The sequence below is a fragment of the Chiloscyllium punctatum genome, chromosome 40 (genome assembly GCF_047496795.1).
Source record: "Chiloscyllium punctatum isolate Juve2018m chromosome 40, sChiPun1.3, whole genome shotgun sequence".
Lineage (NCBI taxonomy): Eukaryota > Metazoa > Chordata > Chondrichthyes > Orectolobiformes > Hemiscylliidae > Chiloscyllium > Chiloscyllium punctatum.
The window spans coordinates 68,195,731-68,264,818 of NC_092778.1; the positions used below are offsets into that span (position 1 = coordinate 68,195,731).

At 45.1% G+C, this 69,088-nt stretch overlaps 1 protein-coding gene across 1 annotated transcript; it reads right to left on the reverse strand.

Moving 5' to 3' along the window:
* Positions 1–26,306: 26,306 nt before the first annotated feature.
* On the reverse strand, positions 26,307–43,061 carry coq7 (coenzyme Q7 homolog, ubiquinone (yeast)). Its single transcript, XM_072560196.1, has 5 exons — positions 42,766–43,061; positions 39,006–39,120; positions 33,876–34,015; positions 29,986–30,054; positions 26,307–27,773 (listed from the first exon to the last, which is right to left on the reverse strand). Exons 1-5 carry the CDS (start codon positions 43,030–43,032, stop codon positions 27,696–27,698), a joined length of 669 nt encoding a protein of 222 aa, XP_072416297.1. The 5' UTR covers positions 43,033–43,061; the 3' UTR covers positions 26,307–27,695.
* Between the last annotated feature and the right edge of the window lie 26,027 nt (positions 43,062–69,088).

The window sequence follows — 69,088 nt, forward strand, 5'->3', positions numbered from 1 at the left end:
TAAATAGTATGTATCAATTGAAGTTTGTCTTTTACAAACAGAAAAAGAACCAAATTTTCTAGCCTGGAGCATCAAAAAGCAAGGTTTGTGAAGGTTTGTTGCTCAGGTTGAGGTTCAGGGTGTAGGTTTGCTCGCTGAGCTGTAGGTTTGATAACCAGACGTTTCATTACCTGGCTAGGTAATATCATCAGTGGTGACCTCCAAGTGAAGCGAAGCTGTTGTCTCCTGCTTTCTATTTATATCTTTCTCCTGGATGGGGTTCCTGGGGTTTGTGGTGATGTCATTTCCTGTACGTTTTTTTTAGATTAGATCTGAGGGGTTGATAGATGGTATCTAGATCTGTTTGTTTATGGCATTGTGGTTGGAGTGCCAGGCCTCTAGGAATTCTCTGGCATGTCTTTGCTTAGCCTGTCCCAGGATAGATGTGTTGTCCCAATCGAAATGGTGTTTTTTTTTCCTCCGTGTGTAGGGCTATGAGGGAGAGGGGGTTGTATCTTTTTGTGGCTAGCTGGTGTTCGTGTATCCAGGTGGCTAACTTTCTTCCTGTTTGTCCTACGTAGTGTTTGTGGCAGTTCTTGCATGGAATTTTGTAGATAACGTTGGTTTTGTCCATGGGTTGTACTGGGTCTTTTAAGTTTATTAGTTTTGTTTGAGAGTGTTGGTGGGTTTGTGTGCTACTAGGATTCACAGGGGTCTTAGTAGTCTGGCTGGCACTCCAACCACAACGCCATAACGAATAACATAGATCTAGATACCATCTATCAACCCCTCAGAAAACGAACAGGAAATGACATCACCACAAACCCCAGGAACCCCATCCAGGACAAACATATAAATAGAAAGCAGGAGACAACAGCTTCGCTTCACTTGGAGGTCGCCACTGATGATGTTACCTAGCCAGATAATGAAACGGCTGGATATCAAACCTACAGCTCAGTGAGCAAACCTACACCCCTAAATCAAAAAGCAAATAATGAGATTCTGACAGCCACTGGGAAAACATTAATAAAGCATCAATTTTCCATTTTACCAAATGGGGTTCTGTTTAATTTGAATTGTTTGATCACTTCCTGTAGTTTTTACTTGTGGTACAAATCACTTCATGGTATCCTGTACATTACTAGGTAGAGAATAGCCCGACAACCTGGATTTTCTTTGTATTTTCTAGAATAACATTTATTTCTGTAAATTAACTGTATAAGAATGTCATTCTTCAGTAGAAATAAACATTAAAGCTGTTTACATAATGGTTCATTCGCTGATTGTACTGAAGATACTGGCAGCAAAAGGCTGGGCAGAAGCCAGAGTCTGAGATCATCTTGGAACAACGTTACTCAGTGAACAGCTGGGTATTTTGCTTTTTGTAAGAATGATTGCCTACATACCCTGTGCAACATGTTTTGTGATTTATGGCAGATTTAACTTTCATTTGCAGTCCAATATAATAAGAATATGAGTCAGCTTGCAAATATGGATTGGAAGAGGAGAAGAGAAAGGCAAGCCATCAGACCAGATCGATATCATCAAATTCACCAAATAAAATCAGGAAGAGCCAAATACCAGATTGAAAACCAGATTGTTTATCTGATGCGTACACATGGATGTACTATTTATTGGGTGAATATAACTCATCTCTCTTTTATTCCAGATATAATGCTTAATAATAAATGTAACAAAACTTAATGAGAAAGCTTATTGTTTGATGTCGATGTGAATGAGTGGGCTCCTCCCAACCCCGGAGGGAGATAGGCATTGGTGACAATGTTGGGAGATTCACAGGAGAGAGCCAGTGAGGAGCCTTTCAAACCTCAAGAGTAAAAAGTCCCCTTTTCCAAATCATTGTTGAACGGTGAACAGTGAGAGACGAGAAGATACAAAATAGGAGCAGAATTAGACCATTTGGCCCATTGAACCTTCTCTATCATTTAATCCTGACTGATATGTTTCTAAACATTCTCCTGCCTTCTCCCTGTAACCCTTGATCTCTTTAACAATCAAGACCCTACCTAATTCTATCGTAAATACACTCAATGACCTGACCTCCAAAGCCCTCTGCAGCCATGAGTTCCACAGATTCCCCACCCTCTAACTGAAGAAAGTCATAGAATCATAGAATCCCAACAGTGTGGAAACAGGCCATTCGGTCAAACAAGTCCACACCGACCCTCCGAAGAGTAACCCACCCAGACCCATTCCCCTACCCTATTACTCTACATTTATCCCTAACAAATGCACCTAACCTACACATCCCTAAACATTATGGGCAATTTAGCACCACCGATCCACCTATTCTGTGCATCTTTGGACTGCGGAAGGAATCCACACAGACATGGGAAGAACGTGCAAACTCCACACAGACAGTTGACTGAGGGTATAATTGAACCTGTGTCCCTGGCGTTGTGCTAACTACTGAGCCACCTATCTCAGTTCCAAAAGGTTATCTCTTCACTAGGAGGCTGTGCCCTCCGGTCTTAGTCTCTCTTTTTTGTAGAAACATCTTCTCCATATCCTCTCTATCCAGGTGCCTCAGTATTCTGTACGTTTCAATCAGATCCCCCCGATCCTCCTAAATTCCATCAAGTACAGACCCAGTAACCTCAATCATTCCTCATATGACAAACTCTTCATCCACAGAATCTTTCTTGTCAAAGCCCCTCTGGGTCCCCTCTGTCAGTATTCCCACCTGTGGTGAGAGGGAGAATATGATGAGCAGGGCAGCATGACTAATGAGTTTGGGAATGAGTGTGGGAAACCTCACTCGGGGCTATCATGAGAAAGGTGCCATAAAACCCACCAGAAAGGGCACTCTGCCAATGTTTAACATTCCACCCAATGTGTAATATAGTTCCAGTATATCACATGATCAACTGGTAAATACCAATTTCTGCTTCTTTCATTGTCAGTACTATTAAATACCTTCCCTTTCAAATTTATCTGAGCGAGAGTGTTGAGGGTGAATAAGTCAGAATTAAAGAGCGCTTGTTACTCATATAAACGTCTGTTGGATCAGAGTGTACAATCATAGAGTCCGTAAAGCACGGAAAGAGGCCATTCAGCCTGTCAAGTCTGCACCTACCCTCTGAGGAGCATCCCAGCCTGTCCCTGTAACCCTGTATTTCCCATTGCCATTCCACCTAACCTGCACATCTTTGGACTATGGGAGGAAAACCACACAGTCACAGGGAGAATGTGTAAACTCCACTCAGTCACCCAAGGCTGGAATCAAACCTGGGTCCCTGGCGCTGTGAGGCAGCAGTGCTAACCACTGAGCCACTGTGTCACACGGTTGAGCAGAGACAGTCTGGGGGGCTTTGTAGTTGTCTTTATCACGTTACATGGTTTTATTGAAAGTTGAAGCTACAGATGAGCAGTTTGGCTGCTGGTTGGATTTGAACTTTGTTTCAGAGCAACTTCCCACATTATTGAAAAGCACTTTTATAAAGAACATGATCAGGGAATTGTTCACACAGCAGCTGTAGAATACCCAAATTATAATGAAACCTTTCTTTGTAAGTGAACTAAAGGTTTTTATTAATATCATTAATTGGAGGGAACAAACTAGCCAGCTTATGGTTCAACTTTTAACTGGCTTGAAATACAAATGGGGATTTATCGTTTTAAAGCTAATTTATTTCACATATTTTCAGTCCCCACAAAATGCAACTCTTCTCTGAAATGCCAAACTGCTTTACATAATTTTAAAGAGTGGATTGATTGAATTAATGCAGAACAAATTCTGTATTTTCTATATGGGCAATAATATTTAATTCAGTGAATACATGCAGCTCAATTAAGAAAATTAGAGTTGAATAAATCGCAAAGTGTACTTTTACCTTTCTGAATAGACACAAGAACATTTGTCCAGAGTTCAAACTAATGAAGGGAGAGTCTCATAAAAAGCTATAAAGTCCAACTGGTCTAGACAGGGGAGGCACAGGAAGAGTGTTCCTGATGGTGGCAGAGTCCAGAACCAGGGCTTACAGTCCAAGGACACATCAGAAAGCATTGTGGACTGAGATAAGGAGAAATGTCTTCACCCAGTAAGTGGGGAGCCTGCGGAATTCACTACCATTGAAAGCAGTTGAGGACAAATACTGCATGATTTCAAGGAGTTGGATATCGCACTTGGAGCTAAAGGGTTCAAAGGAACAAAGTTGGATGATCAGCCATGATCATAATGATTGACAGAGGAGCTTGAAGGGCCGAATGGCCTATTTCTGCGCCTGTTTCATGTTTCTATGTAATCACCTGAAGTAGTGGACAGTTGGTATCCACAATTACTCATTAACGAGTTTGATTGTCCACCCAGGAGATTCTGTGTCACTGGTCCTGGGATCTGTGGGTCCTTGTGTATCTGATGAGCCCGATCCTGGAGCCACGTCTCCCACCACGCACTTGGCAGGTGTTTCTGGGAAGTGGAATTGGTCCTTGGCCCCGAGATCATTGACATTCCTTTCTCCAGTTCCTTTTCCTACTTCCTCTTGCCAATGCATGTTCTCAGAGAATTGTGACCCTTCATTAGGAGGGTCCCCCAGTTGGTTTTAGTAAGAACAGTATACATTTTAATATTCGGAAGTTAGGAAATAAAAACAAATTGGGAAAAGAGTTTATTCAGGATGTTACTGGGTATGGAAGATTTAACTCATAGAGAAAGGCTGGATAGGCTGGCATTTTTTTCACTGGAGTGTCAGAGGTTGAGAGGTGACCTGATAGAAGTTTATAAAATAATGAGAGGTATAGATAGGGTTAATGGTAGTTATTTTTTCCCTCAAATGGGATATTTCAAGATAGGGGGCACACTTTTAAGGTGAGAGGAGAGACATTTTAAAAAAGACAAAAGAAACTTTTTTTTTTACACAGAGGATGGTTCGCATGTGGAATGAACGTCCTGAGGAAGTGATGGCAGTGGGTACAAGACATTTGGATAAATGCATGAATAGGAAAGATTTAGAGGAATATGGGCCAGGAGCAGACAGGTGGGACTAGTTTAATTTGGGATTATGTTTGGCATGGACTGGATGGACCGAAGGAACTGTTTCGGTGCTGTATGACTCTGTGTATAGGTTTCACAGTCAGAATCTTTTTCCCAGAGTTGAAATGTCTAAAACAAGGGGGGATATATTTAAGGTGAGAGGGGGAAAGTTCAAAGGAGATGTGAGGGGCAGGTTTTTGACACGGAGAGTGGTAGGAGTCTGCTATGTGTGGTGGAGGCTGACATGGTCGCTGTTTAAGGGGTTTTTAGATAAGCACATGAGTATGTACGGAATAAGGAATAGAACTAAAGACAGGCAGAAGGGATTAGTTTAAATGGCATCATATTTGGCACAACATGGTGGGCTGAAGTGCCTGTTTCTGTGCTGAACTGTTCTTTATTCTATGTACAAGGAGTACCAGCTGCTTATTTAAATGGTACTTGCTGGAGGCTTTTACTGTTAAATGCCACTGAGCAACAGAAGGAGACATTAGAGCAGGTGACCAATAGCTTGGTCAAAGAGGTTGGATTTAACCAGAGAGAGAGAGAGAGAGAGAGAGAGCACTGAGGGCATGGGCGTGACAGCCAATGCTAAAACAATTAAAAGCAGAGACGTGGATGGGGCCAACATTAGAGAAGGGCAGTGATCCAAGCAGGGTTCAGGATGGAGAAGATTACACACAGAAGGAGGACCGAGGCAATGGACAACCTTCAAAATAAAGGAGGCAGTTTTAGAGCCAAGACAATCGCAGATGAGTGTAGGTCAGTGAATATAGATATGTTGTGTGAAAATAAATTAGTATTGAGTTAGAAAGTGAGCAGCAGAATTTTCAATAAGCTGAAGGTAACAGAAGCTGCAAGGTTGGAGTGTGTTGGGAATGCGAAATCTTTGCTTCTTTATCTGAGAAAAATACTTTAATTAAAACATTAGGGTTAATTAATTAATCATCAAGTGACTTATTGACTACAGTAATAGTGATTAAATCTTTAAGAAACTATTTACATATAAAGATAGTGAATCTGAAAAGTGTGACATCTTAAACTGATGAAGCATTTATCCACAGATTTTTACTGACATGAAAACATCAGCACGGTGGCTCAGTGGTTAGCACGGCTGTCTCACAGCGCCAGTGACCTGGGTTCAATTCCAGCCTCCGATGACTTTGTGTGGAGTTTGCACATTTTCCGTGTCTGTGTGGGTTTCCTCCGGGTGCTCCAGATTCCTCCCACAGTCCAAAGATGTGCAAGCCAGGTGAATTGGCCATGCTAAATTGCCCGTAGTGTTCAGGGATGTATAGGTTAGTGCATTAGTCAGGGGTAAATGTGTAGAGTGATAGTGTAGGGGTCTGGCTGGGATATTCTTTGGAAGATTGGTGTGGACTTAGGCTGTTTCCACATTGTAGGGATTCTCTGGAAAATTAATGCACAATTATATACATTCACAGTTTTTGCAACCCAGTGTCTGATGGCACTGTTTTAGCCATTGGCTTTTGTGGTCAAATATAATTTGATGGCTGTACATGTATATGATCCAGATAGTGCCTTTAAAAAGAGGGCACAGTAATTAGGTCACATTGAATAGACCTCTGTATCGTGTGGACCGAGTTGGTAATCTGGTCATTTTTAGCACACAGCGAGTATTGCACTCACGTTAGGGTTGGCTGGGTCATTTCTGGAGTTCCTACACTTTAGCTGTGCCATTTGAATCACTGTCATTTACTGTTTATTTCACACAAATACACAGCTAACCAGGCATCTTCGTCATCGGTGCAGATTGCTTTCGAAAGCCACATGATCCATATAGCTGAGGAACAATGTGATCCTGCATTCACACCAGGACATTGACAGCATCTTGTTTCAGCAAGTGAACTTTAATTAACAACCTGTCCATGACCCCAGTGTTGCCTTATTCAGTTACTGAAACATTTAACATGCTGAAGAAGGTACCAGAGAGAGAGAAACTATGAGCATAATGTATATTCAGAAAAACTCTGAAAAATTCTTTATCATGTTGTACATACCCTTGGATTGTCGGAATTTGATGCCCAGGTGCTCATATGGACCCTGTGAAACCTCCATCTGAAGGAATGACCCAGGAAACTGACGATTCTGCTGGAGAATTCCCCTGTGCCTGCAACCTTCCAAAAGTCTCCATTTAAATTGAGGGTTCACTGATGTTAACAGTTGATCAGAAAAGGTTTGACTATGAAATATCTAATCTAAACTCTGATTAACTGCTAAACTGACTCCCCACCTACCTCACACATTCCCAACACCACCTCCCCTCAAAACCCATTACATCCCCCACACTCTGACCCAACAGCCTCCTGACAATATACCCTGACACTGTCCCAACCCAGGACCCGACAACTCCTCTTCCAGAGACGTGAACCCCCTGCCAATCCAACGTGACCCTTGCTGGCGGGGAAGTTTAGGGAGAATTCCAAGATATTCTACAAGTTTATCCCTGGGAAGAGAATAACCAGGAAAAGAATGGGGCCCAGTAGGGACCAAGGGGGCAATCTGTGAGTGTAACTGGAGGACATTGTTGGAATGTTAAATAAGTTCTTCACATTTGTCTTTACTTGGAAAAAGGAGGCTGTTTGTACAGAATTCGAGAAGATGGACTATGAGGTTCTTCAGTAAATTGATATAAAGAGAGAGAAGGTGTGGGAAGTTTTGATGGTTCTAAAAATGGACAATTCCCCAGATCTGGGTGAGTTGTATCTCAGGCTGCTGTGGGAAATGTGGAAGGTAATTACTGTGGCCCTGACCTGAGTTTTTTAATTGTCTCTGGCCACAGGGGAGGTGCCAGAGGACTGGAGGACAGTAAATGTACTTCCATGTTACAAGAAGGGGATAAAGATAGACAAGGAACTATAGACCTGTTAGTCAATCATCAGTGGTAAGGAAACTATTGGAGAAAATAGTGAAGTAGAAAATTAATGTCCATTTAGAGAGACAAGCTTTGATCAGGGATAGTCACATCACTTTGTCAGCGGGAGACCATGCTGAACAAATCTGGTGGAACTTTGTGAGGAGGTAACCAAGTGTTCGGATGATGGGAGGGAAATTGATGTAGTGTGTATGGTTTTCAGCAAGGCCTTCGACAAGGAACGACATGGGAAACTGAGAAAGAAGATAAAAACAGATGAGATCCAGGTGACTTGACACATTGGAAACAAAATTGGCTGAGTTACAGGAGACAGAGTGTTGTGGTAGAAGGCTGCGTGCTTGGAGGCCGGTCTGCACTGGTGTACCACAGGGATCAGTGCTGGGTCATTTCTTCTTTGTGATAGTTATAAATGATGGAGACAAGGATTTGGGATGGGCTAAGAAGTTTGTGGATAACACATAAGATTGACTGAGTGGATGATAGTGAGGAGGAAAATATTGCAGGATGATATATAAACAGATTAGTCAGATCATGGCAGATGGAATTTAACCCTGAAAGGTGTGAGGTGGTGCACTTTGGAAGAAACAACAAGACAAGGGAGTACTCAACGAATGGGGGAGACTAGGAACATAGAACATCGAACAGTACAGGCCCTTTGGCCCTTGGTCCTGTGTCAACCTATTATCCGACTTGAAGATCAAACTAACCTACACACCCTTCATTTTACTATCATCCATGCTTACCCAAGAGTTGCTTAAATGTCCCTAATGTATCTGAGTTGAGAGTGTGGTGTTTAAAAGCACAGCAGATCGGGCAGCATCTGAGGAGCAGGTGAATCGATGTTCGAGCAGGAATGAGGCTTGTGGGTTGGGGTGGGAAGGGGTGCTGAGAGATAAATGGGAGAGGAGCGAGGGGTCAGAGATGGGGTGGGGTGGAGGGGGGTGGAAGGTAGCTGAGAGTGTGATAGGTGGATGGAGGTGGAGGGGGAAGGTGATAGGTCAGAGAGGAGGGTGGAGTGGATAGATGGGAAAGATGATGGACAGGTCAAGAGGGTGGTGCTGAGTTGTAAGGATGGGACTGGGATAAGGTGGGGGGAGGGGAAATGAGGAAACTGGTGAAATCCACATTGGTCCCGTGTGGTTGGAGGGTTCCCAAGGTGGAAGATGGGGCAGGGAGGGGGGTGTGGGGGCAGGACCTGCATGTCCTTGGTGGAGTGGGAAGGGGAGTTGAAGTGTTCAGCCACGGGGCGGTGGGGTTGGTTGGTGCAGGTGTCCCACAGGTGTCCCCTGAAATGATCCACAAGTTGGTGTCCTGTCTCTCCAGTGTAGAGGAGACCACATCAGGGGCAACGGATAAAGTAGATGACATTTGTACAGGTACAGGTTAATTTCTGACAGATGTGGAAGGATCCGTTGGGGCCTTGGAAGGAGGTGTGGGGAGTGATGTGGGCGCAGGTTTTGCACTCTCTGTGGTGGCAGGGGAAGGTGCTAGGATTGGGGTGTGGGCTGGTGGGGGGGGTGTGGATCTGACAAGGGAGTTGCAGAAGGAATGGTCTCTCCGAAACGTTGATAGGTGTGGGGAGGGAAATATATCCCTAGTGGTGGGGTCTACTTGTAGGTGGTGGAAATGGCAGGGAATGATCTGATCTACGCAGAGTTTGGTGAGGTGGGAGGTGAGGACCAGGGGTGTTCTGTCCTTGTTGCTTCGGGAGGGGTGAGGTTGAAGGGCGGAGGTGTGGAAGGTGGAGGAAATGCGCTGGAGAGCATTATCAACCACATGGGAAGGGAAATTGTGGTCTTTGAAGAAGGAGGCCATCTGGGATGTTCTGTGCTGGAATTGGTCATCACATTGGTCAGCAGAGGTGGAGGAATTGGGAATAAGAGATGGCTTTTTTTTGGGACGCAGGGTGGGAGGAGGTGTAGTCCAGTTGGCTGCGGGAATCAGTGGGTTTGTAGTAGATGTCCGTGGTTAGTCGGTCGCTGGGGATGGAGATGTCCAGGAGGGGAGGGAGGTGTCTGGGGTGGTCCGAGTGAATTTGAGGTCAGGGTGAAAGGTGTGATCTATCTGCTCCACCCTCCTCTCCACCCTATCACCATCAGCCCCCACCCTCCATTTACCTATTCCATTCTCAGCTACCCTCCCCTCAGCCCCATTCCCTTCCCATTTATCTCTCAGCCCCCCCAGCCCACAAGCCTCTTTCCTGATGAAGGGCTTATGCCCGAAATGTCGATTCTCCTGCTCCTCGGATGCTGCCTGACCTGCTGTGCTTTTCCAACACCACTCTCTCAACTCTGATCTCCAGCATCTGCAGTCCTCACTTTCTCCTAATGTCTCTGACTCTACTCCCACTGCTGGCAGTGCATTCCACGCACCCACCATTCTCTGTGTGAAAAACATACCTCTGACATCGCCCCTAAATCTTCCTCCAATCACATTAAATGTCCCCTCGTGATAGACATTTCCACCCTGGGAAAAAGTCTCTGGCTATCGACTCTATCTATGCCTCACATCATCTTGTACACCTCTATCAAGTCACCTTTCATCTTTCTTCGCTCCAATTAGAAAAGCCCTAGCTCCATCAACCTTTCTCCATAAGACATGCCCTCTCCAGGCAGCATCCTGGGAAATCTCCTCTGCACCCTCTCTAAAGCTTCCACATCCTTCCTATAATGGGGCAACCAGAACTGAACACAATATTCCAAGTGTGGTCTAACCAGGACTCTATAGAGCTGCAGCATAACCTCTTGGTTCTTAAACTCAATCTCCCTGCTAATGAAAGCCAGCACACCATACGCCTTCTTAACAACCCTATCAACTTGGGTGGCAACTTTGGATGTGGACCCTCTGTTCCTCCAAACTGCCAATAATCCTGCCTTTAACCTTGTATTCTACACTCAAAATCAACCTTTCAAAATTAATCACTTCACACTTTTCCAGGTTAAACTCCATCTGCCACTTCTCAGCCCAGCTCTGCATCCTGTCAATGTCGTGTTGCAAACTACAACAGCCATCCACACTATCCAAAATCGTGATGGAAAAGGATAGACCAGATCTAAAAGTTGAAGTTCTAAATTGGAGAAAGGCCAATTTTGATGGAATTAGGCAAGAACTTTCGAAAGCTGATTGGAGGCAGATGTTCGCAGGTAAAGGAACAGCTGGAAAATAGGAAGCCTTCAGAAATAACGAGAATCCAGAGAAAGTATATTCCTGTCAGGGTGAAAGGGAAGGCTGGTAGGTTTAGGGAATGCTGGATGACAAAAGAAATTGAGGGTTTGGTTAAGAAAAAGAAGGAAGCAAATGTCAGGTACAGACAGGATAGATCGAGTGAATCCTTAGAAGAGTATAAAGGCAGGAGGAGTATACTTCAGAGGGAAATCAGGAGGGCAAAACGGGGACATGAGATAGCTTTGGCAAATAGAATTAAGGAGAATCCAAAGGGGTTTTACAAATACATTAAGGACAAAAGGGTAACTAGGGAGAGAATAGGGCCCCTCAAAGATCAGCAAGGCGGCCTTTGTGTGGAGCCGCAGAAAATGGGGGAGATAGTAAAGGAATATTTTGCATCAGTGTTTACTGTGAAAAAGAACACGGTCGATATAGACTGTAGGGAAATAGATGGTGACATCTTGCAAAATGTCCATATTACAGAGGAGGAAGTGCTGGATGTCTTGAAATGCACAAAAGTGGATAAATCCCCAGGACCTGATCAGGTGTACCCTAGAACTCTGTGGGAAGCGAGAGAAGTGATTGCTGGGCCTCTTGCTGAGATATTTGTATCATCGATAGTCACAGGTGAGGTGCCGGAAGACTGGAGGTTGAATAATGTGGTGCCACTCTTTAAGAAGGGTGGTAAGGACAAACCAGGGAACTATAGACCAGTGAGCCTGACGTCGGTGGTGGGCAAGTTGTTGGAGGGAATCCTGAGGGACAGAAAGTACATGTATTTGGAAAGGCAAGGACTGATTAGGGATAGTCAACATGGCTTTGTGCGTGGGAAATCATGTCTCACAAACTTGATTAAGTTTTTTGAGGAAGTAACAAAGAGGATTGATGAAGGCAGAGCAGAAGATGTGATCAATATGGACTTCAGTAAGGCATTCACCAAGGTTCCCCATGGGAGACTGATTAGCAAGGTTAGATCTCACAGAATACAGGGAGAACTAGCCATTTGGATGCAGAACTGGCTCAAAGGTAGAAGACAGAGGGTGGTGGTGGAGGGTTGTTTTTCAGACTGGAGGCCTGTGACCAGTGGAGTGCCACAAGGATCGGTGCTGGGTCCTCTACATTTTATCATTTATATAAATGATTTGGATGTGAGCATAAGAGTATAGTTAGTAAGTTTACAGATGACATCAAAATTGGAGGTGTAGAGGATAGTGAGGAAGATAAGCCAGGGTGGCACGGTGGCACAGTGGTTAGCACTGCTGCCTCACAGCGCCAGAGACCCGGGTTCAATTCCCGCCTCAGGCGACTGACTGTGTGGAGTTTGCACATTCTCCCCGTGTCTGCGTGGGTTTCCTCCGGGTGCTCCGGTTTCCTCCCACAGTCACAAAGATGCGCAGGTCAGGTGAATTGGCCACGCTAAATTGCCCGTAGTGTTAGGTAAGGGGTAAATGTAGGGGTATGGGTGGGTTACACTTTGGCGGGTCGGTGTGGACTTGTTGGGCCGAAGGGCCTGTTTCCACACTGTAGTAATCTAATCTAAAGATTACCTCAGATTACAACAGGATCTGGACCAGATGGGCCAATAGGCTGACAAGTGGCAGATGGAGTTTAATTCAGATAAATGCGAGGTGCTGCATTTTGGGAAAGCAAATCTTAGCAGGTCTTATACACTTAATGGTAAGGTCCTAGGGAGTGTTGCTGAACAAAGAGACCTTGGAATGCAGGTTCATAGCTCCTATAAGTGGAGTCGCAGGTAGATAGGATAGTGAAGAAGGTGTTTGGTATGCTTTCCTTTATTGGTCAGAGTATGGAGTATAGAAGTTGGGAGGTCATGTTGCGGCTATACACAACATTGGTTAGGCCACTGTTGGAATATTGCATGCAATTCTGGTCTCCTTCCTATCGGAAAGATGTTGTGAAACTTGAAAGGGTTCAGAAAAGATTTACAAGGATGTTGCCAGAGTCGAAGGATTTAAGCTATAAGGAGAGGCCGAACAGGCTGGGGCTGTTTTCCCTGGAGCGGTCAGAAGCTGAGGGGTGACCTCATAGAAGTTTACAAAACCATGGAGGGGCATGGATAGGATACATCGGCAAAGTCTTTTCCCTGGGATGGGGGAGTCCAGAACTAGAGGGTACAGGTTTAGGGTGAGAGGGAAAGATATAAGAAACAACTAAGGGTCAACTTTTCACACAGAGGGTGGTACGTGTATGGAATGAGCTGCCAGAGGAAGTGGTGGACACTGGTAGAATTGCAACATTGAAGAGGCATTTGGATGGGTATATGAATAGGAAGGGTTTGGAGGGATATGGGCTGGGTGCTGGCAGGTGGGACTAGATTGGATTGGGATATCTGGTCAGCTTGGACAGGTTGGGCTGAAGGGTCTGTTTCTGTGCTGTACATTTCTATGACTCTGTGATGACTGGTCACCGAGCATGATTTGTCCCTCACAAAGCCATGCTGACTATCTCTAATCAAACTATGGTTTTCCAAGTAATCATAAATCCTGTCTCTCAGAATCCTCTCCAATAATTTGCCCACCAGCAAGCTATGACTGGCTGGTCTGTAATTCCCAGGGTTATCCCTACTCCCTTTGCTGAGCAAGGGAATAACATTTGTCACCCTCCAATCATTTGGCACTACTTTATTGGGCAGTGAGGACGCAAAGATCATTGCCAAAGGTGCAGAAATCTCTTCCCTTGCTTCCTCTGGCTCAGAGGAAAAGAGGGATCTTGGGATGTTTGTCCATAAATCCCTGAAGATGGCAGAACAGGTTAACAGGGGAGTGAATGTAACAGGGGTGTGTCCCAAAGAAGAAACTCGGGGGGGGGGTCCACTTCATTATTTTTGCTACAACCTATCTCTGTGCTGTGTGTGTGGGTCAACCCCCCGAGTTTCTTCTTTGGGACACACCCCTGTTAAATCAACTTCCATCACCCTTTTAAGCAGGATATTCTAGTCCCAGAACTTCTTATTTTATTTGCATATTCAATGGAAAAAAAATATCAAACATTTTACAATACAATTGGAAATATACATTTTTAAATAATTACACAAACCAACAAAATCACTAATAATTCTTTACTGGATAACTGCTCAACTTTAGACTCATGCAGTATAAATTAAGAGTAATGATTTGACTCATTTGAAGAAACAAAGAATTTACCTAAAGTCAGTTCTAAGAGAGTGAGGGCTGCAGATCAGAGTTGCGAATGTGGTGCTGGAAAAGCACAGCAGGTCAGGCAGTATCCGAGGAGCAGGAGAATTGATGTTTTGGGCATAAGCCCTTCTTCAGGAATGATTCTCCTGCTCCTTGGATGCTGCCTGACGTGCTGTGCTTTTCCGGCACCTCATTCTTGACTTAAACAAAGTCAGCCCCAATATTTGAAGATTTTCCTCACAGTTGTTTCGCACCTTCCAGGCTGCACCTGTATTGAATGATTTTGGATCAGTGGTGCTGGAAGAGCACAGCATCCTTGGATGCTGCCTGAACTGCTGTGCTTTTCCAGCACCACGAATCCAGAATCTGGTTTCCAGCATCTGCAGTCATTGTTTTGACCCTGTATTGAATGATGCTCTATCTTCTCAATTGCTTCAACATTCTCCCTTTAGCTTGCAGCCTGAATCTCCACAGTTTTCTATATAGTCACCATCATATCTCAGCATATATATTCTATACACTTGTCATAAACACAGCATTCCAATTATTTCTTTTTCACAAAAGACACTGCCTTTAATATCACCAACCTAAACATTAAAATCCACATTTCCTGGTCCTCTCACATTGAAATATCTTTATTGCTTTTTCTTTTAAAACAAAGTGTACCACCATATTTACTGACAATAAACCTTATCTATCAAAGTTTTCACCACCTTCTCTACGTCTACTTACATAATCCTTTGATCCTTTGAACTTCACCACATTTGCTATTTTAGTGCCATGTGCAAAGTTGGAAGCCACCCCTTGCAACCAAATCATTAATTTACACCGAGCGGTCATCTCAGATTAGATCCTGAGACCCCACTCCCCATTACCAACTTAGCTTAGAACCTCCCATTAACTCCTCCTGTTTCCTTGCTTCTAATCGACCCTGATCTAATTGGAAACTTCTTCCGATGTGTACTCTTTAATATTCTGTAAAAGGATCCTGTGTAGTGCTGGTCTAAAGTTTCCTTACAATCCCAGCACCCTCATTCATCATATCTTCATCCCCTCAACATAAATCTACATGGTTTACACATCATAGTGCTGTCTTGTGAAACCCATGTTGATCATTTCAAATTATTTTCCCCACCTACAGATATTCAGCAACTTTGTCTGAAATTAAAGATTCCAAAGTATTTCCTCCCACTCTACTGAACCAGTTGGCCTATAATTATTCAAGTTAGTTCAGTTGTGGTTTGTGGAAATCATTGGTCATGTTCCTGTCGTCTAGCGACTGAACACTGCTTAAAGAACCTTGAACCAGACTTTCAAGGGTTTCCATTACAGTAGTTCTGTCATATCCTTCACGACGCTCAGACAGATCCCATTTCAGTCCTTGACCTCCATTACATTTGCCAACTTCTCCTGCACTAAAATGATATCTCTCAATTCACGTTTAACCTATCCAACATGTTCCTATTTTTATGGAAACCCTAATGCAATTTATTTGTTCATAATCCACAAATATTACTTCAGTCACAAGGATCAGTACAGTACAGAAACAAGCCCTCCGGCCCACTATGACACTATTCCAAACTAATCCCATCTACCTACATATGGTTCATAGCCCTCTATTCCCTGGCTGATCACTTGCCTCTCTAAATACCTCTTAAACTTTGCTATTGTATCATCTGCTACCACCTCCTTTGACAGTGTTCCAGGCATCAACCACCCTCTGTGGAAAAATATTTCCCTCGCACATCTTCTTTAAACATTCCCCCTCTCATCTTAAACCAACACCTTCTGGTAATTAACATTTCCACCCTGGGAAAGAGACTGTGTTTTTCTCCAATCTATCCATGCCTCTCAATATTTTATAAACTTCGAACAGGTTGCCCCTCAGCCTCCCACACTCCAGGGACAACAATCCAAGTTTGTCCAACCTCACACCTCACTATTGTTTTTGCCAACATGTTTTCAAGATTCCTTTCTCACAATCTTGCTTGTTTCTCTTATCCTTCTTTTAATCTTTCATTCTGTTCTGTTCTTTCAAATACACTGTTTATTGGTTTTCATGTGTTTGTTGGAAATATTCTTCAATTTTAATTTGGTAGAGGAATGGGCTTGCTATTGCTTTTGAAAAGATGCATCATGTACGATCTACAGCTTTGAGGTCAACTTTCTCTTTGTACCTCACCTCAAACTTCTAAAAACTACAATTTAGTCTCACTGCTTTGTACTATGATGAAAGTTTTGTGATTTGTATTTTTTTAAAGAGTTTGCACTTCAAAGAAGTGGCTTATTGATGTTGATTTATTTTTGAGAAAGGTTTAAAAGTTAGATCGGTTTTTTTGGAACCATGATTTAAAGACGATATGTCAGATAGCAGGGTGCAAGCCTCCTGCAAACTTAAAGGAATTTTGTTTATATCGTGGGAGTTTACTAAAGGGGAGATTGAAATGAAAGATATTAGCTTCCTTTTGTATTTAGAATAACCAAGGATTGATATTATCTTTAAAAAACCCAGAGATTAGAAAGTTTTTGGCAGTTTGAAGGGGATAGACTGAAAAACATAAACATAAGAACTCAGAGCAGGAGGAGGCCATTCAGCCCCTCGTGCCTGTTCTATCATTTAATACTATCATGGCTGATCTCATCTCAGCCTCAATTCCCACTTTCTGCCCACTCTCCATAACCTTTCAATCTATTACTAATTAAGATGCACGTATAATTTCTCCTAGAATAAAAAGGAGTGATCAGAGCAGTTACAGAAATAAGTCCCTCGGTGAGAGTGCAGTTTCTGAAGTTCCAGATGAAGGGTATCTGGTTGGAACTCTGCAGATTATGAAGAGACTGAGCTCTCAGCTGTGTGAATATTCAAGGAGGAAGCTTCAGAGCTCTCTGCACCAAAACAGAGCCACAGTTAAATCACACCTATAGATTTGATAGGGAAGGGAACTTTCTCTGGATTGTGAATAACTGTAAAGTTATGGCATTGGGGAGTAACTTTAATTAGATAAACAAATTTCAGTTGAAATGGCAGGATCACTGATGTGCTATAACTATAACAGGGGGTGATCTCATGAAGGAAGATTGAAAGGATTGGACCTGCACTGACTGGAACTTGGAAGAGTGATCTTAAGGAAATCATATTCTAAGGGACTTGACAAGGTTGGATGGTGAGAGGATGCTTCTCTTCGTGGGAGTATACAGAATGAGGGGTCGGAGTTTCAGAAGAGGTTCATGAAGAGGACTTTGAAATAAAGAATTACACAGATTAACTGAGAAAACAGACGGTAGCAGTGGCTAGGTCACCAAACATATTCAAGGCAAAGTTAGACAAAGGAAATCAAGCAGGAAAGAGGAACCGCTGCTACAATCAGATCAGCATAGCCTTTCTGAATGGCAGAGATAGCTTGAGATGGGGAAAGGTCTACTCTTGCTCCTAATCCTCACATTTCCTCCTGAGTAGCTAGTTTTTCAATCTTGTTGGAAGGGTCATGTGACTGAGTGATCACTCCTCACTTTCTCCAACCTATGAACCTCTTTATCATTTCGTCCTGGAACACTGTCAGATTCCCAACTCTCAATAAGGTGACTATGTGCTTCCAGAAATCTTTCCCACCCTGTGAGGTGACAAATTGTTTCTACCTCCATCTCGCATTCTCGGTTTGCACGTTTGAGCAACTTATGTTGTACAGGTTGCATTGGAAAAGTTGGGACTGTTTTCTTTGGAAAGGAGAAGGCTAATAAAAGATTTGATAGAAGTTTTCAAAATCATGAGAAGGCTGGGAAACCTTAGCTTGGAGAAACTGTTTGCACTGGTAAAGAATCAAAATGTAAGGTAATTTGCAAAAGAATAGCTAGAATTTGGAAGGTTCTGCCCGGAACTTGGATAGAATGGAGTTAATATGATATGAGCTTTTTATTTGAATAAAGAGGATATTCAGGGTTATGGGGAAAAGGAAGATGGAACAATTTGGAGGAACTACATATCACTGGCCTTTCCTGCATTGCCAATCTTAGTAATTATAGCTGTGTTTTAGTTAAGTTTTACATTTGTAATGATTTCAATTACAATTTAGCTATTCGGTTTCTCCTCCCACCCTGCTCCAATTCCAAAACTAGCAACATTTCCCATTCTGGAATTGCTGCTTTAGCTTTCTTCCTAACTCCCAGAAACTCACCACCACCTTCTCAAAGGTGACAAGGAATGGGTAATCATTTCTGGTCAGCCACCAATACTCACATCCTAGAAATGTCTTTTCAAAAGAAAAATCCACTCCACCACATGCTCTTTACTTGAACTGTTCCAATGATTGTCTCTGACCACAGGAATCAGGGCTGTGAAGAGGATGGCCTCTCCTCTCATTGGCCAGTCTACATACTGAGTAAGGAAACCCTCCTGAACACACCTGACAAAAACAGCTCTGGTTCCCATCCCCCTGCCAAACTAATTTTAAACCATCCTAAACCACACAAACAAATCTCCCACCCAGGATATTTGTACCCCTCCAGTTCAGGTGCAACCTTCCTTCATGTACAGGTCCCACCTTCCCCAGAAGGTGTCCCAATGGTCTTTTGGGGAAGGTGGGACCTGTACATGAAGGACAAGTTGCACCTGAACTGGAGGGGCACAAATGTCCTGGGTGGGAGATTTGTTTGTGTGGTTTAGGATGGTTTAAAATTAGTTTGGCAGGGGGATGGGAACCAGAACTACACATCTGAAAGGGGGTAGTTGTAGATGGGGCAGTGACAGGATGTAGTGAATCTATCGGGAATGTTTCTCACACAATGAAACATGGGGATAAGTTAAAGTGTGTCTGCTTTAATGCAAGGAGTGTCTGGAATAAGAGTGATGAACTTAGAAGATGGATCAGTACTTGGGGCTACGATATTGTGGCCATAACGGAGACGTGGGTTTCTCAGGGGCAGGAATGGTTGCTGGATGTTCCAGGGTTTAGAGCATTTAAAAAGAACAGGGAGGGTGGAAAAAGAGGAGGGGGTGTAGCATTGCTAATCAGAGAGTGCATCACAGCTACAGAAACGAAGGTTGTTGAGGAAGGTTTTCCTACTGAGTCAGTATGGGTGGGAGTTAGGAACAGTAAGGGAACAGCCACCACATTGGGAGTTTTCTACAGACCACCTAATAGTAGTAGAGAGATTGAAGATCTCAGAGGCGGGCAGATTCTGGAAAAATGCAAAAGTAGCAGGGTTGGTGTTATGGGTGATTTCAACTTTCCCAATATCGCCTAGAACCTCCTTAGTGCAGATGGTTTGGATGGGGCTGTTTTTGTCAGGTGTGTTCAGGAGGGTTTCCTTACTCAGTACGTAGTCAGGCCGACGAAGGGAGAGGCCATTTTGGATTTGGTGCTCGGCAATGAACCAGGACAGGTGTCAGATTTCGCAGTGGGGACAGTGATCACAACTGCCTCACATTTACCATTGCCTTGGAGAGGGAAAGGAGCAGTTACCAAAGGAAGATTTTTAACTGGGGAAAAGGAAATTATGATGCTATCAGACAGGAGTTGGGAATTACATACTGGGAGCAATTGTTCCACAGAAAGGGCACAGCAGACATGTGGAGACTATTTAAGGAGCAGTTGTTGCGAGTGATGCACAAATTTGTTCCTCTGAGACAGGTAAGAAGGGGTAAGATTAAGGAACCTTGGATGACGAGAACAGAGGAGCTTCTCGTCAAAAGGAAGAATGCATCTTACATAAGGTGGAGGAAGCAAGGATCTAGCACAGCTTTAGAGGATTACAGGCTTGCTAGAAAGGAGCTCAGAAATGGACTGAGGAGAGCCAGGAGGGGGCATGAAAAAGGCTTGGCAAGAAGGATTAGGGAGAACCTAAAGGCGTTTTACTCATATGTGAGGAATAAGAGAATGCTCAGGGAGAAGGTAGGGCTGATCAGGGATAGTGGAGGGAACTTGTGCGTGGAGTCTGAGCAGATAGGGGAATCATAGAACACAGAACATAGAACAATACAGCACAGAACAGGCCCTTCGGCCCACGATGTTGTGCCGAACATTTGTCCTAGCTTAAGCACCCATCCATGTACCTATCCAATTGCCGCTTAAAGGTCACCAATGATTCTGACTCTGCCACTCCCACAGGCAGCGCATTCCATGCCCCCACCATTCTCTGGGTAAAGAACCTACCCCTGACATCCCCCCTATACCTTCCACCCTTCACCTTAAATTTATGTCCCCTTGTAACACTCTGAAAGAGTCTCTAAGAATTCCTAAAGAAGCCCTAAAAGAGTTTTTTGCTTCAGTTTTCACCAAGGAAAGGGAACTTGTTGTAAATGAAAACTTAGGGGAGATGGGATACAGTCTTGACCAGATCAAGATTGATGAAGATAATGTGTTGTAAATTTTGGCAAACGTTAAGATTGATAAGTCTCCAGGGTCAGTCCAAATTTATCCCAGGCTCCTCCGGGAAGCGACAAAGGTGTCTGCTAAGCCGCTGGCGAGGATATTTGCCTCCTCACTCTCCACAGTGTACCAGAGAGTCGTACCGGAGGATTGGAAAGAGGCGAATGTTGTTCCTCTTTTCAAGTAGGGGAATAGGGAAATCCCTGGCAATTACAGACCAATCAGTCTCACGTCTGTGGTCAGCAAATTTGTGGAAAGAATTCTGAGGAATAGGATTTATGACTATTTGGCAAAGCAAAGTGTGATTAAAGGCAGTCAGCATGGCTTTGTGAGGGGCAGGTCAGGCCTCACAAATCTTATTGAGTTTTTTAAGGAGGTGACAAGCAGGTCGACGATGGTCGAGCAGTGGATGTGGTTTATATGGACTTCAGCGAGGCATTTGATAGGGTTCCTCATGGTGGGCTCATTCATAAAGTCAGGAAGTATGGGATACAGGGAGACTTGGCTATCTGGATTCAGAATTGGCTGGCTGACAGAAGGCAGAGAGTGGTTGTAGATGGAAAGTATTCTGCCTGGAGGTCAGTGTTGAGTGGGGTCCCGCAGGGCTCTGTTCTTGGGCATCTGCTCTTTGTAGTTTTTATAAATGACTCGGATGTGGAAGTTGAGGGGTGGGTTAGTAAATTTGCAGATGACACAAAGATTGGAGGTGTCGTCGATAGTGTGGAGAGCTACTGCAGGCTGCAGCATGACATAGACAGGATGCAGAGCTGGGCTGAGAAATGGCAGATGGAGTTTAACCTGGATAAATGCGATGTGATGCATTTTGGAAGGTCGAACTTGAATGCTGAATAAAGGATTAAAGACAGGATTCTTGGCAGTGTGGAGGAACAGAGGGATCTGGGTGTGCAAGTACATAGATCCCTCAAAGTTGCCACCCACGTGGATAGGGTTGTTAAGAAAGCATATGGTATTTTGGCTTTCATTAATGGGGGATTGAGTTTAAGAGCAACGAGGTTTTGCTACAGCTCTACAGATCCCTGGTGAGATCAAACATGGAATATTGTGTCCAGTTCTGGTCACCCTACTATAGGAAAGATACAGAGGCTTTGGAGAGGGTGCAAAGAAGGTTTACCAGGATGCTGCCTGGACTGGAGGGCTTGCCTTATGAAGAAAGGTTGAATAAGCTCAGACTTTTCTCTCTGGAGAGCAGGAGGAAGAGAGGAGACCTGATCGAGGTGTCCAAAATAATGAGAGGAATAGATAAAGTCAATAGCAGAGAAGTTTCCCCAGGGTAGGATTGACTAGTACGAGAAGTCATAGTTTGAAGATATTAGGAGGAAGGTATAAAGGAGACGTCAGAGGTAGGTTCTTTACACAGAGAGTTGTGAATGCATGGAATGCGTTGCCAGCTGTGGTGGTGGAAGCGAAGTCATTGGGGACGTTTAAGTGACTGCTGGACATGCACATGGATAGCAGTGAGTTGAGGGGTGTGTCGGTTAAGTTACGATATTTGACATTAGGTAAAAACAATGACTGCAGATGCTGGAAACCAGATTCTGGATTAGTGGTGCTGGAAGAGCACAGCAGTTCAGGCAGCATCCGAGGAGCAGCAAAGTCGACGTTTCGGGCAAAAGTCCTTCATCAGGAATAAAGGCAGTGAGCCTGAAGCGTGGAGAGATAAGCTAGAGGAGGGTGGGGGTGGGGAGAGAGTAGCATAGAGTACAATGGGTGAGTGGGGGAGGGGATGAAGGTGATAGGTCAGGGGAGAGGGGAAGGGTGGAGTGGATAGGTGGAAAAGAAGATATGCAGGTAGGAAGGTCATGGGGACAGTGCTGAGCTGGAAGATGGGAAGCAAATGTGGCTGTGGTAGCAAGTTTATTTCAGGACATGGTTGAAGAGCTTCAGGGCAGAGGAAATGACTTGGGAGTTGCAGTGGGAGAGGGACTCCCTGAGATTCTTGTAGAGAGAGGAGGAAAACTTCTTCAAGGCAGGCATCCTTGCAAGAGGATTCGCAGTAGGGTTAAAATCAACAAGGTAAAAACAATGACTGCAGATGCTGGAAACCAGATTCTGGATTAGTGGTGGTGGATTAAGTCTCCACAGAACATCGTGGGCCTAAGGGCCTGTTCTGTGCTGTACTTTTCTATGTTCTAAGGTCTCCCAATGGTCTAGGTATCTGAAGCCCTCCCTCCTGCACCAGCCTCGCAGCCACGTGTTAAGCTGCATTCGCTGCCTGTTCCTCACCTCACTATCTCGTGGCACCGGGAGCAAACCTGAGATCACTACTCTACTCGTCCTGCTCTTCAGTTCCACCCTAACTCTCTGTGGTCACTTTTCAGATCCTCGATCCCTTTCCTGACTATATCATTGGTGCCAATATGTACCATGATTTCTGGCTGCTCACCCTCAACCTTCAGAATCCTGTAAACCCGATCGGTGACATCCCGGACCCTGGCACCAGGGAGGCAACATACCTTTCGGGAATCCCATTCCTGACCACAAAATCTCCTGTCAGCCCATCTAACTATTGAGTCCCCCATCACTAGCGCTTTTCTATGTTCCCCCCTTCCCTTCTGAGCCTCAGTGCCAGAGACCTGACAACTATGGTGTTCCCATGGTAGGCTGTCCCCACCAGCCGTATCCAAAACGGTATACTTATTGCTGAGGGAATGGCCACAGGGGATCCCTGCTTTGTCTGTTCGTTCCCTTTCCTCCCCCTGACTGTAACCCAGCTGTCCTTATCCTGTGTCTGAGGAGTGACCACCTCCCTGTACATCCTCTCAATTTCCCCCTCAGCATCTTGGATGATCCGTAGTCCATCCAGCTCCAGTTCCCTAACTCAGTTTTCGAGGAGTTGGGAGTTGGGTGCACTTCCTGCAGATGTGGTCGGCAGAGGCATGTGTCGTGTCTCTCACTGGTCACATTCTGGAGGAACATGCAACTGCCCTAACATCCATACCCTGCTCCTCTGAAAGCCCACACAGGACTAAACAAGGAAGAGAAGAAAAAGGGGGAGAAAAAGAAAACCTGAAAACTAACTGAGTTTACAGACCCTTAGTAAGGTTAGAGGAGGTGGGCGGGAGGGAGGTCCGAAAGTGTCCGTTCTCGGGTTCAGATCTCACCCACTTAAAAACTTCCCAGCATCCCTCACTTCTCTCCACCCTCTCTCCTCGCTGCTCTGTTTAAAGTGGAGCAGCAGATACACAGGAATACCACCACCTACAAGTTTTCCTCCAAGTCACTCACCATCGAGATGTGGAAATATACTGACATTCCTTTAGTGTCGCTGGTTTAAAATCCTGGAACATCCCCATTAACGACACCATGAGTCGATCTCCAACCAAGAGCTGCTGTAGCTCAAGGAGGCAGCTAGCTAGCTGCCAGGCGCTGCAGGACAATTAGTGCTGAACAATAAATGCCAACCCAGCCCGTGAGACACACATCCCCTGAATGGATTTATAACAATATCAGGCTGCCACAATCAATCAGGATGACTCATGGTTCAATTATAATTGAATAATTGACTAATTTTAACACCATGTAGCAAGATATTGTCTATGGTAGGTTACTCTTCTCAAATAATAATCAGTTGAAAATTAATTTTGTACTCAAAATCTAACCTTTTATCTGCAATAAAATGAAGCAAGATTTTCTACCATCGGCTCACCCTAAAATACTTCTCATTGATCAGATTATGCAAGTGCGTGAAAAAGTGAAGGCAACTGCTGGGAACTGAGAGGAAGAACATTACTCTGTTAGCAAACTAACACAAGCATTAGTTATCGGTTATTTTTTGTCTGGTCAAATCCGCACAGAGATTAAAGGATCTGGGGAGAAAGCAGGAAAAGGCTATTGAGTTGGATGTTCAGCCATGATCATATTGAATCATGGCAGCACAAGCTTGAAGGACCGAATGGCCTCCACCTGCTCTTACTTTGTATGTGGTTCTCAAATCCTATCAGTTCTGTTAAGGTTAGTGGCTCAAAGTTACCTAAATATCAATGGTAGGTGGGCAAAACTTTCAATTGTCAAAAATAAGCATGGTTGAGGAACAGGACAAAGATCTACGGCAGCATAGAATGAGGCCATTCAGTCCATTGTGCCAGCACTGGCTCATTAAATAAACATTGGTTTCTTGTGTCAAGCTTCTGCTTTCTCCCATACCCTTGAACATTATTTATATCCAAATATTCCTTCTGTGCCCTCTCGAGCCTGCTTCCACCACACTTCCAAGCAGTACATCCCACATCCTAACTACTCACTGTGTGAAGAACAGACTGGAACAACTGCCAGACCAGAATGGGCTGCCATGAGAGTTGTGACTGATCTAGCAGGTCACGACAAGCATTCTCCTAGCCAGTCCTCTCAATGTGGCTTAAAGAGCCTTTAAGGAGAAAGTGAGGACTGCAGATGCTGGAGATCAGAGCTGAAAATGTGTTGCTGGAAAAGCGCAGCAGATCAGGCAGCATTCAAGGAGCAGGAGAATCGACGTTTCGGGCATGAGCCCTTCTTCAGGGATGAGGAAAGTGTGTCCAGCAGGCTAAGATAAAAGGTAGGGAGGAGGGACTTGGGGGAGGAGCGTTGGAGATGCGATAGGTGGAAGGAGGTCAAGGTGAGGGTGATAGGCCGGAGTGGGGTGGGGGCGGAGAGGTCAGGAAGAAGATTGCAGGTTAGGAAGGCGGTGCTGAGTTCGAGTGATTTGACGGAGACAAGGTGGAGGGAGGGGAAATGAGGAAACTGGAGAAATCTGAGTTCATCCCTTGTGGTTGGAGGGTTCCTAGGCGGAAGATGAGGCACTCTTCCTGCAACCGGCGTGTTGCTATGGTCTGGCGATGGAGGAGTCCAAGGACCTGCATGTCCTTGGTCGAGTGGGAGGGGGAGTTGAAGTGTTGAGCCACAAGGTGGTTGGGTTGGTTGGTGCGGGTGTCCCAGAGGTGTTCTCTGAAACGTTCCACAAGTAGGCGGCCTGTCTCCCCAATATAGAGGAGGCTACATCGGGTGCAGCGGATGCAGTAAATGATGTGTGTGGAGGTGCAGGTGAATTTGTGGTGGATATGGAAGGATCCCTTGGGGCCTTGGAGAGAAGTAAGGGGGGGAGGTATGGGCACAAGTTTTGCATTTCTTGCGGTTGCAGGAGAAGGTGCCGGGAATGGAGGTTGGGTTGGTGGGGGGTGTGGACCTGATGAGGGAGTCGCAGAGGGAGTGATCTTTTCGGAACGCTGATAGGGAAGGGGAGGGAAGGGAAATATATCCCTGGTGGTGGGGTCCGTTTGGAGGTGGCGGAAATGACGGTGGATGATACGCTGTATATGGAGGTTGGTGGGGTGGTAGGTGAGGACACAGAGGGAGTGGTCTTTAGAAAGAGCCTTTCGAAAAGACTCCCCAAAAAGTAACAATAAATTGCAGAATCACATTAAGGCATGTCAGTGTATAAGCTAGGAAACAGCACCACCATCAGGCAAAAAGACTTGCACAGAAATGGTGACAAAGATGCCAAGACAAAAAGGAACATCAATTATATAAAAGATTAGTTATTTTGAATGATGACTGTTGTGACATAACAAAATGGCTTGAGAGAATAGCCATCGGTAAAACACACAGACATATTGCTTTAACAACCAAAGGTCAGGCAAACATGCAATCGAGCTCATTTGCTGAATACAGCTTGCTTTGGCTACAGCATCCTGATCCCAGTGGTATTGTTTAAAAACTGCATTTAAACCATTCAATAACTTGAAGAAAATGTGTGCTTTCAGGTCATATATTTTAATGACTTTTCACAAATTAACATGTTCCCTATTAATTTACTGTAAAGTATTAACTGTAAAAGGATCAGCATTTATTTTCACATGCACAAAAACTTTGCTCGCTGCTCCATTTGTACTGGATCTCGAATATTTTAACTGGAATCGGGAGTGAGTTTTTGTTTTCTCCCTCTGGCAGACATTAAATTCCTTATTCAACATTATTTTCAAGGTGGTGCAGTACTTCTCCCGAGTGATTGCTCTTCATGCAAGTCATGGCAGTCAGCCTGGAAAGATTATTTGACAGGAGAGGAAATAACAGCAAGGTGGTGATCAGCTGTGGGAGCTGTGATCAATGTTTCTTCCTCTCACACATACAGTGGACCTACCCAGCCGCTCAAAAATGGCTCTGAATGTGAGGGGGCCAGGAAACTTGCACATACAATTGGTTTCCTGATGTGTTTATATTCCCTCATGCTTTTCCTATAGCCACACTGCAGCCTATTCAGCAGCAGCAGAAACACCAAACAAATTAAAAGTTAAACTGCAGCAGCACAGTAGTGTTTCAAATGTTACAGGCCAGATCCGACCCAGCACACTGTATCCACAGTGGGAATTGGGAGGAAATGGCTGCAATACAACTACAGGAGGCTTAACTGGTTCAGGCGGAAAATGGTAAGGCTGGTGTCTTTCCATGTCGCAGCCTTGCCACTGCTGTGCAACGTTTGGAGAAGGATGACTCCACTCAATATAGGCCAAACATGCCTCTGCCACCATGGGATAACTTCTCTGGTGCTTTCTGCCCCTTCCTGCTGCTCGGGCCTCAGCATTACTGCCCTGGTTACAGAGAGAGCAGTCAGCTTCCCTGACCATGCACCATGCTCCCTCCCAAACCCATCTACTCACAGCAAACGAAGAGGCAACACCAATTTCAAGCTCCCTCACTCAACAGCTGAATTCGAAAGCACTGCAGAGCATACACTAACTAATTCAGCAGAAACATGGGACCCTCTGGCCTGTATGGGTCAGAGGCAGTGTCGTTATGATTGATTGAGTGGTAACATTCTCCATGCTCAAACATTTTTTCTCCACAGCACTTTGGCTCACATTCAAAGTTTGAGCAGTGTTGGTGAAGCAGACATGTGTTCACTTTGGGCCCAACTGGATAATTCTTCAATAGCCAGCCAGTCAGTGCATTTCACATACATCCCTGGTTCAATACAAAGTGCCAGAGAAACTGGAAAATAGACTCTCAAGCATATACACAACAACACTTATTTTCATAATTGAAACAAATTGTAGGATAGTTACAAACCAAATAAGTTATGACATTATCCACTTTACTGTATATTAGTAATCTATTGAAAAAATGGATTGATTATACAAAGAAAGTATTTAAATGCGTTCAGATGCGTAGATAGCAGCCTTACATCCAGCTTGAATAACATTCTTCAATAACGCATATGCAGGAGCCTAAAAAATAAAATTGAGAATAAATCAAAACAGTGGCACAGCTTTTCCCACTACAAGACCATAAGGAATAAGGATAGAAGGAGGCCATTCATTCCCCCAAACCTGCTGCACCATTCAAAAGGATCATGGTTGATTTTATATTCCTCACATCTACTTTCCTGTCCTTTCACTCCCTGACTGATAAAGAATCTCTCTCTCTCAGCCTTAAATATACACAAGGACTTTGCCCCCACAGCTCTCTGTGGCAAGGAGTTCCAAATACTCTCAACCCTCTGACAGAAGAAATTCCTCCCCATCTCAGTCTGAAGTTGGCTCCCCTTTACTCTGAGACTGTGCCCTCTGGTCCTAGACTCTCTCATGAGGGAAAATATTCTCTCAGCATTGACCCTGTCAAGCTCCTTAACAATCTGATATGTTTCAATGAGATCACCTCTCATTCTTTTAAACACCAGTGAGAACAGTTCCAAACATTTAGTCTCTGCTCTTAAGACAATCCCCCCCATCCCAGGGATCATGCTAGTGAACTTTCTCTGAACTGCCTCCAATGAAATGATATCTTTCCTAAAATAAGAGAACCAAAACTGCTCACAGTACTCTAGATGTGGTCTCACAGCACCTTGTACAGTTGCAGTACGACATCCCTACTCTCATACTCCAACCCCCTAGAAACAAAGACCAACATCCCTTAGCCTTCTTGATTGCCTGCTGCCCCGTATGTTAACTTTCTAAGTTTATTGCACAACTTTCCCCCAAATCCCTTTGTGTTGCAGCTTTCAGCAGGTTTTTTTTTCCCATTTAAATATATTGCCTGTTGTTCTCCATTCCAAAACAAATACCCTTGCGTTTTCCCAAATTGCTATCCATTTGCCAACAATTTGCTCATTTACTTATCTCTGTCAACTGTATCTCTCTCACAACCTGCCTTTCCACCTATTTTTGTAGTATCTGCAAATTTGGCTCCAATACATTCACTTCTTTCCTGCAAGTCATTAATATATATTGTGGCTGTCACACTGACCAGGAGTTGCCAACCTCCCACTTACTGTCTCCTGCCCCTGAGCCAATTCCCTATCCATGCCAATGTACTACTTCCACCACTGTGGGCAAACACCTTCTGGAAGTCCAAACTAAACACATTTACTGGTTCTGCTCTCTCCACTCTGGTTGAGATTTCCTCCAAAAATTCTAATGCATTAGCCATTTACCAAGAAAATAAATTTGCAGAAACCATGCGTTAACTTGAGTCAGATTATCAACCCTGCAGGTCTCCTTTCTTCAGTGATATATGTGACTCAGGTACCACAGTACAGTGTCACTTTCACACTTTAAGCACACAGATGCCTTTGTGACATTGCTGACAGTGATACATAGCTGCCTATTGCCTATATGTATACAGCACAATAACTTGCATTCTTGCACCAGTTTGTTGAAGCCAAGTTAATTTTGTTTTTAATTCCTTCAAGAGATACATGTTTTTCCTTTTGGGTTATAGAAAATGAAAATTGAACACTCATATATGTTTACATATAATACTCCAGGAGGTTACTTTCTTCCCCATACAACTTGAAGATCAAATGGAATTGTGTGGTGTATACATTGGCTTTTTACAAAAATTCATTTGTAGGACATTGATTTCATTGGCTGGGCAGAAATTATGGGAACACCACCCCCTGCAAGCTCCCCTACAAACCATTCACCATCCTGACTTGGAAATATATCACTGACCCTTCACTGTTGCTGGGTCAAAATCCTGGAATTCCCTCCCTTAGGACACTGTGGGTCAACCTACAGCACAGGGACTGCAGCGGTTCGAGAAGGCAGCTCACCCCCCCCCACCTTCTCAAGGGCAATTAGGGACAAGAAATAAATGCTGGCCCAGCCAGCAACACCCATGTCCCTTAAGTGAATATAATAAAATGGAAGTGAGTTTTCTACTGGTCACCAAAAGTGTGAGATTAACATTAACTTTGATTTATCTTAATTCCCCCTGTCATTGTGGTAAAGTGTCTGATTATCTATTGGCATTATTCGTCCTTAGACAAGCAACATGAAATCTCACAAACCAAATGCAGAAATCGTGGAAGTTAACCCATCTACACAACTTAACACCATTCCATATCACCAATACTGGCACCCACTGGGCTACTTAGACAGCTCAATATTTGATAAGATATCTGAATACTTAACAGAAAACATCTAAACAAGAGCCTACCATTTCTGCATCATGTGCTAATCCTGTGTCATGATGCTCCATTTCATCATCTCTGAATTTCTTTAGAATCTGTTAAAAAAAAGTATCCTTCTTATCCACAATAAAATACAAGTTGTATCCCTGAAGACCAAATCACACTTTATTAAATATAATGTGTACAATAGACTCAATGCTAAAGGTTACAAGTTACATGTTGGTACCTTAAACGTATTACTATTCCAGCTCAAAGAACAGATTAGAAAGCTGTGGTATTCAGTCTCGAACAGGAATGTTTGCATTTGAAGTAAGAATGTTTCATTTACTCCCCCCCCCGATATTCCAGATGTCATAGAGTCATAGGTTCCACAGCACAGAAAGAGACCCTTCAGCCCATCATGTCCATGCCAGTCATCAAACGTCCTTCTATTCTGGTGACCCTTTGCAGTAGGTAGCCTGTAGCCTTGTATGCCATGGCACTGAGCTATGCTTGCAGCTGTCTGGTTTTCTGAACAGCAAAGCAGCATGATTTTGGAAAGGACAAGAAAAAATACTGCCTACGCAAAATTAATATTTCACTTCTTAAAAATGTCATGTTGATTGAATTACACTTAAGTTATCTACATTTTCTAAGATTAGAAATTTTATAGATCAATTTCAGAACATCTTGTTTTTGATGAGCTCAACTAGTGTAAACCTACAAAGCTATAATGGCTGAGAGTTTTTAACGGCACAGTGGTAATGTCCATGCCTCTGGCCAGGAGGCCCAGGTTCAAGTACTACTTGGGCCAGAGGAGTGTAATAACAACTTTAACTGGGTTGATTTGAAAATCTCTCTCGAATATGATGGCTGAAGACAAGGGCATGCATCAATCACCAATAACTGGGGCTCAGGGCTCTAAGGGACCTTCTATGTTCAGGTCAGGGGCTGAGGTTCAGGCCCAGGATTTCTGTCCCTACCCCTACCTTGGCTTCCCACTGAGTGTTAATGGATTCCAGTTTAGTGCTTATGTTGTTCACCAGATCACTGCAATATGGAATCTTGGTCCTGGCTGCTAGTTCTCTCATTACTTTCAAAATGAGTATGTCAGTACCACACTGCACTCACTCTCAGCAGTACTCCGCTGCTGATCTCAATGTTAAACATAACTCAAAAAAAGGTCATGATTCGGAGATGCCGGTATTGGACTGGGGTGTACAAAGTTAAAAATCACACAACACCAGGCGATATCCAACAGGTTTAATTGGAAGCACACTAGCTTTCGGAGCGACGCTCCTTCATCAGGTGATTGTGGGGGGCTCGATCGTAACACAGAATTTATAGCAAAAATTTGCAGTGTGATGTAACTGAAATTATACATTGAAGAATTGATTGTCTGTTAAGCCTTTCATCTGTTAGAATACAGTGATAGTTTCACTTCTTTTACGTGTAAATCACAACACTGTATTCTAACAGATGAAAGGCTTAACAGATAATCAATTCTTCAATGTATAATTTCAGTTACATCACACTGCAAATTTTTGCTATAAATTCTGTGTTACGATCGAGCCCCCCACAATCACCTGATGAAGGAGCGTCGCTCCGAAAGCTAGTGTGCTTCCAATTAAACCTGTTGGACTATAACATGGTGTTGTGTGATTTTTAAAAAAAAGGTGACACACAAACTGACTGATTCCTGTACCTTCACACTGTCATGGAAAACAATTCTGAAAGGGACAATTTTAATGTTCAAATTCATTATTTTCAACTTGTTTATTTTTTAATGGGAGCAATGAAAATTTACTGTACAGGTTTGATGCACTATAATAAAATTCTAAAACGACAGCCAATCCTGAAAGGAGTGACATTATTCTCTGCACTAATTGTTTTTTAAATTGGCAGAAGAGGTCAGTTTATGTGGTTAAGCCGAAGACTGCAGATGCTAAGGAACTAGATATGCTTCCTCATCTATTTATTTTAACATAAGTGGCTCTCAGGTCAGCTATCAAACCGCACCACGTGAAGAATCAAATGTCCTGAACAATGGGCCTCTTTGCAGTCCCATTAAATGCAGTCTATAACGTACATAAAGTTTGCGCTTCACAGAACATCTAGACCTGCAGTTTTTCAATTTATTAGTCTGTGTGGAATTCAAACCACAAAGTGGTTGATCAAAAGTGACAAGCCGCACCTGAAGAATGACAGCCTTTAAACGACAGTGAGAAGATTGAACCCGACAGGTTCAGAACAATCCAGGGTGTTGTTCAGCCAAGCTCCACTGCACGGGGCCTCAGTACAAGTCCTTATGCACAGCACATTGCCAAGGAAGGTCCCTTCGACAGACTAAGTAGCAGACTAATCACTGTACACTCAGCAAATGGGGAGGCTATCACTTAACTCTGGTGAATTTGCATTTGCTAAATAATAATTACTTTCAAATAAAATTTATTTTATAATACAGCAGTTATTCTAATAAGCAAAAAGCAGTGAAATGACAAATCATCCCTTACAGCATATACAGTGCCCCAGTCAGGCTTTGGAAAACTTTGCAATGCTATAACATCAATGAGAAACTAGAGTAGGCCATTCAGCCCCTCGAGCCTGCTCTACCATTCATTAAGATCATGGCTGATCATTGATCTTGTTTTTCAGTTTTGAGAAGATCTGATTTGATTTTCTCAACACTGAAAAACAAAATCAATTTTCAAACAAAGTCATATGAGGGACAGAGAGCAAGAGAGACACAGAGGGAGACAGAGAGACAGAGACAGAGAGAGAAAGAGAGACACAGAGAGAGAAGCCAGCTGCAGGGGGAAGAGGCCCATTAACAGTAAACCTGCTGTTCATACCTCTCTCCAAGCAGGCAGAGTTGGGGGAGACACCATGAGATGCAGTCGTCAGCAAACTCCAGATGCAGAAGGGTGTGGAGGGGTGCCAGAGAGGAAGTCATCCTAAAGGCTGTTGAAAACATGGGTTTATAGACCCATGCAAAGCAAGAAGTGAGCTGAGTTAGCAGTACCTCAGACAGAGACATTAAGTGAAGAAAATGGTATCTAGTGAAGGTGAATAAAGTTTCCAAGAGGGATGCCAGCTAAACAAGAAACATAAATGGGGATCCACTACACAGAGGTTTGGTCATCTACAAGACATTGCTGGGATGAAACAGATAGCTTTTTATTCAAATGTTTGCAACGAGATCATCCCAGTAGCTTTTGTCTAATGTAATATGGCTTGTGTTATTCTTGGATTATAATCTTTTATATTATTTTGTTAAAAGTACATTGACAGCCTTTGAATATGTACAGTCACTGACCTCTACAGTAAACAAAAAAAAACTTATGATCCATCTAGGCAGGTTTCAACCTGGGATCGGACTTACTCAGTATTACCATTAGCTGGAGTCATAACACTCTGTCTTAAAATGTGCTTCCACTGCCTTTTGAAGAAGAGTTCCCAACACTCATAACCCTTTCGGATATTTCCCTTCTCTGTTTTAAATCGAGATCCCTTGTTCTCGCTTCTCCCACAAGCACCAGCATCAATTTCACATCTACCACATGAAGACCTTTCAATACATTTACCTCTTATTCTGCCAAACTCCAGCAGATGACAAGCCTAGACTGTCCAAACATTCCTCATGAAGACAATACATACATTCCAAATATTAGTTTGGTAAAGATTTCTGAACTCTCCCAGTTTATTTATATAATGTGACCTTAATTAACATGACCAAAGCTGTAGACAAGAGTCCAGTTCAGTTTATCAAGGTCCTGTTATAACTGATGTAAAACATCCCCATTTTTCTATTCAATTTCATTTCAAGAGCCCTGAAATATGCTGCAACCTTTTGACTAATACCTAGTTTTGCAGTATTAAATAACACTAATATAGAGACACCAATGTTATTTCATCTTTAATACACCAAGATGCTTACTTCAAGTAATTCTTTGTGCCTTTCTGGATCTTCTTCCATTAGCATCCTGATCTGATTGTTGTAATGTTGGGATATACTCTCTTCTATTGCTACCGTACAAGCCATGGCAGCCTCTTTTCCGAAAAGAGCAGTTCCAGCACCTATAAAAAGGAGGCAGAAAACACCTATTTCTAATAATTACCATTACCATAAGTCATTTCAAGATCAGCAACCACAAATAAAGGCACTGGGAATAGTCACCCAGAGGATTTAATGGTCTATCATGGGCATTTATGTCAATCATATAAAGATTACTAATATCATTTTGGAATTTGGATTTTCAAAATAAACATAGATTGAATTCATATCTGTGAAGGTAACAGATTTGCTTTAAGAGGTCAAAACTCATTTGGAAAATTCTTCCTAAATACATAATTTCCAAGAAAGCATGTAACTTAATCAGTGTTCAGAAAGAAAGCCGTGATGATAATTGATGAAGTGTGTATGTTGCTGAGTTTATGACTAGTGAGTTCAATTTAGAAGTTTGAATTCAATTCAGAAGAATCAGGTTTCAGTTTCATCCAAGTGAAGACATCACGTTTTCAGCTGGGGACAACTGTATTGCCCTAGTTGTGACACCTTCTGTAATCCCAGGATAAGAATTTCTTATGTTGGAAATTAGAGTTAAAAAGGATGCACACTTCTGGGAATGAGTATCCATAAATGATATTGTTGGGAAAAAGGCTGTGTCTGTTATTGCAGCTTATGTTAAGTTGCTTTCAAATTACTTTTTTTGTTCATTCTTTTGTGGGATGTGGCCATTGCTGGCTGGGCCAGCATTTATTGCCTATTCTTAATTGGTGGTGGTGGTGGTGAGTTGCATCCTTGAACCACTACTGTCCATGTATTGGAGCTAGATCCATAATGGCCTTGGGAAGGGAATTCCAGGATGTCACCCCAATGATAGTGAAGGAAGAGCAATACATTGCCGAGTCAGGATGGTGAATGACAATGGAGGGGGACTTGCAGACGATGGCACCCCCATGGTACCTGTTGCACCTATCCTTGTAGATGGAAGTGGTCACAGGTTTTGAAGGATCATTGGCAAATGTAAACAGTATATCTTGGAGATTATACACACTGCTGCCACTGAGCATTGGGAGTGGATGCTTACAAATGCGGTGCCAATCAAGTGGGCTACTTTGTCCTGGATGGTGTCAAGCTTCTTGTCTGCTTTTGAAGCTGCAATCATCCAGATAAGTGAGGAGTATTCCATCACACTTGTGATTTGTGCCTTGTAGATGGTGGATAGTCAGGAGACGAGTTACTCACTACAGGACCTGCTCTTGTAGCCACTGTGTTTATATGGTGAGTCCAGTTCAGTTTCTAGTCAATGGGAACCCCTAGAATGTTGATGATTTGAGATTCGGAGATGGTAATACCATTGAGTATCAAGGGGCTGTAGTTCATTGCCTGTTATTGGAGATGGTCATTGACTGGAATTTCTATGTGCAAATATTCTCAGCCCAAGCCTGGATATTGTCCAGATCTTGTTGCATTTGAACATGGACTGCTTCAGTATCTGAGGAGTTACAAATGGTGCTGAACATTTTGCAATCATCCCCACTTCTGACCGAATGATGGAGGGAAGGTCATTGATGAAGCAGCTGAAGGTGGTTGGCCCTAGGATGCTATGCTGAGGAACTCCTGCAGAGATGACCAGGACATATAGGTTTGCTTGTTTTTTGTCTAATAAATGTGAGTTCTTCTTTTAAAATAATCTTGGTAGCCTTGTGTTAATATGTCCAGCAATTGCAACCACAGTAACCAACTTCAAAATGAAAAGATATAATCTTATCAAAACAGATTTCATTCAGAGATCTGACCTGTCTAGCATACCATCAGCTGGGATCAAAATCTGTGTTACCTAGTCCTTGCACAATCAGCTAATGAGAACACTTTTCCTTGATTACTTTATCCAAGCCTGTCATAATGCTGACAGGGAGTTTGGTTAGCTCAGTTAGCTGGCCAGCTGGTTTGCAATGCAGAGTGATACCAACAGTGTGGGTTCAATTTCCACAGTGACTGAGGTTATCATGAAGGTTTCTCCTTCGCAACCTCTATCTCTCGAGGCATACTGACCCTCAGGTTAAACACATCAACAGCTGTCTAAGCGTGTTCCTCTGGTACAATGGCAACTTTACCTTTTACCATTATCTCCGTCAAATCCCTTCTCGTTGTCTGCTCCAAGGAGAATGACCACAGCTTCTCCAACCTAATCTTGTAGCTAAAATCTCTCATCCCTGGAATCATTCTACCACATTCCCTCTGCACCCTTGCAGGGACCCTACCATCCATCCTCAAGTGTGGTGACCAGAACTGGTTACAAAAGGGCTCCATTGAGGCCTAGCCAGGACTTTGCAGAGGTTTGGCATACATCCCTGCTTTTATATTCAATGTTTTTGTTTGGGAAGCCCAATATCCCATTGATTTCCAAAGCTCAGTAAGTAGATGAGAAAGAAGAGAAGAGCAGGTTAGGCTCATATTTGGATAATTAAACCCTAGAGGAGGTACAAGTGGAGCATAAATGCAACTAGTTGAACCAAATGGCATGTTTTTGTGATATATGCCTTTTGGAATCTTATATGTCCAGTCAGCTCCAAAATGTGATGCTGAAGTATGCCAAGGCTCCTCTTTCCCTGCCCACTCTTTAGAACGATGGCAGTATGTCTCTATTGTTTCTCCCTGTCCCTTCTTCCAAAATGCATCACCTCATGCTATTGTTATTAAATTCAATCTGCAACATGACTGCCCATTCACCTGGTCTGTGTCCTATTATACGTAATTTGAAACATTATCACCATTTGCCGTGCCTCCAGGTTTGATATCATTGGCAAATTTTGAAATTTCACTCCGTAGTCCAAGATCCAAGTCAGCTTTGCTAAGACAAAAAAAAGCAGTGGAGCCAGCACTGACTCTTGGAGGACACCCTTGTTTTTACCCAAAAAAAAAAACCTGTCTACTACAACTTCTTGCTTTCTGTTTGTAAGCCAATTTTCAAATCCAATTGGCCACTGACCCTTATATTCCACAAACCTTAATGCTGTGACCCAACCTGTATGTAGTAATTTGTTAAACACTTTTTAAAAAAATCTATTCAGTCAACAGTCACCATGGTCCCTTGATTAACTGCCCTGCAGCCTTCAATAGTCTATGGCCATGCCCACCAAGGGCCCTCTGTACCTTTGTGCTGCCTAGGGCTCTACCAGTAAATACTGGATTAGTGGTGCTGGAAGAGCACAGCAGTTCAGGCAGCATCCAATGAGCAGCGAAATCAACGTTTCGGGCAAAAGCCCTTCACCAGGAATCTTGCAAGGATGCCTGCCTTGAAGAAGTTTTCCTCCTCTCTCTACAAGATGAAGGGCTTTTGCCCGAAACGTTGATTTCGCTGCTCGTCGGATGCTACCTGAACTGCTGTGCTCTTCCAGCACCACTAATCCAGTATTTGGTTTTCAGCATATGCAGTCATTGTATTCACCTCTACCATTAAATGTCTATTTCCTTGGTGTGTTAGTCCTCACAAATGTATCACTTCATATTTTTCCTTTGTCACTGTTCAGTCCATCTGACCAGCTCACCTGTATCATCCTATAATCCAAAACTTTCCTTTCTCACTATTTACCACCATGTTCATGTTAGCTGTGAACGTTCTGATCATTCCTGCTATAATCATGTCTTGAAATTATATTATTAAACATTACATAATTAATAAATCATTCTATATCACCTTATACATGTACACGTTTACCCATAATCCTATTTATTTAGCCTATTTAATATAAAAACAATAATTTCCAAAGATGTTTTCACAGAGCCTGAAGAAAACATACTGAGCTAAGGAGGGAGCTAGAGGTAATGAATGGGGTGAAGAATGATGAGCAGTATGTATTGGCAAGGCTGGCTATGCTTAGGGAAGGGAAATAGCTTGGTCCAAATGGTTTATATTCCAGATGACCAAAGGAATGGGTGTGAAGATAACAGAACAGCTTACCATCATGTTCCAATCTTCTCTCGATAAGGGGGATGGGCTAGAGGATAGGAAATAGCAAATGTAATTCCTTTGTTTGAGAAAAGATCCAAGGCCATTCCTCATAACTACTGTTCAGTCAATCAAATAAGCAGCTAATGGAATAGGTCAGTCAGTATCAGTTTGGCTAAGAAGCTTACTTAAGGACAGGAAATTCAGAGCTGAGGAAATGGTTGTTTTCTGGACTGGAGGCTGGTTGATTCTGAGGTTCTGTAATAGTCAGTGCAGTAAATACTGTTTTCCAATAAATATAAAAGGATATTATGAAATTAGAGAGGGTTCAGAAGAGATTTACAAAGGTGCTGTCAGGTCCGGAGAGTTTGAGTTATAAAGAAAGGCTGGATAGGCTGGGACTTTTTTCACTGGAGAATAGGAGGTTTAGGGATTACCTCATAGAGGTTTATAAAATCATTAGGAGTATAGATAAGGTGAATAGCAAAGGTCTTTTCCCCAGGGTAGGTGAGTTAAAATCTAGAGGGCACTTTTTTAAAGTGACAGGAGAAAGATTCAAAAGGTACCTGAGGGGCAACTTTTTCACACAGAGGCTGGTTTGTATGTGGAATGAACTGCCAGAGGAAGTGGTAGATGTAGGTATAGTTACAAATTTAAAAGGCATTTCGACAGGTACGTAATTAGGGAAGGTTTAGAGGGAAATGGACCAAACCTTGGCAAGAGGGACTAATTTAGTTTGAGAAACTTGGTCAGCATGGACGAATTGGAATGAAGGTTCTGCTTCTATGTTGCATGACTCTATAACCTTCTCTGTTACATGATCACCATATGAAATAGGAATAGGAGAAGACCATCATCCTAGTGAACCTTCTCTGAATTGCCTCCAATGAAATGATATCTTTCCTAAATAAGGGGATCAAAAATGCTCTCAGTACTCCGGGTGGTCTAACCAGCACCTTGTACCTTTGCAGTAAGACTTCCCCATTCTTATACTCCAGCCCCCTTGAAATGGAATGAGACGAGTTGAGCACAATCCATCTTTTACTCAGCTGTGCTAACTACCTTTAAGAATTAATCGAGGATAGAGATTTTAAACACATTTGGATGTTTACCCAACATGAATCCTGCAACATTCCAGAAAGGCATTAGAAGCGTCGGCCGAACTCTGTGATCAACTATCAATTCATTAAATTTCTCCAGATGTTCCTTTTCTTGATCCCACATTTGCTGAAACATGAATATTAATTTCAGTTAATTTACTACACCATTGATATAAATTATCCAGCACAAAAACCTGCTGCCCTTTAGGATGTCTGTTGGTTAATAAAGGGATCAGAGGTTATAGGGAGAAGGCAGGATAATGGGCTTGAGAAGCATATCAGCCATGATCAAATGGTGGAGCAGACTCGATGGGCTCAATGGCTTCATTCTGCTCCTCTCTCATGGTTTTATGTACACGTTCCTAGTCTTTATTTTAAACAAACATTTATTCTTCATATTTCAACTTTTCCTTTCACAGAAAAAATAAGATTTTCTGTTATTGTAGAAATCAGTGTCAATTCCAACTTTAATTTAGTGACAGTTGGGCGGCCATGTTGCGGCTGTACAGGACATTGGTTAGGCCACTGTTGGAATACCGGGCACAATTCTGGTTTCCTTCCTATCAGAAAGATGTTGTGAAACTTGAAAGGGTTCAGAAAAAATTTACAAGGATGTTGCCATGGTTGGAGGGTTTGAGCTAGAGGGAGAGGCTGAACAGGCTGGAGCATTGGAAGCTGAGGAGTGACCTTATAGAGATTTACCAAACCATGGAGGGGCATGGATAGAATAAATAGACAAAGTATTTTCCCTGGGGTGGGGGAGTCCAGAACGAGGGGGTTTAGGGTGAGACAGGAAAGATATAAAAGAGACCTAAGGGGCAACTTTTTCTATGCAGAGGGTGGTACGTGTATGGAATGAGCTGCCAGAGGAAGTGGTGGAGGCTGGTACAATTGCAACGTTTAAAAGTCATTTGGATTGGAGGGTTTGGAGGGATATGGGCTGGATGCTGGCAGGTGGAACTAGACTGGGTTGAGATATTTGATCGGCATGGACAGGTTGGACCGAAGGATCTGTTTCCATGCTTTACATCTCTATGACTCTATGACAAAACTTATTGTGATCAAGATAATATCTCACCCTAGTTTCTTAGAATGAGGCAGCTTCAATTAAACTGGAAAATAGTAAATATAACCTTTCTATTCAAGGGAGATAGAAAACAAAAAAAAAGGCCAGTTAGTTTGAGGAGGAAGCGGTTAGAATGGATTATTCCGGAGGTTAAAACTGGGCAACTAGAAAAATTTGAGGTAATCAGGAAAAATCAGAATGGCTTTATGAACAGTAAATCACGACCCACCAATTTATTGAAATTCTCTTAAGTACACAGAACATCACAGCGCAGTACAGGCCTTCAGGCCCTCGATGTTGCGCCAGCCTGTGGAACCAATCTGAAGCCTATCTATCCTGCACTATTCCATTTTCATCAATATGTTTATCCCATGACCATTTAAATGCCCTTAAAGTTGGTGAGTCTCCTACTGTTGCAGGTAGTGCTTGCCACGCCCCACCGACAACAGTAGTAACATGTTCTGTTGCTAAAGAGAGCCCCATTGATGTACTGCACTTGATTTTCTAGAAGGCATTTGACAACATTGCACTTGAGGAGCTCATGGTATAGGGGCTAACATATCAGTATGGATAGAAGATTGGTCAGCTGGAAGAAAACAGACAGGATGCATAAATGATCTTTTTCAGATCAGTTGCATGTGGAGGGTCTGTGCTGGGACCTCAGCTTTTTGTTTTACAATTTATGTCAATTACTTAAATGAGGGGATTGATCAAAATTGAAGGTGACAAAGGTAGGTATGAAAGAGCATTGTGAACATAACATAACAAAGGATGCAGGCTGACATAAATAGGTTGAGTGAGGGCAACAATGTGCCAGAAGGATGTGCACTTCGGTAGGAAGAATAAAAAAGCAGTGTGACCTTAGAACAACTGTAGAATTCTGAGCTGCAATCTGGTTGGACCAAAGGTGAAAAATGTGGTGCTGGAAAAAACACAGCAGGCCAGGCAGCATCCGAGGAACAGGAGAATCGACGTTTCAGGCATAAGCCCTTCTTAAGGAAGGCTTATGCCCGAAACGTCGATTCTCCTGCTCCTCAGATGCTGCCTGGCCTGCTGTGTTTTTCCAGCACCACATTTTTCAACTCTGGTACTCCAGCATCTGCAGTCCTCACTTTCTCCAGGTTGGACCAAAGGGTTTGTTTCCATGCTGTACATCTCTATGACTCTATAAGTGCATGAGTCAGAAAAGATTAATATGCATTTACAGCATTTAATCATGAAAACTAATTAGACACTGGAGTATATCACAACAGAAAGTGGACAAAAAATGAAGGATGTTAATGCTTCAGTTATAGAGGGCATTGATGAGACCATATCTCAAATACTCTGTGAAGGTTTGATCGTCCTATCTAAAGTAGTATGTAAATGGTTGTGCAGTACAGAAGCACTTCACAGGAGGCTCCAAAGCACTGAGAATGTCACCGAGAAAGGGGACAAGACAACTGCAAATCAACATCCCAGCTTGGTGAACATACCCACAACTACAGAAATATACAAATGCTTTGGAGTGGTTTCAGAGGAGCTTTATTAGATTGATAGCTGGAATGGGCACTTTGTTTTATGTAGAAAGAATGGACAGGCTGGAGTTATTTTCACTGGAGTTTAGAAGACTGAGGGGCAATTCAATCAAAATGTATAAGACCCTGAAAAGTCTCGACAAGGTGGTTGAGGAAAGGACGTTTCATCATGTGGGTCAGTGCTGAACCAGGGAGCACAGTTTCAAATTAGGGAATCACCCTGTTAGGACAGAGATGAAAGTTGGAGCAGTCCTGATGAAGGGCTTTTGCCCGAAACATCGATTCTCCTGCTCCTCAGATGCTGCCTGACCTGCTGCACTTTTCCAGCACCACACTCTTGACTCTCATCTCCAGCATCTGCAGTCCTCACTTTCTACCAAAGTTGTGCAACTTTGGAATTTTCTGTCTCAGAAGACAGAGTCATTGAATATTTTTAAGATTCCTGAACCACCTGAAGGGCTTATGCCTGAAACGTCGATTCTCCTGTTCCTTGGATGCTGCCTGACCTGCTGTGCTTTTCCAGCAACACATTTTCAGCTCTGAACAGTTATAGTCCAACAGGTTTATTCAGAAGTACTAGCTTTCAGAACACTGCTCCTTCACCAGTTAAGTAGTGGGGCAGCACCAATAGTGAAGAAGGAGTAGTGCTTTGAAAGCTAGTATTCCCAAATAAACCTGACTATAACCTGGTGTTGTAGGATTTTTAACTTTGTCCACACCAGTTCAACACTGGCACCTCCCCTTCTGGTCCAACTCTGGGAGTTCTGAATGTACTGCATCTGCTGCTCGTTGCCTCACTGACCTCTGAGGGCAGAATGTGGCCTTGAAGCCTGTCACCTCAATCATCATACAAGGATAGATTTTTAAAAGTTCTTTTACAAAGCATGTCCAGACACAGCAAGTCAGTTTTTAAAAATAATCTGATTTGTTACAAGTGAGCTATAAAAGAGGACGGTAAACCTGTGAATCAGGGTGATCCCTGACTGGATGATAATGTAACACAGGCCATTGTCAATCCTGGTCTGACAGTAACCTGCAGCATTGTTTATAGATTAGATTAGATTCCCTACAGTGTGGAAACAGGCCCTTCGGCCCAACCAGTCCACACTAACCCACCCAGACCCATTGCCCCACCCTGCATTGACCCCTGGCTATGGCCAATTGACCGAGCCATTTCAGTGGTAAATACCTGGATGACAGGCCCCACGGGGCTGCGGCCCAGCACGGCCATCTGTCCGGCATAGATCCGGTTAGCCCCATACTCCCCGGCGTGATCCACCCGGATAATCCGATCCAGCATCGCCTTCTCGGCCGAGCCACTCAGGGCCCTGGCGGCCGGGAGCCCAACCCAGGCACTGGGCTGCAGGTGAGGCCGGCCATGCCTCAGGAACGGCGGCGGGTAGAAGGCACAGAGTGCGGCCCAGCCCCGGGCTCGGGCTCGGGCGGCCATCGCCATTCCGCAGGCCGCGGGGTCAGGGGGAGGGGGGAGGGGGGTCAGGGGGCGGGGGGAGGGGGGTCAGGGGGCGGGGGGAGGGGGGTCAGGGGGCGGGGGGAGGGGGGTCAGGGGGCGGGGACACAGCCAGCCGCGCGCCCACCACTAGGCCACGCCCATCATGGTACGCGCCCTCATTCTGATCAATACCCCAGTGATAGGCCGCGCCCACCGTCCGTGCCACGCCGCCTCTATCTTGGCCCCACCTCCACCAGGCCGCGCCCACTGTATGTACCCTGCCCCTTGCCGCCAGGGTCACGCCCCGCCCTTCTAGCCACGCCCCGCCCTCTGAGCCACGCCCCATTTCCCTCGAGCTGGGATCCTGCCTTTTCCCTTTCCCCGGCCCCTTACTGACTGCGCATGCTCCATCCGAGTCCCGCCCCTTCACAACCCCCTGACCTCGCGCCCTCCCGGTGTCCCCGCCCCATCCCACAATCGTCCCCCTCCATTGGCTGATCATGTATGGGGCTGCGATGTAATTGCAGATTACGTGTGTCAATCAGAGTGTGTCCCCGCCCTCTCCAGCGGAGTGGGTTTCCATGGTGATAAGGCATCCTCAGTTAATGTTGGTCTCACCCAGGGATGTGATTTACTCCGTTGTGAAGAATCTGTGCGTATATTTTGCATTTTCAAAGTTAATGATTAATGTTCGTGCTGAGTCTGCCAGAGTTGAATGATATAGAGGAGCCTGTGATGGATTGGGCTGGTATAGGATTATAAGACACAGAATTGATAGTAAATGGGTAACACAGCCATGGAGCTGTGATGACATATTAAACACATTTAGATTAAGCCTTTCATCTTTTAGAATGGGAAATGCTAGTTTCAGTTCTTTCATATGTAAATCCCAGAACTCCTTTCAGTTATATTCTCAAGATAGCTTCAGCTTTTCTAACAATAGGCGCCATCTCAGCTCAGACAATGCATTAAAGGTGTGAGGTTAGAGTCTGACTGTGTCCCAATGTTAAATAACACTGGGACTTACAGAATATTGCATGGATTTATGCAGTTTTTGAGCAAACTGAAATGTAATTCTGCAAATACAAATTCACCCTATAAACCTATATGTAAGAATGTGCAGGAGAGCCACAGTGGGTGTGAGTGCATGTGAAAGAGTGTGTGTATGTATTTGTGTAAACTTGGTCAAGTATGTATGTGAGTGTGATGGGGTACAAGCCTGTGAGAGGGTGCGTGCATGGGTATGAGTGCGTGAGGGTGCATGTGTTTGCATATGAGAGAGAGCTTGTGTATGAGAGACAGTCTGTGTGAATGTGTGAGTATGTAGGAGAACGTGTGTGTGTGAGAGAGAGAGTGTATAGTGCAGTGGAGTCACCTCTAGTGTTGTAGCTCTCTGAACTTTCCCCAACACACCAACCTAATCTAACACCACTCCCAGGCCTCACTCAACTATAAAAACAAATTATTGGAAAAACTCAGCTGGTCAGGCACTATCTGTGGAGAGAAAGCAGAGTTAACATTTTGGATTCATTGACCCTTCTTCAAAATCCAACCCAACTACACTCTTACTGATCCAACACTTCCAACTCAACTCACCCCCCATACACTCCTGAATGCCCCTCGTTAACCCAACAACCAACCCCTACTGCTCCTAACCCAACACCACACCCCAGATCCCTTTTCACCCAACCATAGACCACTGCTTTCTCCCAGATATGATCCCACTCCCAACACCCAGTGTCCTTCCAGCCCTTCCACCGACCGGCCTACCACCCAATAATTTCCCTTTTACACTTTTTCAGTAGCTTTCTACAGGACCTCAAAATTAACCAAATTTGTACTTGCTGTTGATAGAGATGTCATGGTTTCCATAATTGATTCTCTTCACTCCTATCTTTGTGGATTTGAGGATTCTTCTGTGGTACTTCAAATAAAAATGTTTCTAGCCAGGAAGTTCTTGGGGACAGACCTGTTAGTGTCTTTTGTTAGACTGATCAGAATTGGATTTAGGGTGATTGGAAACTATGGGCCAAAGAAATGGAATTATGTTGCACAAAAAGTGTTCCTTCTTGTAGTGTGAAAGCGAAAGTGAGGACTTGCTAACCATCATTTGTGGCGAAAGTGAGGACTGCAGATGCTGGAGACTAGGGTCGAGAGTGTGGTGCTGGAAAAGCACAGCAGATCAGGCAGCATCCGAGGAGCAGGAAAATCGATGTTTTGGGCAAAAACCCTTCATCAGGAAAGGCTGATGAAGGGCTTTAGCCCAAAACATCAATTATCCTGCACCCCGGATGCTGCCTGACCTGCTGTGATTTTCTAGCATCACACTCTCGACAACCATCATTTGTGCATATTGACCACAACCTTCTGGAATTTATCAAAGGAGTGCATCTTGAAGCTAAATCCAAAACTTCATTCCTTCCTACATGCATTTTACTCATGTCAAACAGACATGACATTTCATGTCCTTCAGCCACCCTCACACTCCAGGCTGCACCATGATATGGGCTTAGATTAGTGTGGTGCTATAAAAGCACAGCAGGTCAGGCAGCATCTGAGGAGCAGGGAAATTGATGTTTCGGGCAAAAGCCCTTCATCAGGAAAGAGGCTGGGAGCCTCCAGGGTGGAGAGATAAGGGGGCTTGATATGGGCTTGTTTCAGCACAGCCAGCCCAGTTTCACATACTTACAGTCCCATTATCAGCTTTTCTCCTTCTCTCGGCTTATGACCATCATCTTTTTCTCTGTCTAACTGTCTTTCTCTCTTTCTGGACTCTGTCTCCACTTTACTTTCCCCCACCTCCTACGCCCTGTCTTCAGCATATCTATCACCTTTTCCTCACGACCATCAGTTCTGAAGAAGGGTTACTGGGCTTGAAACATTAACTCTGCTCTCTCTCTACCTACATCAATGCTGCCAGACCTGCTGAGTTTCTCCAGGACTATTTGTTTTTGTTCCATTTTACTAATTTCAAGCTTTGTTAAAATTTCTTGCAAATCTCCTAATATGGGTGTGCCAAATGTGGGTAATTCATGGAAACAATCACAGCCCCAGGACAGCTACAAATTCACACCATCTGTTTATCTTTAAGTTTTAAAATTAAATCTCCTACTCATAAAGTGAACGTTTAAGAACTTGAAATCAAGAAAACTTCTCAATTATTAATCTATTGCACCATAAAAATGCATTCAGATAAATAGAAAATATCCTAGAGGTCTCAGTGTAGATAAATAGAAGAAACATTCAAATTACTCTGACAAAAGATCAGAAATATTACTTTATTCTCTGCCATGTTTGCAACTATGGTTGTTGTTTGAACAGAGTTCTTAAACAAGTGTAAGATGTAAACTTGTTTTTTTTTTATTTTATTAACCAAATTACAAAACACAGTTTACAAAAAACAGTTAACATTTACAGCTGTTTACAACAGCAATTTTACAAGGGAGAGGAGCAGCAAAGCTAGGCACCAAACCCTACCCACTCAACCAGTTTACAGGGAGATGAGCACAAACCCCAAATCCCAGTTCCACATATAAAGGTCAGCGACAATGAAGATGTAAACTTGTATGCCAGGCCCTCTAGCTGGGGATTGGGCTGTCTTAATGACTGGAGCTGTGTTTGGATGCTATAGTGGTTCAGTGGTTAGTGTTGCTATCTCACAGCTCCAGGAACCCAGGTTCAATTCCAGCTTTGGGTGACTGTCTGTGTGGACTTTGCATGTTCTCTGCGTGGGTTTCCTCCGGGTGCTCTGGTTTTGTCCCACAGTCCAAAGATGTGCAGGTCAGGTGAATTGACCATGCTAAATTGCCCGTAGTGTTCTGGGATGTGTCGGTTAGGTGCATTAGTCAGGGGTAAATATAGGTTAGGGGAATGGGTCTGAGTGGGTTACTCTTCGGAGGGTCAGTGTGGACCTGTTGGGCTGAAGGGCCTGTTTCCATACTGGAGGAATTCTATGATTCTAAAACTTAAATTTTTAATGTGTCTTCAAAACTGAGGATATGAAAAGCATTAAAAAAAACAGAAAATAGTGAACCCATTAGTAAGAATATTTCAAAAATATAAGTTACCCCTGGATGCTTGAAAAATAATTTTTGTTGCCTGCTGTACTTAAATATGTATATCTTCATGTCATCCTTTAGTCTAAGTCATCTTGATCTTTAATTCTGAAAGAATTATTCACAGTGGGTGCACTGCACGGGGTAAAGGAGCACCACAAAACAGAATTTGGAAAAGACTTGAGAGGTGACATATATGCAACATTCACTCCAGCATCTCTGTCCAAACTGCTGCTGTCAATCTCCTTCAGCATTTAATTTTTTTTTGTATAGAGTCCCTACAATGTGGAAATAGGCCATTCGGCCCAACAAGTCCCAGTGTTGGAATTGAACCACTGAGGCACCATGCTACCCAATGAAACAATTTCAAATCATTACGCTGCTCCCTTATCAGACAGCATCTGTGAATGATTCTGCATTTATCAGTTTAGCTCCTCTAGTCTCATTGTTTGTTTCAGTTTTATTTTGCTGTTTATCTCTTCTACCTTCCATCCAATTGGAAACATGTTGATTTTTATAATTCATCTCCTCTTCCACTATTCCCTGCCTTTTATTTTCCTAAATACCTGACACATTTCTGGTTAAAGGTCTCTTTCCATAGATATTACCAGACCCACTGAATATTTCCAATGAATATTTACAGTGCTTTCTGCTTTTGTTTCAGATTTCGGCATTCACAGTATTTTGCTTTTGCTCTTTATGTGTTTGCACATATTAAAATATAATTGATTAAAGTAAAAGCCATATTATTTTGGAAGCAGTGCAGCCATTTAATGTTTTATTTAATTGTACTAAGGTTTACAAAGGGTACAAATGCGTTTCTCAAAGCCTTATTGTGCCGTATCATTTTGGGTGCAGAGCAAGTACTAACAGCAAAATACTCTGACTCTCTGTTTTTGTTACATTCAGAAAATATTACATTGACATTCAATGGAAGGAGGATGGGTTTGACCTCTATGGGGGTAGGTGGTAGGCCTTAGCTTCTCTACCCTAATCCAAAAGCAGTAAGTACAATGCAGTGAAAATATTTTTTTGATTCTTGATAACTCAGGAGTTTTTTTTATTTTACATAACTCAACTGTGCCATACTGTTTTCCTTTTGAAAAATGGCTTATCATTTCTGAGCCGACATCAGAAATTCAAATTCTTAATGCCCACATGATTTTAAAATACTAATTCAAAACAGCCATCCTAATGCACAGAGGAGTAAGGTTAGATTATTACTGAAGGAAAGGTACAGTCTGCTGAAGCTTTTCAAATAGCTTCGAGTACTTTAAACTCTGTCAGCAAAAACTGCCAAATCCTTTAAAATCTAAGCAGTATAGTACAGGTATATGTTACAGATGATCTGATATGGCTGAGTAATGAGTGATTTGGGCAGCACGGTGACTCAGTAGTTAGCACTGCTGCCTCACAGTGCCAGGGACCCAGCTTTGATTCCACTCTTGGGCGACTGTTTGTGTGGAGTTTGCACATTCTCCCCGAGTCTGCGTGGATTTCCTCCGGGTGTTCCAGTTTCCTCCCACAATCCAAAGGAGTGCAAGTCAGGTGAATTGGCCATGCTGAATTGCCCATAGTGTTCGGAACTTTAGTCAGAGGGAAATGGGTCTGGGTGGGCTACTCTTCAGAGGGTCGGTGTGGATTTGTTGGGCTGAAGGGCCTGTTTCCAAACTGTAGGGAGTCGAATCTAATCATATAAGATCGTAATAGGAACAGGAGTAACCTGTTCAACCCCTGCAGCCTGTTCCACCATTCAATGCCTCACCGTTATCATAGGGATATATTTCTTGTGCATCAGCCTTTATAGTATTAAATCAATGGGATTTATCTTTTGGTTTGCATAAGTTACTGTCATTATGAAATAAAGTTTTCAGGAGAATATTTTTCCACCTTAAACTGCAGTTCAATGACTACTTGATTCCATCAGCACTCTCTATATTCAAGTTAAATAAATCCATTTGTTCTGAGCCACCAGCCCTATCTTAAATGGCTGAGGTTCTACTTGCTGTTCTCCCTTGTCTTACAGAACCATTCTGTTGCTTCAACAATGCTGATCAACTATTCTGTTCCTTAATCTCATTTGCAATATGACCTGAATCTGTTTCAAAAGGACTCACAGTATTCTTAATTTCCCTGTTGTTTCTAATGCAATTGCAAAATTATTAATGTTAATCTTAACAGCTCTTACAAGTTTCTTTTCATATTCCCTTCTTGCTATCTTTGCTGTACTATCTAGCTATCCCAGTCTCTGGATGTATACTTCTCTAAATTGTTGTTCGCTCTTTCCATTAATGTTATGCTATCCTCAGCTTCCTTTATCAATGACAACTGGTTATTTGGCACGTAGACCTCTTGCCCTTTTTGACTGATCTTATATTATCATAGAAACCCTTCAGTATGTGGGCAGGCTATTTGGCCCTTTGAGAACACATGACCTGCCAAAAGCATCCCATCCTATCTCTGTAACCCTGCATTTTCTATGTTCTGGATTAGTGGTGCTGGAAGAGCACAGCAGTTCAGGCAGCATCCAAGTAGCTTCGAAATCAACGTTTCGGGCAAAAGCCCTTCATCAGGAATAAAGGCAGTGAGCCTGAAGTATGGAGAGATAAGCTAGAGGAGGGTGGGGGTGGGGAGAAAGTAGCATCAGGGCAGAGAAAATGACCTGGGAATTGCAGTGGGAGAGGGACTCCCTGAGATTCTTGTAGAGAGAGAAGGAAAATTTACCATGGCTAACCCACCTAGTCTGTACATCCTTGAATACTGTGGGCAATTTAGCCAATCCACACATCTTTAGACTATGGGAGGGAACCAGAGCAAACCCAGGCAGATAGTGCAAACTCCATATAGCCCAAGGCTGGAATTGAACCCAGGTCCCTGGTGCTGTGAGGCAGCACTGCTAACCACTGAGATACCATGCTGCCCCTAGTCTAAGTTATCTTTATATATGTCCCACTGTGAATTTGTGTTTTTAATCGATAACATTTTTGACCAATATTCTTGCTTTATTCGTTCACAGGGTGTGGCTGTTGCTGGCTATGCCAACAGTTATTGCCTATCCCTGGCTGTCCTGAACAAGGTGGTGAAGAGCCATGAGGTTCAAGCACTGTGGTTCATTTGTTCAGGGGTTTGACAATGGTGGTGGTTGGTAATCACACCTACAGTGCTCTTCGGAAGGGAGTCCAGGATTATGACCCAGCAACAGTGATGAAATAGCAATTATGATTCCAAGCCAGAATGCTGTGTGGCTCTAAGGGGAGCTTGCAGGTAGTATTGTTCCCATGTATCTGCTGCCCTTCTGGTTGAGGTCACAGGATTGGAAGGTGCTGTTGAGGGGGTGTTTGGTGAGTTAGTGTGTTAGTATGGAGAGAATGAATATTGAAAGTTGTCGGTGGAGTACCAACTAAGCAGGATGATGTGCTGCTGTAAATCTCTGCTTAACTGTTCCAAAATCTAGAATCTTAGTAAGTGCGTTACATTGCTTTTTTCAAGATTGGATTACAATATAATCTTTGTTCAATTACTCAATCAGTCGATTCTAGAAACTTCCCCACAATTGATATTGAACTAACATCTATCGTTACCTGATCTCTACTTAAGTAATGGAATGACAGCTGCAGGTTTCTATTCCAAACATACAGTCCCTCGTTTGGGCGATTATGATTAATGCTCCTGCATTTACTTCACCTATTTATTTTATGATCCTTGAATAGTTTCAATCAGGTCCTGCAGATTTGTCTATCTTAAATCCCATCTGAAAACTTGCATTAGCTGTCCCATGTTCTTCCCCTTGATTTACTTTTAGGTTCTTCTGTGCTACTGCTCCTTTCCCCTTCCTTCATTTTAACTATGGATTCAAAGTACCTATTTATCAGGTTTGTAATTTTCTTAATACTTTTTGCTTTGATTTTCTTTGTGTTTTATTTCTCAATTCCTTCTAACAATTTGTTACTTTCATTGTATCCGTTTATCACTTTTAATTGTTTCCCAGTCTGGGAGGATTATATCTTTTACAATTGTAGAAGTCTTCTTTTATCTCGATAATGTCCCAAGTTAACTTGTTGGTCATAGTTGATACATACACAAGTGGAGAGTTTTGTTAGCATTATACACAGATTGTATAATATTATAATATTTGGTATTTATTTGAATACTTCACATCTTTCTTTGACAGTTGATCTATTAACTGTCAAGCCCAATTTGCTGTGGTCAATTTATCTTTTATTCAGCCAAAGTTTATCCTCTTGGTTTGTGACTCTCCTTCTCCCTCTCAAACGTAACATCAAATTCAGGCAAATTGTGACTATTTGTAAGACAGTTGCTTGCCATCAGATTGTGTACATTGGCTCTGTCCACGACGTAATACAGTCTGTTACAGTCTGATCCTTGTTCTTTCTGAAATATACTGTTCCAGAAATTAAAAGGCTCCCAAAATTGCTGTTTTGTTTTTATTACATGGTTCCTTGTTCTCCTTATATATTTTTACACATACACCCGATAACATTTTGTCTCTCATAGGTCAATGGAGAATGGGAATCAGTACAGCCTAATACCATCATAATATCCATAATAAAAAATAGAAATTGCTGGGGAAACTCAGTAGGTCTGGCAGCATCTGTGGAGAGAAAGCAGAGTTAACAAAGATGCTGCCAGACCTGCTGAGTTTGTCCAGCAATTTCTGTTTTTCTTTCAGATCTCTAGCATCTGCAGTTCTTTATTTTATTACATCCTTAACTGTGTTACATCCTTACGGTTATCCTCATTGTTTAGAGGACCAAAGGAAGGTTAAGGCGAAGGACAAAACTGATTGCAAACTGTAAATGGCCACGACATCTCAGACTGAGATAAACAAACTTGCATGAAGGGCACATCATAGAGTCATAGAGATGTACAGCACAGAAACAGACCCTTCAGTCCAACCAATCCATGCCGACCAGATATCCCAACCCAATCTAGTCCCACCTGCCAACACCCAGACCATATCCCTCCAAACCCCTGCTATTCATATACCCATCCAAATGCCTCTTAAATGTTCCACTTCCTCTGGCAGCTCATTCCATACATACACCACCCTCTGTGTGAAAAAGTTGTCCCTTAGGTCTCTTTTATATCTTTCCCCTCTCACCCTAAACCTATGCCCTCGAGTTCTGGACTCCCCAACCCCAGGGAAAAGACTTTGTCTATTTATCCTATCCATGCCCCTCATAATTTTGGAAACCTCTATAAGGTCACCCCTCAGCCTCCAACGCTCCAGGGAAAACAGCCTCAGCCTGTTCAGCCTCTCCCTGTAGCTCAAATCCTCCAACCCTGGCAACATCCTTGTAAATCTTTTCTGAACCCTTTCAAGTTTCACAATGTCTTTCCGATAGGAAGGAGACCAGAATTGCATGCAATATTCCAACAGTGGCCTAACCAATGTCCTGTACAGCCGCAACATGACCTCCCAACTCCTGTACTCAATACTCTGACCAATAAAGGAAAGCATACCAAACGCCTTCTTCACTATCCTATCTACCTGCGACTCCACTTTCAAGGAGCTATGAACCTGTACTCCAAGGTCTCTTTGTTCAGCAACACTCCCTAAGACCTTACCATTAAGTTTATAAGTCCTGCAATCATTTGCTTTCCCAAAATACAGCCCCTTGCATTTATCTGAATTAAACTCCATCTGCCACCTCTCAGCCCATTGGCCCATCTGGTCCAGATCCTGTTGTAATCTGAGGTAACCCTCTTCGCTGTCCACTACACCTCCAATTTTGGTGTCATCTGCAAACTTACTAACTATACCTCTTATGTTCACATCCAAATCATTTATATAAATGATGAAAAGTAGAGGGCCCAACACCGATCCTTGTGGCACTCCACTGGTCACAGGCCTCCAGTCTGAAAAACAACCCTCCACCACCCTTTGTCTTCTACCTTTGAGCCAGTTCTGTATCCAAATGGCTAGTTCTCCCTGTATTCCGTGAGATCTAACCTTGCTAATCAGTCTCCCATGGGGAACCTTGTCAAACGCCTTACTGAAGTCCATATAGATCACATCTACTGCTCTGCCCTCATCAATCATCTTTGTTACTTCTTCAAAAAACTCAATCAAGTTTGTGAGACATGATTTCCCATGCACAAAGCCATGTTGACTATCCCTAATCAGTCCTTGCCTTTCCAAATACATGTACATCCTGTCCCTCAGGATTCCTTCCAACAACTTACCCAACACTAAGGGCAGGCTCACCAGCCTGTAGTTCTCTGGCTTGTCCTTACCACCCTTCTTAAACAGTGGCACCACGTTTGCCAACCTCCAGTCTTCCCGCATCTTACCTGTGACTATCGATGATACAAGTATCTCAGCAAGAGGCCCAGCAATCACTTCTTTAGCTTCCCACAGAATTCTCGGGTACACCTGATCAGGTCCTGGGGATTTATCCACCTTTAATCGTTTCAAGACATCCAGCACTCCCTCCTCTGTAATCTGGACATTTTGCAAGATGTCACCATCTATTTCCCAACAGTCTATATCTTCCATATCCTTTTCCACAGTAAATACTGATGCAAAATATTCATTTAGTATGCTTTTGCAGGGTTTGTGAAGGCTTGTAGCTCAGGTTGAGGTTTAGGGTATAGGTTTGCTCACTGAGCTGTCGGTTTGATATCCAGACGTTTCATTACCTGGCTAGGTAACATCATCAGTGGCGACCTCCAAGTGAAGCGAAGCTGTTGTCTCCTGCTTTCTATTTATATGTTTGTCCTGGATGGGGTTCCTGGGGTTTGTCATTTCCTGTTCGTTTTCTGAGGGGTTGATAGATGTTATCTAGATCTATGTGTTTGTTTATGGCGTTGTGGTTGGAGTGCCAGGCCTCTAGGAATTCTCTGGCATGTTCAAAGTTTGGGAGAAGATTTGCAGCTCGGGTGCTCGTTGTTGTGGTTCTGTTCGCCGAGCTGGGAATTTGTCTTGCAAACGTTTCGTCCCCTGTCTAGGTGACATCCTCAGTCCTTGGGAGCCTCCTGGGAAGCGCTTCTGTGCTGTTTCCTCTGACATTTATAGTGGCCTGTCTCTGCCGCTTCCGGTTGTCAGTTCCAGCTGTCCGCTGTAGTGGCCGGTATATTGGGTCCAGGTTGATGTGTTTGTTGATAGAGTCTGTGGATGAGTGCCATGCCCCTAGGAATTCCATGGCTGTTCTCTGTTTGGCTTGCCCTTTAATGGTAGTGTTGTCCCAGTTGAATTCATGGTGCTTGTTGTCTGTGTGTGTGGCTACTAAGGATAGCTGGTCGTGTCGTTTTGTGGCTAGTTGGTGTTCATGGATACGGATCGTTAGCTGTCTTCCTGTTTGTCCTATGTAATGTTTTGTGCAGTCCTTGCATGGGATTTTGTACACTACATTAGTTTTGATCATGTTGGGTATTGGGTCCTTCGTTCTGGTGAGTTGTTGTCTGAGCATGGCTGTATACACGATCCGTATCCACGAACACCAACTAGCCACGAAACGACACGACCAGCTATCCTTAGTAGCCACACACACAGACAACAAGCACCATGAATTTGACTGGGACAACACTACTATTATAGGGCAAGTTTTGACAAAGGGTCAGTTAGACTCGAAACGTCAGCTCTTTTCTCTCCTTACAGATGCTGCCAGACCTGCTGAGATTTTCCAGCATTTTCTCTTTTGGTTCCCTATACCTTCCAGCCTTCCCAAACATCAGTTTGAAACCACTATTGGTATTGAGTGAGTGAGGAGATGGATGGTACAGGTGGAACATGCCCAGGTACCTTTAGAGGGCATGTACTGTAAAAATGAAGTAAGCTGCCCATTGACTATCCAAGGCAAGATTAGAGTGGTGCTGGAAAAGCACAGCAGGTCAGACAGCATCTGAGGAGCAGGAAAATCGACATTTCGGGCAGGAGCCCTTCATCAGGAATGCGGCTGGCAGCCTCCAGGGTGGAGAGATAAATGGGGGGGGGGTGCGGCAGGAGGGAGGGTGGAGCTGGGGAGAAGGAAGCTGCAAGTGCGATAGGTGGATGGAGGTGGGGATGAAGGTGATAGGTTGGAGAGGAGGGTGAAGCGGATTGGTGGGATGGAAGATTGACATGGGGACAGTAACTGAGCTGGAAGTTTAGAACTAGGGTGAGGTGGGGGGAGGGGAAATGAGGAAACTGGTGAAATCCACATTGATGCCCTGGGGTTGAAGTGTTCCGAGGCAGAAGATGAGGCGTTCTTCCTCCAGGCGTCTGGTGGTGAGGGAGCGGCGGTGAAGGAGGCCCAGGACCTCCATGTCCTCGGCAGAGTGGGAGGGGGAGTTGAAATGTTGGGCCACGGGGCGGTGGGGTTGATTGGTGGAGGTGTCCCGGAGATGTTCCCTGAAGCGCTCTGCTAGGAGACGCCCAGTCTTCCAAATGTAGAGGAGACCGCATCGGGAGCAACGGATACAATAAATGATATTGGTGGATGTGCAGGTAAAACTTTGATGGATGTGGAAGGCTGCTTTAGGGCCTTGGATGGAGGTGAGGGAGGAGGTGTGGGCACACATTTTGCAATTCCTGTGTTGGCAGGGGAAGGTGCTAGGATGGGAGGGTGGGTCGTAGGGGGGCATGGACCTGACCAGGTAGTCATGGAGGGAACGGTCTTTGTGGAAAGTAGAAAGGGGTGGGGAGGGAAATATATCCCTGGTGGTGGGATCCGTTTGTATCCGAAGCATTATATCCAAGGAGTTATCAAATTATTTCAAAACATCACAGAAGAGTTAAAAATTGTGATTCAGGAACTAATTGTGATATTATGAAGTCAGTTAAGTCATAAAAGTTTTAGAATGTAACTAGTAAATCTCCCTTGGCCTCTCTCACTTATCTTTGTGTTTCTCTGTTTCTCCTATCAGGAGCTCTTTGGCTCTACACTCTCTGTGGGTGGAATCTCTTAATTTCAGGATCAGCATCAGACCCTGCTGTTTCTTGCATTTAAAGTGGATGTGCCAAACGCCATCATGAGCAGCAGCTCAGACAGTATGTGAGCTACACATCCATACAGCATACAGTGCAGCATAAACACAGTGCTCAGTGACATCCTTCCCATTCACTGACCTTTATTCTGCCATCCACTGTTGCTGTCACTTGCTCTTTCGAAGACAGGTGACTTCGCCAGGGTCCTCTTCAGTCACAACTTGTTTCCCGCTTTTCTCTTTGTACTGATCTATTTCTTGCCCCAAAGTGTCCATGCCGACTGAACTAGTCCCATTTTCCTACCTTTGGCCCATATCCCTCTAAACCCTTCCTATCCTTGTGTCTGTCCAAATGCCTTTTAAATGTTGTAATTGTACTCACCTCTACCACTTCCTCGAGCAGCTCATTCCACACACGTACCACGCTCTGCATAAAAAAGTTGCTCCCTAGGTCTCTTTTATATCTTTCCCCTCTAACCCTAAACTTACGCTCACTAGTTCTGGACTCCCCCACCTTAGGGAATAGACCTTGTCTATTTACCTTATCCATGCCCCTCATGATCTTGTAAATCTCTATAAGGTCACCCCTCAGCATCCGATGCTCCAGAGAAAGAGGTCCCAGCCTATCCTTCTAACTCAGACCCTCCAGTCTCACTGACATCTTTGTAAGTCCTTTCTTGCACCCTTTCCAGTTTAATAACATCCTCTGACATTTGCTAAAATTAAAGATATGTCCTCTTGCAGTTGAATACACTTCCTGAAACATATTAAACGAAACCATGCAGTGGGTTAAAGAATCGAATTTCACAGAATTGTTCCCTGCAGAAGAAGAACATTCAGCTCATCATGTATGCACCAGCTCTCTGAATAAGCATCATGGTTTAGTGCCTATCTCCCATCCTTTCCCTGTATTCTGCACACTCGATGATTTCTTGAATGCCTCAATTGAACCTGTCTGCATCTCATGTCCTGGCAGTACATTTCAAACCCAAACTACTAGCTGCAGGGAAACAAAAATTGGCATCATATTTACTTCTTTTGAACATGACCTTAATTCTGTAACAAGAAATCATTGGAAATACTGAGCAGGTCTGGCAGCATCTGTAGAGAGAAAGCAGAGTTAATGTTCCGAAGAAGGGTTACCGGACCCGAAACATCAACTCTGCTTTCTCTCCATAGATGCTGCCAGACCTGCAGAGCTTTTGCACCAATTTGTGTTTCTGTTTCTGATTTCAAGCATCTGCAGGTATTTGAGTTTTTTCTGTTTAACATTCATGACAGAATTCATCAACAGTATTATTATTTAAAATGGAACTTTATACCAATTTGGCAAACCAGAAATATTCATTCTTCTATTATGTTTGTATCCATCATGTGTTTTTGTTTGTAATGAGGCATAGTCATAGAGATGTACAGCATGGAAACAGACCCTTCGGTCCAACCCGTCCATGCCGCCCAGATATCCCAACCCAATCTAGTCCCACCTGCCAGCAACCGGCCCATATCCCTCCAAACCCTTCCTATTCATATACCCATCCAAATGCCTCTTAAATGTTGCAATTGTACCAGCCTCTGGCAGATCATTCCATACACGTACCACCCTCTGCGTGAAAAGGTTGCCCCTTAGGTCTCTTTTATATCTTTCCCCTCTCACCCTAAACCGATGCCCTCTAGTTCTGGACTCCCCCACCCCAGGGAAAAGACCTTGTCTATTTACCTTATCCAAGCCCCTCATGATTTTGTAAACTTTTATAAGGTCACCCCTCAGCCTCCGACACTCCAGGGAAAACAGCCCCAGCCTGTTCAGCCTCTCCCTATAGCTCAAATCCTCCAACCCTGGCAACATCCTTGTAAATCTTTTCTGAAATCCTTTCAAGTTTCACAACATCTTTCCAATAAGGAGACCAGAATTGCACGCAATATTCCAACAGTGGCCTAACCAATGTCCTGTACAGCTGCAACATGACCTCCCAATTCCTGTACTCAATACTCTGACCAATAAAAGAAAGCATACCAAACACCTTCTTCACTAGATTCCTGAAGAAGGGCTTATGCCCGAAACGTCGATTCTCCTGCTCCTTGGATGCTGCCTGATCCGCTGCGCTTTTCCAGCAACACATTTTTCAGCTCTGATCTCCAGCATCTGCAGTCCTCACTTTCTCCTACCTTCTTCATTATCCTATCTACCTGCAACTCCACTTTCAAGGAGCTATGAACCTGCACTCCAAGGTCTCTTTGTTCAGCAACACTCCCTAGGACCATACCGTTAAGTGTATAAGTCCTGCTAACATTTGCTTTCCCAAAAATAGCACCTCATATTAATCTAAATTAAACTCCATCTGCCATTTCTCAGCCCATTGTCCCATCTGGTCCAGATCCTGTTGTAATCCAAGGTAACCCTCTTCATTATCCACTACACCTCCAATTTTGGTGTCATCTGCAAACTTACTAACTGTACCTCTTATGCTCGCATCCAAATCATTATATAAATGACTAAAAGTAGTGGACCCAGCACCGATCCTTGTGGGTACTCCACTGGTCACAGACCTCCAGTCTGAAAAACAACCCTCCACCACCACCCTCTGTCTTCTACCTTTGAGCCAGTTCTGTATCCAAATGGCGAGTTCTCCCTGTATTCCGTGAGATCTAACCTTGTTAATCAGTCTCCCATGGGGAACCTTGGCGAATGCCTTACTGAAGTCCATATAGATCACATCTACTGCTCTGCCCTCATCAATCCTCTTTGTTACTTCTTCAAAAAACTCAATCAAGTTTGTGAGACATGATTTCCCACACATAAAGCCATGTTGACTATCCCTAATCAGTCCTTGCCTTTCCAAATACATGTCCATCCTTTCCCTCAGGCTCACTGGTCTATAGTTCCCTGGCTTGTCCTTACCACCCTTCTTAAACAGTGGCACCACGTTTGCCAACCTCCAGTCTTCCGGCACCTCACCTGTGACTATCGATGATACAAATATCTCAGCAAAAGGCCCAGCAATCACTTCTCTAGCTTCCCACAGAGTTCTCGGGTACACCTGATCAGGTCCTGGGGATTTATCCACCTTTAACCGTTTCAAGACATCCAGCACTTCCTCCTCTGTAATACGGACATTTTTCAAGATGTCACCATCTATTTCCCTGCATTCAATGTCTTCCATGACCTTTTCCAAGTAAATACTGATGCAAAATGCTAGTTCAGTATCTCCCCCATCTCCTGTGACTCCACACAAAGGCCGCCTTGCTGATCTTTGAGGGGCCCTATTCTCTTTCTAGTTGCCCTTTTGTCTTTAATGTATTTGTAAAAATCCTTTGGATTCTCCTTAACTCTCTTTGCCAAAGCTATCTCTTGTCCCCTTTTTGCCCTCCTGATTTCCCTCTTAAGTATACTCCTACTGCCTTTATACTCTTCTAAGGATTCACTCGATCTATCCTGTCTATACCTGACACATGCTTCCTTCTTTTTCTTAACCAAACCCTCAATTTCTTTAGTCATCCAGCATTCCCTATACCTACCAGCCTTCCCTTTCACCCTGACAGGAATATACTTTCCCTGGATTCTTGTTATCTCATTCCTGAAGGCTTCCCATTTTCCAGCCGTCCCTTTACATGCGAACATCTGCCCCTGATTTCATGGCAGAGAATTGTTAGTACACACTTTAAAATATTTTTTAAAAATACGATGTACGCAGTACAGGACATTGGTCAGGCCACTTTTGGAATATTGCGTGCAATTCTGGTCTCCTTCCTATTGGAAGGATGTTGTGAAACGTGAAAGGGTTCAGAAAAGATTTACAAGGATGTTGCCAGAGTTGGAGGGTTTGAGCTACAGGGAGAGGCTGAACAGGCTGGGGCTGTTCTCCCTGAAGTGTCAGAGGCTGAGGGGTGAGCACCACCATCCGTTATAGAAGAACTGACTGCACACTGCTGCTACTGAGCGTCACCTCCAAAACCCACAACCATTTACCTTGTGCATGTCCCCAAACAGTGAAGACTTTTCCCCAATTACCATTGACTCTAATTTTTCTATGGCTCGTTGATACCACACTGGGTTGTTCAAGGTCAGCACCATCACTCCATGGTAAAGTTTAGTTGATAAAAGGGCAACTAGGAACAGGCAAACAATGCTGTTCAGCCAGTGACACACAAACACCCCCCACCCACACACACACACACCCACACCCACCACACCCACACACCCCCCACACACGCACACACCCACATACCCCCCCCACACACACACACACCCACACACACCCCCACACGCACACAGGCACACACCCTCACGAACACACCCACACCCACACACACCCACATACCCCCCACACACGCACACACCCACCCACACACCCACCCCACCCACACACACACCCCACGCACACACCCACACACCCCCCACACACGTACACACCCACACCCCTCACACACACCCACACCCACACCCACAAACACCCACACACACACCCCCACACACACACCCCCACACACACACCCACACACACCCACACACACACCCACACCCACACAGCCCCCCCACTCCCACACCCACACCCACACCCACACACCCACACACCTCCCATACACACACACACCCACACACACCCCCCACACACACCCACACCCATACACACCCACACACCCCCCAAACACACACCCACATCCACATCCCCCCACACACACCCACACACACACCCACACCCACACACACCCACACACACACCCCACACCCACACACACCCACACACACACCCCACACCCACACACACCCACAAGCCCCCACACACCCTATACACGCACACATCCACACACACACCTGCACATACCCACACACACCCACAACCAGACACCCCACACACACACCCACACACCCCACACACACGCAAACACCCACACACACACCCACAACCCCCACACACATCCAAACCCACACACCCTACACACACGCACATACCCACACACCCACATCTCCCTCACATACACACTCACACCCACACACCCCACACACACGCACACACCCACACACACACCCACAACCCCACACACATCCAAACCCACACACCCTACACACACGCACATACCCACACACCCACATCTCCCCACATACACACTCACGCACACACCCACACACACACCCACAACCCCACACACATCCAAACCCACACACCCTACACACACGCACATACCCACACACACACCCTACACACACACCCTACACACATACACCACACCTCCCACACATACACCCATACACCCCACACACACCCATACATACCCTATACACACACACCCTACACATCCCCCTACACACCCTACACACACACCCACACACCCCACACACACGCACACACCGACACTTCCCACACACACACTCACACCCACACACCCTACACACACGCACACACCCACACACACACCCACACACACACCCTACACACACACGCACACACCCACACATACACCCACAACCCCCACACACACACCCACATCCCCCACACGCACCTACACACACACCCTATACACACACACCTTACACACCCCCCACACACACCCACACACCCCCCACACACACACCCACACACACCCACACACACACCCCACACCCACACCCATACACACCCACAAGCCCCCACACACACCCACACCCACACACACCCCATACACGCACATATCCACACACACACCTGCACATACCCACACACACCCACAACCAGACACCCCACACACACACCCACACACCCCACACACAAACACCCACACACACACCCACAACCCCCACACACATCCAAACCCACACACCCTACACACACGCACATACCCACACACACACCCTACACACACACCCTACACACATACACCCACACCTCCCACACATACACCCATACACCCCACACACACCCATACATACCCTATACACACACACCCTACACATCCCCCTACACACCCTACACACACACCCACACACCCCACACACACGCACACACCGACACTTCCCACACACACACTTACACCCACACACCCCACACACACGCACACACCCACACACACACCCTACACACACACACCCACATACACCCAAACCCACACACCCTACACACACGCACACACCCACACACCGACACCTCCCACACACACACACACTCACACCCACACACCCCACACACACGCACACACCCACACACACACACCCTACACACACACACCCACCCCCCCACACACACGCACACACCTACACACCCTACAGACACGCGCACACACCCACATACACCCTACAGACATGCGCACACACCCACACACACCCACCCTCCCACACAGACACCCACACACCCCACACCCACACACCCACACACACACCCACACCCACACTCACCCACACACACACCCCCCACACACACCCACACCCATACACAACCACAACCCTCCACACACACCCACACACACATCCACACACACCACACACACGCACACACCCACACACACCCACAACCCACCCACACACACCCAAACCCACACCCCCTACGCACACACCCACACCTCCCCCAACACACACGCACACACCCACACACACCCTACACACACACCCACTCCCCCCCCACACACACACACCCACACACCCTACAGACACGTGCACACACACACACCCACACACACACCCACACCCACACACCCCACAAACATGCACACACCCACCCACACATACACACACACCCTACACATACTCACACCCACACACACACCCAACACACACACGTACACACACCCTACACACACACGCACACACCCGCACACACCCTACACACACGCACACACACACCCTAACACATACGCACACCCACACACACACCCTACACGCACACACCCACACACCCTACACACACACACGCACACACCCACACACCCACCCTACACACACGCATACAACCACACACACACCCTACACACACCCTACACACCCTACACACACACCCTACACACCCACACAAGCCACACACACACCCTACACACACCCTACACACCCACACACCCTACACACACGCACACACCCTACACACACACACCTTACACACACAATCTACACACACACGCACACACCACACACACCGTACACACACACCCTACACTCCCACACACACACACCCTACACACAGACCCTACACACCCACACTCACACCTCACACACACCCACATACACACCCTAGACACATACACGCACACCCCACACACACACCACACACACGCGCACACACCACACAGACACCCCCCACACACACACACCCAAACCCCCCCACACACATGCACACACCCACAACCCCCACACACATCCCCACACCCACACATCCCACACACACGCACACCCACACACCCACACCTCCCCCACACAAACACTCACACCCACACACCCCACACTCATGCACACACCCACACACACACCCACACACGCAGACACCCACACACACACCCTACAGACACCTGCACACACCCACACACACTCTACACACACACGCACACACCCACACACACACCCACACCCATGCACCCCACACACATGCACACACCCACACACACACCCTACACACACACCCACACATACACCCACACCCCCCACACACACACCCACATCCCCCACACGCACCTACACACACACCCTATACACACACACCTTACACACCCCACACACACACCCACACCCACACACACCCACACACACACCCCACACCCACACCCATACACACCCACAAGCCCCCACACACACCCACACCCACACACACCCCATACACGCACACATCCACACACACACCTGCACATACCCACACACACCCACAACCAGACACCCCACACACACACCCACACACCCCACACACACGCAAACACCCACACACACACCCACAACCCCCACACACATCCAAACCCACACACCCTACACACACGCACATACCCCACACACACACCCTACACACACACCCTACACACATACACCCACACCTCCCACACATACACCCATACACCCCACACACACCCATACACACCCTATACACACACACCCTACACATCCCCCTACACACCCTACACACACACCCACACACCGACACTTCCCACACACACACTCACACCCACACACCCCACACACACGCACACACCCACACACACACCCTACACACACACACCCACACACACACCCAAACCCACACACCCTACACACACGCACACACACACACACCGACACCTCCCATACACACACACTCACACCCACACACCCCACACACCACGCACACACCCACACACACACACCCTACACACACACACCCACCCCCCCACACACACGCACACACCTACACACCCTACAGACACGCGCACACACCCACCACACACCCTACAGACATGCGCACACACCCACACACACCCACCCTCCCACACACCCCACACACACGCGCACACACACACCCTACACACACACCCACACACTCACCCTACACACACACCCTACACACACACGCACACACCCTACACACACACCCTACACACACACCCACACTCCCCAGACACCCTACACACACATGTACACACACACCCACACACCCCACACACACCCCACACACACCCTACACACACACGCACACACCCACACACACCCTACACACACACGCACACATCCACAGACACACCCTACACACACACGCACGCACACGCCACACACACACCCTACACACACACGCACAAACCCACACACCCTACAGACACGCGCACACACCCACACACACCCGACACACCCACACACCCACACACACACGCTACACACACCCTACACACCCACACACACACCCTACACACAGACCCTACACACCCACACACCCCACACACACACGCGCACACCCACACACACCCACAAACCCCAGACACGCACACACCCTACAGACATGCGCACGCACACGCCCACACACCCTACACACACACCCACACACATACGCACACCCACACACACACCCTACATGCACACACCCACACACCCCACACACACCCTACACACACGCACACTCCCACACACACCCTACACACACACGCACACACCCACACACACACCCTACACACACAAGCACACACCCACACACACACCCTACACACACACGCACACACACACCCACCTCCCACACACACACACACCCACACACACACTCTACACACACACACTCTACACACACACCCTACACGCACACTCCCTATTCAAACACCTTACACACACAATCTACACACGCGCACACACACCCACACACCCCACACACACCCACACACATGCACACTCCCACACACACACTCTACACACACACCCTACACACCCTACTATACCCACACTCACACACCAACCACACACACCCTCACACCCCCACACACACGCACACACACCCATACACACACCCAACACAAAACACCCTAACACACATACAAGCACACCCCACACACACCCACACCTCCCCCACACACACTACACCTCTCACCCACACACCCCCACGCACACACCCACACACCCCCACACGCACGCACACCCACACACACGCACACACCCACACACACCCACATCCACACACCCCAGACACGTACACACCCACACACACCCTACAGACACATGCACACACCCAACACACATACCCTAGCACACATCACACACACACACACCCACACACTCACATAACCACACACCACACCTACTCACACACACACCACTACACACACACACGCCACCCTACACACACACACACTCACCTCACTCACACCACACTCACATATCACTCACACCCCCATCACACCACACCCATGCATCCATCACACTCCATCACTACACACCATCACACACACACCCATCACACACACCCATCACACACACACCCATCACACACACCCATCACACACACACCCATCACACACATCCATCACACACACCCATCATCACACACACCATCACACACACCCATCACACACACACCCATCACACACACCCATCACACACACACCCATCACACACACTCCATCACACACACTCCATCACACACACCATCACACATCATAACACACACACCTATCACACACACCATCACACACACACCCTATCACTACATATACACACACACACACCAACACACATCCACCTCACACACACCCAGACTCATCACACCACACTCACACAGCACACATACACACTCCATCACACACACCATCACACACACACCATCACACACACCCTATCACATACAACACCCCCACACACACACCCATCACACACACCCATCACACACACCCTCACACACACACCCAACACATCACACACACCATCTCAAACACCATACATACACACACCCCTCACACTACACCCATCACATACACCATCACACACACATCACTAACATAAATCACACACCCATCACACACACCCATCACACACACCCGATCACACACACCCTCAACACACATCTCACACAGCACCCATCACACACAGCCCTATCACACACAATGATCTCATAACATCACATACTCATATCAATGACACACCTATCAAGCACACATCATACAAGATATTATCAACTATCACACACTATCACACACACCCATCACACACACCCATCACACCACACACCCATCACACACACCCTATCACACACACCTATCACACACACACCCATCACACAACAGACCCACACACTCACAGTTACTATCACACTACCTATCACACACACACCCATCACACATCAACAACCCATCACACATACACACCCTCACACACCCAGCACACACACTCCCATCACACTATCACAAGACTATCACAACAGCACACATACATCACACACACATCACACACACCATCACCACACACCCATCACACACACCCATCAAACACACATCACACACACATCACCAGAACTCACACACTACTCATCACACACTATCACAATCACAATCACATCACACAAGCACTAACCCACACACACCCATCACACAACACCCATCACACACACCCATACAATCATCACACACATCATCACACACAACCATAAAACTACACCCATCAACACACACCCACATCACACACACCACTATCACACACACCTATCTACACCACATCTAACAGAACACATCACACACATACACCATCCACACACACCCATCACACATACACCCCCACACACACCCATCACACACACAGAACTCACACACTCCATCACACATACACCCCCACACACACCTATCACACACTCATCACACCCCATCACACACACCCATCACACACACCCATCACACACACACCCATCACACACACACCCATCACACACCACCCATCACACACACACCCATCACACACACCCATCACACACACCCATCACACACACACCCATCACACACACCCATCACACCATCACACACCCATCCAACACACACCCCATCTCACACACATCCCTCACACACCTCCATCACACACACCCATCACACACACCACCCACACACCACCCCACCATCACACACCCATCACACACACCCATCACACACACCATCCACACACCCATCACACACACACCCATCACACACACCCATCACACACACACCCAGCACACTCATACCCATCACACACACACCCATCACACACACCCATCACACACACCCATCACATCACACCCATCACACACACCCATCACAACACACCCATCACACACACACCCATCACACACACACCATCACACACACCCATCACACACACACCCATCACACACAGCCATCACCACACCCATCACACACACCCATCACACACACCATCACACACACCCATCACACACACCCATCACACACACCCATCAACACACACCCATCACACACACCCATCACACACACCCACACACACACACCCATCACACACACCCATCACACACACCCATCACACACACCCACACACACACCCATCACACACACACCCATCACACCCACCCATCACACACACACATCACACACACCCATCACACACACCCAACACACACACCCATCACACACACACCCATCACACACACCCATCACACACACACCCATCACACACACCCATCACACACACCCATCACACACACACCCATCACACACACCCATCACACACACCCATCACACACACACCCATCACACACACCCATCACACACACACCCATCACACACACCCATCACACACACCCATCACACACACACACCCACACACACCCATCACACATACACCCATCACACACACCCCATCACACACACACCCATCACACATATACCCCCACACACACACCCATCACACACACACCCATCACACACACCCATCACACACACACCCATCACACACACACCCATCACACACACACCCATCACACACACACCCCATCACACACACACCCATCACACACACACCCATCACACACACACCCATCACACATATACCCCCACACACACACCCATCACACACACACCCATCACACACACCCATCACACACACACCCATCACACACACCCATCACACACACCTATCACACACACCCATCACACACACACCCATCACACACACACCCATCACACACACCCATCACACACACACCCATCACACACACACCCATCACACACACACCCATCACACACACCCATCACACACACACCCATCACACACACACCCCACACACACCCATCACACACACCCATCACACACACCCATCACACACACACCCATCACACACACACCCCCACACACACCTATCACACACACACCCATCACACACACTCCCCCACACACACCCATCACACACACACCCATCACACACACACACCCATCACACACACACCCATCACACACACACCCATCACACACACCCATCACACACACACACCCATCACACACACCTATCACACACACACCCATCACACACACCCATCACACACACCATCACAAACACCCATCACACACACCCATCACACACACACCCATCACACACACCCATCACACACACCCATCACACACACACCCCCACACACACCCATCACACACACCCATCACACACACACCCATCACACACACCCATCACACA

Coding starts and splice junctions, on each gene's coding strand:
- coq7 (XM_072560196.1), bottom strand. CDS start 43,032: ATGGCGATGGCCGCCCGAGCCCGAGCCCGGGGCTGGGCCGCACTCTGT. Junction 34,016..39,005: donor TGTTGCAGGATTCATGTTGG/GTAAACATCCAA, acceptor TCCTTTTTATAG/GTGCTGGAACTGCTCTTTTC. Junction 27,774..29,985: donor TAGCACATGATGCAGAAATG/GTAGGCTCTTGT, acceptor TTTATTTTTTAG/GCTCCTGCATATGCGTTATT.